General features: G+C 36.9%; 1 protein-coding gene across 1 annotated transcript; it reads right to left on the bottom strand.

Moving 5' to 3' along the window:
• Positions 1-7,023: 7,023 nt before the first annotated feature.
• Positions 7,024-53,651, bottom strand: LOC122750610 (peptidyl-prolyl cis-trans isomerase-like 4). The gene is made up of 4 exons (XM_043997365.1): positions 53,609-53,651; positions 51,387-51,912; positions 10,867-10,918; positions 7,024-7,115 (listed from the first exon to the last, which is right to left on the bottom strand). Exons 1-3 carry the CDS (start codon positions 53,649-53,651, stop codon positions 10,882-10,884), a joined length of 606 nt encoding a protein of 201 aa, XP_043853300.1. The 3' UTR covers positions 7,024-7,115; positions 10,867-10,881.
• Between the last annotated feature and the right edge of the window lie 7,846 nt (positions 53,652-61,497).

Genomic DNA, 61,497 nt, shown 5'->3' on the forward strand with positions numbered 1-61,497 from the left:
GTCCTTCAAAACCATCTTGCATATTGCATTCCTGGGAGCATTACACCCATTGGAATGAGTGAATCTATAGTGGGTCCAAATAAATTTTTTAAAATAGGAAGGCTCAAAGCAAATTAGATTCACCTTGCAGAAGGTAATTTTTTAGGGAATGAATATGAAGATTTAAAAGCAGCAGAATCATTTAGAACATATTTATTGAATACTAAAACATTAAATTAACCAGCAAGGATAATTCAAGGGAAGAATCTTTGCAGAACTGATGGCAGTTCAACACACGTCTGCAGTCTTTTGTCTTTCTAAGAATGGTAACAGTGAACTGGGAGGTGTCTGACATTCTTATAACACCTTCTCTCACTCCCTCCTATTATTTCTAACACATTTCAAGGCATTCTTTTTATATGACAAGACATATTTTCAAGCAACCTAACCACAAATATAGAAGAATGGATTTGTGGACTGGGTATTAATGGAATGACAAGACAAAATTATTAAACATATGTACCTTTTTTTAAAAAATTCTTTTGGGGCATCTAGGTGGCACAGTGGATAAAGCACTGGCCCTGGATTTAGGAGGACCTGAGTTCAAATCCTAACTTACTTGACACTTACTAGCTGTGTGACCTTGGGCAAGTCACTTACCCCCCATTGTCCTGCCTCCCCCAAAATTATTTTAAGTAGAGGAAGACATGTATCCAGACCTGTGAGGTTACCAGCATACAGCTGGGAAATACAGCATACAGCATACAGCTGGGAAATCTTCAGTGATACAAATTGGCAACTTCAGGGGAGAATGGGCATTTAAGTGACTTTTACTTGCCTGTGGTCACATAGTATTTATCAGAAATAGGACTTGAAGCCAGGTTTTCCTGACATCAATGAAAATATTATATAAATTTTGACACACTGTCACTCCTAATTGTTTTTAACATTTGTAAATAATACTTTGAAATCTGAATCAAACTTTTAGTTAAGCGTCTGGGTCACTGGTGGCCTATTAAGTAAGTAACCACCACATTTGATAATTTTAAGATTACTGCAATGGACTCATTTGTCCTAAAATAACTCTTGTCATATCATCTCCATCAATGAGGTTAAAATTCTCATGATTAGAGCTATTCTTTTGGCTAAGAGAAAATGAAAGCATGGCATTTTAAAGCTTATTTTCATGTTAGCTTAAAAAGGAGAGATAATGTAGGGAGAGCTTCTGATCACTCCAATCACAAGTAATCTACCCTTTCTTTCTTTTTTTAAAAATTTTTTAATTTAATTTTTTTTTAGTGAGGCAATTGGGGTTAAGTGACTTGCCCAGGGTCACACAGCTAGTAAGTGTTAAGTGTCTCAGGACAGATTTGAACTCAGGTACTCCTGACTCCAGGGCCAGTGCTCTATCCACTGTGCCACCTAGCTGCCCCCTATCCACCCTTTTTTTTTTTTTTTTTTTTTTTTAGTGAGGCAATTGGGGTTAAGTGACTTGCCCAGGGTCACACAGCTAGTAAGTGTTAAATGTCTGAGGCCGGATTTGAACTCAGGTACTCCCGACTCCAGGGCCGGTGCTCCATCCACTGCACCATCTAGCTGCCCCCTATCCACCCTTTCTTGCATGTGGTTTCATGACTGTCTGAACTCTTATACCCCACAGTCCTGTTTGTATGTTATTTCCCCAGTTTGATTATCATCACCTTGGGGCAGAAATATGTCTTATTCATCTCTGTGTCTTCCAAAATCTACTGCAATACTTTGCAAATAGTTTTATTTATAAATCCCTATTGAATTCTATTAGCGAAGATTAGTTTTTCATATTATTTTTTGAACAAGGTTCAATGTTGAATAGGAGAAGCATGTCAGTAGTGGCCTAAATGGTCTGAGAAGCCATAATCAATAAGCTGATTGTGCTGGATAGGAGGGAAAGGAACATTAAAAATTATTAAGAAAGTATTTAAGGGGCAGCTAGGTGGCGCAGTGGATAGAGCACCGGCCCTGGATTCAGGAGGACCTGAGTTCAAATCCGGCCTCAGACACTTAACACTTACTAGCTGTGTGACCCTGGGCAAGTCACTTAACCCCAATTGCCTCACTAAAAAAAAAAAAAAGAAAGTATTTAAAAATACAGTTTTGTTAGGTCCTTAATTGGCTTGTGATATTTAGCAAATGAAAATAAAAAGATAAAATGATGGTAGGAGACCAGGGACTAATCTGATTAACTTTAAATTTTTTCAGTTGATTTTTTTTTCACAATCCATAGATATGAAGGATACAAATAATGGAAATTGGTATGTGCTAGGCATGTTACTCATGCTCTAAGACAACCTTTGGACCATAGGACCAAGAATATGATTTAGTCCAAATCATATTTCTTTATTGTATAGGCACAGATAGTATATACAAAATGGCTAGGTTATAACACATAAGGAATGAAAATGAAGGAATGCAACAAAACCTACTATGTTTAAGGGAAAAAAATTTAATGTACAAATTCAAGGCAGACTAAAGTGAATACTACATTAGCATAAAGGTACTATATACAATGAAAAGACCAACTATATTAAATGCATATGCACCAAAAGGGATAATAGCTCATTTATTTTTTTAAATACATTTTCACCTTCTTTTCCAACATGATCCTTCCTCTTCTATGTCTAAGAGAGTCATCCCTTATAACAAACCATAAAAAGAGGGTGGAAAAGCAGTTCAGCAAAAATAAGTATGGTATTATATACAGTGACTTCCTTGGAGTGTATGTCTATCATTATAATCCCTAGATCAAAGGAAATGGACATTTTAGTCCCTTTTTTAGAATAATTCTAAATTGTTTTCCAAAATTGTGGATAAATTTACATATCCAGCAATAACATATTGTCATTCCATAACCACTCAAAGATCGATGATTTTTTTACCTTTCCTAATGATAATTTTCTGGGTATAAGGAAAAAAATTCAAGGTTATTTTGACTTGTGTTTCTTATATTATTTGGAAGGATATATTGGGAAATGCCAGCAACGTAGAAAGAAAAGAGATCTATAAATTTTAAAGAAAGGATATTAGTAGTTTTGTAAAGAATGAACAATTAATATAATACAGTGATGAACCACACTTGTGTGGTAGAAGTAAATGATTATTCATCAGAGATTAAAACTGAAAAACTTTTTTAAAAAGAGGATTAGTAAAGGAACTAATTGAGACACTAGCTTCAGCAAGAGAGCAGAAAAAATAAATCTAAAATAATAATTTGCATGTCTGTATAATATTAACAAAAGCTATACACAAATAATAAGAGAAATTTCATTCAAAATAGCTACCAACAAAGGGCAGAGCCAAGATGGTGGAATGCTAACAAAAACTCATCTGAATTCTGCCAACATTTCCCTCTAAACAACTTTAAAATAACTCTTCAAATCAAATTTCAGAGCTTCAGAGCCAAAAGGTCAGAGAGAAACATTTTCTCCAGCCTAAGACAATTTAGGAGATTGGCAAGAGAGGTCTGAGATGTCTGGGTGAGAGCCAACCAGAGACAGGCAGAAGTATGAGCAGTGAGTCTTGGAGGTGCCTGAGACAGGAGAAGCAGCACAAGAGCTCTTAACTTAGAAAAAGTAAGGATGTTGGACAACTGGTAAGAAAAAGATTACAGTGAACCCTTTCCTAGTCGTGGGTGCAGCTTGCACTGATTGGCAATTCTATTTCCTATAAACATTTCTAGGTCACAGTGATCAGTCACAAGGGAGTTTGCAGCTCCAGAGCCAAGAGGAGCACTAGAACTTGTAGTTGCAGAGAAGTAGGGACCCTTCCTGGGTAAATGACAGGAAGAGCACTGACCACACCTCACCCTGAATCACACTACCTTGGAAACACCAAAAACTTATAGACATCCCCCCACCCCGAAGTAGCTCTGAAAACAGAAGCATGGAAAAATCTGAAGCTTGAAACAGTGCTTCCCCACCCCCAGATAAGCAGAGCCCAACTTTAACATAAAGTTCAAGGTCAAGAAATAGGATGGAAAAATAAGCAAACAACAATGACAAAAAACTTGACCTCGAAATCTACTATGGTGGCAGGGAAGACAAAGTCATACTCGGGAAAAGACAACATTGTAAAAACAGCTACAAGGAAAGCCTCAAAGAAAAGTGCTAATTGAAAGAATTAAAGAAAGAGGTAAGAGTGGTAGAGGAAAAATTGGAAAAAGAAATGAGAAGAATGCAAGAAAATTATAAAAAAAGAATTAACAGCTTGGTAAAAGAGACACAAAAATACTGAAAAAGTACTCCATAAAAAGCAGAATTAGTCAAGTGGAAAAATAAATTAAAATAATTCTTTAAAAATTAGAACTGGGCAAGCGCAAGTTAATGACTCCATGAGGCATCAAAAGAACAATAAAAACAAAGTTAAAAGAAAGAATTAATAGAAGGAAATGTGAAATATCTCATGGGGGAGCAGGCATGGAAAACAGATTAACGAAAAATAATTTAAGTATTACTGGACTATATGAAAATCATGATTAAAATACCTACCAAATTTCATCTAGGAGTTAACAAGATATAAACAACATTTGTATAAATACATCTACAAAATATTCTTCAAAAAAAAATGGGAGATAAATTACTGAAGAGAGAAAGTTGCTGCTCATATTTCAGCCAAACAATAACAAATAAGTTACAATATTACCTAAATTGATTTACAAATTTAGTGCTATAGCAATCAAATCACCAAGAGGACATTTTATGCAACTAGACAAAGAAATAACCAAAAATTCACTTGGATGAATAAAGTCTAGAATCTCAAAAGAAATAATGAGAAAAGGTACAAATGAAGAAGACATGGCATTACCAGACTTCAAATTATATTACAAAACGGTAGTGATAAAAAAATTTGATACTCATTTAAAACAGAAAAGTAAGTCAGTAAAGCAGACTAAATAAGCAAGAAACAGAAACAATAAAAAACAGTAATCAAGTTTTTGACAAATCTAAGAACAAAAATTACTAGGGGCAAGAAACCCTTTTAAAAAACTAGAATTTCTGGAAAATGCACTAGGAATTCAGCAGAAATATATTTACATGGTAATCCTCTTATAATGTATATAATAAACCCTGATGGGCTCTGAATAAAAAAAAAATTACAGCGTAAAAAATTAGAAGAAAATCGGTTCAGGTACCTATCATTTGGGGGCGGGGGTGAGGCAATTGGGGTTAAGTGACTTGCCTAGGGTCACACAGCTAGTAAGTGTCAAGTGTCTGAGGCCAGATTTGAACTCAGGTCCTCCTGAATCCAGGGCTGGTGCTCTAGCCATTGTGCCACCTAGCTGCCCCAAAGAGAGAATTCTTAACTAAACAAAGTATAGAATTGAAGATAAAGGTAAAATTTGACCATTTTAACTAACTAAAATTAAAAGGCTTTTTTCAAAAATGAAATGGGTGAAGATAGTATTAAAAGAAAAACAGTAGAGTAGAAAAAAATTTTGCACTAAATATAGCTAATAAAATTATAGTGTCCAAAAATATAGAGAACTGCTTCAAGTACCTGTATATAAGACCAAGACATATTGCCCAACTTGTAAGTTGTCAAAGAATATGAAGAGTTTTTAGTCAGCCATTATGAATATAATGAAACATTATTACACAGTAAAAATGTAAATACCAATTTATAGAAACACTGGAAGATATGAATACATTGATACAAATCTAAGAGAACAGTACACACAATTACAGTAACAATGTAAATGACCATATAAATAAAGGAAATTGAAATTCAAACAATAGAACAATTAACAAAGATTCTTGAGAAGGATAATGAAACACATACCTACCCTTTTTTGCAGAGGCATGGAACTTAGCACAGAACATTGTAAACTTTATTAAATATTTTTTACCACATTGGAAATTTTCATTTTGTTTTCTTTGTCACAAGGAAAAGTTAAGTCTGGCAGAAGGGAAACCAAAATGACTTATATAAAGATTTTAAAAGCCTCAAAAAATATATTTTAAATAAATATTTAAGTTAAAATGATAGATTAAATAATTAGATAGATAGAATAAATGGCTAGGGGGCAGCTAGGTGGTGCAGTGGATAGAGCACCGGCCCTGGATTCAGGGGGACTTGAGTTCAAATCCGGCCTCAGACCCTTGACACTTACTAGCTGTGTGACCCTGGGCAAGTCACTTAACCCCAATTGCCTCACCAAAGGAAAAAAAAAATTTTTAAAAGAATAAATGGCTAGGATGAAACCTAGAAACCTTAGTTATTCCAGATACTTCAAGAATTATCTAAAGATTCAAGTTGCTAATACTGTCCTCAGATATGAGAGCTAATCTAACTCAGAGATGTTCTTTGGCTTTTCCTTGCTCATTCATGGGAAAACTCTAGGTGGCTCATGCTTTACCTGCTATTGGTCCAAGGGGTATCTGATACAAAATCTGTAACAAATTCACGTTGTCTGTATGTTTTTGTAGGTTGATGGATCATTTGTCCACTTCTTTTTGTTGGTTTTTGCCTGGGAGTTTTGAGGGTAGAGTGCCATTTCTGATATCTTCAGAAAATTAATGTCAGTCTTGTGATTTTCTCCAATATCTAAAAAGATATCAGCTTGTACCCAAACATTCCTTGTCTCTTGTGTTTCTTACATTTTAGAGCAGCTAAAATTTCTCCATGTTTTATGAAAAATGCTACTATTAAGAGTACAATTTAGTTCATAAGAAGGGAAACTAAACTATATAAGTACAATTCAAAAGTAGATAGTAGCAAGTACAGTAATCAGAATAGACACAAATCAAGGTAGAGAAAAATCACCTTAAGAAACACTTTTAAGCCATTTAGAGACAAACATTTTTGACAAGTTCCCTGGAAAGTAAAGATCCAGAGAGGAGGCAGCAATTTTTCTGCTACTTCTGTCCCTAAACCCCATAACCCACAGAAATCTCAACAATATCTTAATGATGACCACATATTCCAAGTCTGCATCAAAGCTATGCAGAGAAATGCATAATACCCAAAGGACACAAAATGGCAAATTCTGGGGCAGAACAACTCACCTCCCTCTGTTGCCTTCCCACCTGGCACTCTTTTCACTAGTTTCTGGACTGACAGGTAATTAATACTTGATTAATTACTGGAAAAAGCTGGATCACCTAAGCAAACAACACAATGAAAACAGAGAACTTGTGAATCATATCAAAGATTCAGGCAGTTTTGGGGTTTTTTTTTAAAGCATTTACCTCTCCAATAAATTCACATGTATTTAAAGGAATTTTTCATAAACACAATTATTTTTACATTTTCAGTTGAGATATTTAAGAACGTTATTACTGGAAAACTAAATATTTCATTTATATAGCATATATTATTAAACTATGTCACCAATATTTCTGGCTGTGATTTTATCTTGTGATTCACCCTTAATTAAAATCTCTTGACTTTTAATGATTTTTGGCTAGTCAATCAAAAGAAGATCCTTTCTAGCAACCTATATTTGAAAGAAATAAGAAAAATCTCCCAATAAAAGAGCCAATCCTAAATCTTTGCTCTAATTTTCAAATCAGAAAGGAAAAAAAGACCCATTCTAAACATTTTTCTAAAGCTTTGTAGTATACCTTTCTACTTGTTTTTAATATTTAATGCTTTATTTTCTCTTTTTCTTAGCCATTTCAGTTAGTAGAAAAATGCACCCAAGTTCCAAACTCGTTCCAACCAATCAGCAGACAGGAAACTGAATGTATTATTACTAAGGAGCCCAACTATTCTGAAAGGCACCCTGGTGAGTACTTTAGCATTATTCTCCATTTAGTGTTAAAGTCCAACCTCCCCTTATCTTACAAGGCAGGGACTGTGCTTTTCATTGTATTCCGTACTGGATAATGCTGACCATCAGCATTTTAGAAAGAAAGTGAACCCCTCTGAAACTAGTTCATATTGAAATGGGCATTTTAAATTACCACCATAAAAATAAGTAGTCATTCTGGAAAAATAAATGGAATACCCCATGGAGGTCAAAGACAGTCAGTCAGTCAATGAATATATATTCAGGCCCTACTGTGTGCCACACACTGTGCTAAATGCTAGGGATAAAAAGAGAGGTAAAAGACCCTGTTCTTGAAGCACTCCCAATCTGGTGAGGGAGACAACTTGCAAACAATTATGTACAAGAAAGCTATATATAGAAAAAAACTGGAAATAATCAACAGAGGGGAAGGCACTAGAATGAAAAAGGGTTAGGAAAGGCTTTCTGCAGGCCTGATTTTAATTGGGACTTGAAGAAAGCTAGGGAGGTCAGAAGGTAGAGCTGAGGAGAGACACCAGTGCAGGCATGGGAGACAGTCAGTGGAAATGTTCTTGGTCAGGAGATGGAGTTTTCTGTTTCAGGATCAGTGAGACCATTGTCAATGGATCTAAGAGTACATGGTAAGGGTAGAATGGGGCAAAAGTATAACATGTGGAAGACTCGAAAGGTAAGAGATGAGTGCTAGGCTATGAATAGTTTTGAACACCAGATGTTTTTATATTTTATCCTAATGGTGATAGGGAACCACTAGAATTTATTGAGTAGAAAAATGACATCATCTGATAGGAACTTTAGGAAGAACGTTTTGGCAGCTGAGTAGAGGATGGAATGGAGAGGGGGGAGATGTGTCAGGCAAAAAAATCAGCTGATTGTTACAATAGTCCTCTAGTGAAGTGATAAGAGCCTGCACCAGAGTGGTGGCAGTGTCAGAGGAGAAAAGGAGACATATACAAGAGATGTTACAAAGGTAAAATCAGCAGGTCTTGGAAACAGATTGGATGTAGGAGATGAGAGAAAAAGTGCAGAGTCAAGGATGATACCTAGGTTGCAAGCCTGAGTTTCTACTAGGGTGGTGGCGCCTTCAACAGTAAAAAGGAGGTTTAGAAAGGAGAAAGTAAGTGGAGAAAGATAAATTAATTTATTTTGGAGTATGTTGATTTTAAGATGTCTACAAGAATTCAGTTCAAGATGTCCAATAGGCATCTGGAGATGTAAAATTGAAGGCTAAAGCTGGAAAATTAGATCATCAATATAGATATAACTGAATAAGGTGTCATATAAATAAAAAATAGATAGCATTTATATAGCTCTTACTATGTGCCATGCACTATGCTAGGCACGTTACAATTCTTATGTCATTTGATCCTCATAACAACCATGGGAGGGGGGTGCTGTTATCCCCTTTTATCAATGAGGAAACTGAGACACACTTGTCCAGGGTCACATAGCTAGTAAATATCTGAGTCTGGATTTTATTATTATTATTATTATTTGGAGGGGGGGGCAATGAGGGTTAAGTGACTTGCCCAGGGTCACACAACTAGTAAGTATCAAGTGTCTGAGGCCAGATTTGAACTCAGGTCCTCCTGACTCCACGGCCAGTGCTCTAACCACTGTGCCACCTAGCTGCCCCAATTAAAAAGGTCTTTTTTTGTTGTTGTTTTTTGTGGGGCAATGAGGGTTAAGTGACTTACCCAGGGTCACACAGCTAGTAAGCATCAAGTGTCTGAGGCTGGATTTGAACTCAGGACCTCCTGAATCCAGGACCAGAGCTTTATCCACTGCTCCACCTAGCTGCCCCTGAGTCTGGATTTTAACACAGGTCTTACTGACCCCAGGCCTGGTACTCTATTCACTGCTCTACCCAGAAAACCAATAGTTATATAATATGAATATTATATCTTTGTATATGTGTGAGAGAGTTTTTTCAGTAGGTCAAATTCTAACTATAATTGGCAACAAAGTGGGTACCTATCAATTGTGGAATGGCTGAATAAACTGTGCTATATTAATATACTTGAATATTTTTTGCACAGAAAGAAATGATGAATATGAATAATGCATAGAAGAAAATGAAGATGGAGTAAACAGAAAAGTTTACATGATGATTCCAATAATGTGAAGGAAAACAACACTGAAAAACTTTATCACTATTATCAATAAAGTGACCAATAATAAATTCAGAGGGCTGATGGTGAAACATGGCTCCCACCTCTCAGCACATAGGTGAAGGTTGATGGTTTCAGAAGGAGTCTTTTTTTCATATGGGCAATGAATTGATTCATTTTGCTTGGCTGTACTTATCTATTTTAAGATTTCTATGGAAAGCAGGGAAACATTGGGAAGGAACGGTGTACTGCATCTAAAGTCAGAGGACCTAGGTTCAACTTTGACCTCTGACACTTGACACTTGTGATGACTTTGGGTAAGTCATCTAACCTCCTTGGACTTTTATTTCTTCATCTGTAAAATGAAAAGTTTGGACCATGCTACCTCTGAGGCCCCTTCCAGCTCTAGATCTATAAACCTAAGAGATGAGTTTCAATAAAACATCTTGAAAACAAATGAAAATAAACAAGTACAACCATTAATTAAAATGTGCTAAATATGCAATGAATGTCATTTATAATCTCTAGGTGGGCAGAAATACAGAAGTATTGGTCAACTTTTTAAGTGAATTTAATTTGCCAAATTGCCAATTGCCAGATAACTATAATCTACTATTAAGACCATAATATCTTACTTTACAATAGAAAATGGTGAGATGACTACTGAAAGTACTTACCCAACGATTTCATGAATCAATCTCATTATAATTTCAAAATATTGTATGTTCAGGCTAACTAAAAATGTTTAACTTAAACATTAGGAATTAAAATTGCTAGAGAAACTGGATTTAATGAAGTAAATTAACATGGGCAACTTTTTAAAAATTACATTATTATGTCAAGTGTTTTACGCAATTCACATATTCCAAAAAATCAACTACCTGTGAAAGGGATTAGAGAAGGGAAATGCAGAATTCAACTTCATTAAGTACAACATGCTCTTATTAAAGGTCTACTGTGTGCAATTCATTGTACAAAAAAAAAAAAACAAACCTTTGTCATTTAATACTAGAAGAGGGTAACCAATAATAACTTTCCAGAGATCCTAAAGAGATAAAAGAAGGCAGTTATGTTAATTCACCATATTAAAACCAAATTCCACTTAACAAGTTTGTCTACTTCTTTATTACCACATACTAAAGTCTTTCACATTGCTTTTCCATTCAGAAACGGATTATAAATGAGAGGAATTACTTTGAGATGTACTTCTAAAATCTAGAGTCAGAAGTCCTAGATTTGAATTCAGACTTTGTCATTTACTAACTGTAACCTTAATCAAATCATGGTCTCAATTTCTTGATTTATAACACAAAGACAAATAATTAGATGATTTTTAAGGCAATTGGGATTACATAACTTGCTCAGGGTCACACAGCTAGGAAGTTGTTGCTGGATTTGAACACAAGTCGTCCTGACTCTAGGACCAATGCTCTATCCACTGCACTACCTAGCTGCCCCAGAATTAGATGATCTTTAATGTTTTTCCTGGTTCTGAAATTGTGTGGTGCTATAAATTGGCAGCTGAGACAGAAGCTTTAAGGCACTCTCCCCATCCCTGATGCAATAATCTAAAGAGGTTCCATCTGGAAGGCACTATCAACATAGGTGCCTTCAAACTGATAACCAATCTATTGAGAAATTTTGACTTGTTTTAAGGTAGTAGCATCAGCACACTTCATGTCCCCCCTATCCTGGGACTAACTAGTTGCCTAGACCCCTTCCCTTACTTCCTTACTCTCCCACACTCTAGTTCCTATCTAGTTCAGCCATCCCCTTACATTTTACTTTATGGAATTTCTAATTCCTTAAGGTCTTCTTAACTTTAGATCCCTTCACTCACAGGGACTTGACCTTTCCTTTAAAGATATTTCATCCTGGGGCAGCTAGGTGGCGCAGTGGATAGAGCACTGGCCCTGGAGTCAGGAGTACCTGGGTTCAAATCCGGTCTCAGACACTTAACACTTACTAGCTGTGTGACCCTGGGCAAGTCACTTAACCCCAACTGCCTCACTAAAAAAAAAAAAAAAAAAGATATTTCATCCTTTGCTACCTTTTCTAATGCTGACTACTCCTCTCACACACCCAGGAAAAGTCATTATACTACTTGCTCACCCCTGCAATTTCAGGCCTACTCCCTGTACCATCATCTCACAGCAATCTCTATTCATTTGAAATCTGCACATCTGAAAAGCAACCTCTAGGTTATTCTCCTTTCTTAGTTAAGGAATATTATACTTCTCTGCTCAATCACAGTAAAATTCAAGTTTGTTGTGGGCAAGGACTACCATTTCTGTGTTTACATGGATGATACCATACACAGTCATTAGAAAGCTGATATTCTACAGGAAGATAAGAACACAAAATAAAATGTATAACATTTTAAGTGCACAAGAAAGTTAGGGACAATATGCTCTACTAAATATAGAAATTAAAAGACATGAATGGCACATAGATGAATAAGAGGTGAGTATGCTCCAAAAGGATACTTTTAAAAGGATTCAATGCAAGGTTTCTTTAAATGATGAAACTCCCCTAAGTATATTACAGATATAATTTACAAAAAAAATTTTCAACAAGATACATGATATAAAAGCCAGCTACACTTGTACCCAGTGACAAATTCTTTTATGCCCTAACCAGTTCTTACATTGTCAAAAACAAATGGCATATAAATGATCATATTATCATATAGCTCTAAAAGCCTAAAACTTTAGTTTTTAATATGGCACTGTTTACTTTTTCAAAGGGCTATGTCAATTCATAGAAGAGATAATTCCAAGCCTCTATGGCAACAAAGGAGTCCTTAGCATTCAACTGTTCAGTACACAAATAAAGAAAATCCTTATGCAATCATTAAGTGCTTTTTATATAAATATACTCATTTCCTAGTACTTGTGCAAATATATTTTGAAAGCAACCTTAAATGCTTTTGCCCAGCCCCCTTTAGCATTATTATTTGGACAGAAGCATTGTAACAATCAAAATTTCATTTAACCTTAATCATGTCCTACATTATTTGTCATTATTGTGATTCTTTCTCCCTTCCTCTTTTTTCCTATACTGCCCTTCTCTTCCTTACTTCCCAATACACATAGTTGTTTTGTTTCATTATTTTAAACATAGCAGTATTCTTGTAAAATCAGTAAGATGTATTTACTTTGATAGGTAGATGCTTTAGTAAATGCTTTCTATCATGAAAATGACCCTCCTCTAAATGACCTTCCTAAAGCCACCTCTGAAGCTTTATTATGACATGGGAGGTGACCCCAAAACTCTGACAGGTCCTACCAAGCTGAAAAAAGGGTTCAACCATGGATGTGACAAACAGCTATTATCTGTTTTCTGAGCACTAGTGTAATTAAACGTGGAAAGATTCTCACAAGAGCCAGTGATGATACTTTTGTGTGTATATCATATAAGACCTATGCAACTGACAAAAGCACAGAACAACTCAGTCTTATATGACTTTCTACTTGCAAATAATGATGACAAAATGGTGGGAAAATGGGAAGAAGATGCTAAGAATATGACAGTTCTTCAGACTTCTACAGATACTAATTTAACTGTTGGTACTCTATTAGATCCATGTTCCACAGTGATTAAGTTCAGACACTGAAGGATCTGAATTACACCCACATTTAAGTTATGGCTATAAATGAACCCAGAATATATGGCTGGTAAAGATAGTAAGATGGTCATGTACAAAGCATAACAGGACACTTCCAAGGGTGGAGCCAAGATGGTGGAGCAGAGAAAACACTCAGCTGAGATCTCCCAACATTCCCATAGAAGTAACTTTAAAATAACACCTCCAGGGGGCAGCTAGGTGGCGCAGTGGATAAAGCACCGGCCCTGGATTCAGGAGTACCTGAGTTCAAATCCGGCCTCAGACACTTGACACTTAACTAGCTGTGTGACCCTGGGCAAGTCATTTAACCCCCATTGCCCCGCAAAAAAAAAAAAAACAAACACCTCCAATTATATTTTGGAGTAGCAGAGCCAACAAAAGGTCAGAATGGGACATTCTTCAAGCCCAAGACAACTGGGGAGTTTGAAAAGAGAAATCTGTGACATGGAGTGGTAGCTGGCCAGGAGTCCACATGGATAAAACACCAGTGGTGGAACTAGGTGATCGTGACAGAAGCATCAGTAGCTTTGGGAACTCTCAAGGCAGACAGTAAGGTCATGTGGGAACTGGTCAGAAAAAGACTACAGAGAACCCTGATTCTAACACTGGATACAGGACCAGATGTTACTTAGCAAATACATTATCTATAGTCAGTGTTGGGCCCATTCAAGGGTAGAAAAGAGCACTTTCAGTTAAGAGGGATGGGAGCCCTGAGAAGCAATATCACTTTAGGTCACAAGGGATCAAGGGGCCTTCCTGGGTAAGGACCAGTGTTCAGACCAGGAGAGCAGTGACTATACCTCTCCACAGATCACACCAGTTTGGAAGCATTGAAAAATTCTAAACCCCCAAAACTAGCTCTGAAAATAGCAGTGTAAAAAATCCTGAAGCTTGAAACAATGCCCCAATCCCCTTACCAGGAAGAGAGCCAAAATTAATATAAAGTTCAATGTCAAGAAATAGGTTAGAAAAATGAGCAACCAACAACAAAGAACTTGACCATAGAAAGCTATATGTGATAGGAAAGATCAAGACATAAACACAGAAGAAGACAAGACAGGCAGAACAGCTATAAACAAAGCCTCAAAGGGAAAATAATAATCTGACATGAATCCAACAAAATTTCATGGAAAAGCTAAAGAATAATTTTCAGAATAAAAGTAGTAGAAGAAACATTAGGTAAAGAAATGAGACCAAATGAAGAAAATATGAAAAGACATTTGACAGCTTGTGCTTCAAGTACAAAAAAAACAACAACACAAAAAATAACATCTTAAAAAGCAGAATTTTCCAAATGGAAGAGATACAAAAACTCCCTGAAGAAAATAATTCCTTAAAAATTAGAATTGGGCAAATAGAAGCTAATGACTCCATGAAACATCAAGAAGCAATAAAACAATGTCAAAATAATGGAAAATAGAAGAAAAAGTAAAATATCTCATCAGAAAAACAACTGGCCTGAAAAACAAACTGAGAAGGGACAATTTAAGAATTACATGCACTACCTCAAAGTCATGATCAAACAAAGAGCCTAGACATCATATTTCAAGAAATTATCAAGGAAACTGCACCCAATTATCATAGAACCAGAAGGGTGAAATAGAAATTGAAAGAATTCACCAATCACTATCTGAAAGAGATCCCAAGATGAAAGCTCCAGTAATATTATAGCCAGATTCCAGAGCCTCCAGGTAAAGGATAAAGTATTACAAATAGCAATAAAGAAACATTTGAAATATTGTAAAGCCACAGTCAGGATTACACAAGATTTAGCATTACACATCAAAGGGATAGAAGGCTTAAATAAAACTAGAAGCTAATTTTATTTTTTAAAAATAGAAAAACCATTGGTTAATTTGATTTTAAAAAAGAAAGCCATATTACTAATATCAAAAGTACAAAGGGTAAATGCACCACCAATGAAGGTGAAATTATAGCAATTTCTAGGAGTTGTATTTATTTACAAATTATATTTACAAAATTATATATATACACACACAGAGAATTTACAAAAATATAAACTGCTCAGATTAACAAAAGAAGAAATAGAATATGTAAATAATCCTATTTTAGAAAGCCCTCAATGAGCTTCCAAAGAAAAAATTCCCAGGAACAGATGGATTTACAAGTGAATCCTACCAAACAGCTAAAGTACAATTAATTGGAATACTATTTAAACAATTTGAAAAAAATAGATGAGTCCAACAAATTCCTCTTATGATGCAAATATGAAGATGATACCTAAACCAGGAAGAGTTAAAACAGATAAAGAAAACTATAGACTAATTATATTCATGAATATTAATGCAAAATTTTAAAATAAGATACTAGCAAGAAGATTACAGCAATATATTACAAAGATCATATACTGTAACCACATGAGATTTATACCAGGAATGCAGGGCTAATTAAACATTAGGAAACCATCATCAGCATAATTGTCCATATCAATAGTGAAAACAAGAAAAATCATATGATTATCTCAGTAGATGCAGAAAAGGCCTTTGACAAAATACATCACCTATTCCTATTAAAAATACTGGAAAGCATTAGAATAAATGGAGCCTTTCTTAAAATGGTAAGTAGTATCTATCTAAAACTAAGAAGAAACTATCAATAATGGGGATAAACTTAGCAAGGATGTGCATTTTCACCACTATTATTCAGTATTGTACTATAAGTGCTACGTATAGCAATAAGACAAGAAAAAGTAATGGAAAAAATTAAAATAGACAACAAGGGAACAAACCTATCACCCTTTGCAGATGATATGATGGTATACTTAGAGCACTCTAGAGAACCAACTGAAAAAAATAAAACAAACACTAGCTGAAACAATTAAAAAACTTTAGCAAATTTACAGGCCATAAAATAAACCTACACAAATCAACAACATTTCTATGCACTACCACCAAAGTCCAGTAACAAGAGATAGAAAGAGAAATGCCATTTAAAATAACTTCCAACAATATAAAATATTTGGGAGTCTACATGCCAAGACAAACCCAGGGACTATATGAATACAATTATAAAACACTTTTCCACAAATAAAAACAGATCTAAACAGCTGGAGAAATTCCAGCTGGAGCATGGGCAGGCCAAGACAATATAATTTAAATGACAATTCTAAATTAATTTACTTGTTTAGTGCCACACCAATCAAACTACCAAAGAATTATGTTATAGAGCTAGAAAAAATACTATCAAAATTCATCAGGAAGAACAAAAGGTTAAGAATATTAAGGGAATCAATGAAAAAATGTGAAAGAAGCCTAGTAGTACCAAATTTCAAACTATATTACAAAGGGTTAATCATCAAGACCATTTTGTACTGGCTAAGAGATAGAGTGATGAATCAGTATAATAGATAACACACACAACACGCAGTAACAAATGACCATGGTAATGTAGTATTCGGTAAACCCATAAAGATCCAAGCTTTTAGGGTACAAACTCAATATTTGACAAAAATTCCTGGGAAAACTTGAAAGCAGTTTGGCAGATACTAGGCATAGGCCAGCATTTCAAACCATATACCAAAATGAAATGAATGATTTAGATGCAAAAGATGCTATCATAAATAAATTAGGGGAGCATGGGAAAATGTACCTCTCAGATCTATGGATAAGGGAATAATTTTTGTCCAAACAAGACTGAGATCATGGGAAAATAAAAATAGATAATTTTTATAACATGAAATTAGAAAGGGTTTGCACAAATAAAACTAATGCAGCCAAAATTAGAAAACAGGAAACTGGAGAAAATTTTTACAGCAAGGTTCCCTAACGAATGCCTCATTTCTTGAATATCGAGGGAACTGACCCGAAAAGTATAAAAATGAGAACCATTCCCCAGTTGATAAGTGGCCAAATGACACGCACAGGCAGTTTTCAAAAGAAGAAATCAAAACCATCAATAATCATGCGAAAAAATGCTCTAAATCACTACTGATTAGAGAAATACCAATTAAAACAACTCTGAGATATCACCTCACACCTATCAGGTTGGTTATAGAACTATATAAATGCCATCTAAGAACAGAGGGTCAACTCTACCCCATCATTCATTATCAAATGACATTTCTTCCCTTTCCACACTCTGCATCTAGCCAAACTTTCCTTTATGTCCCTCATAAATAAGTCATTTTTTCCATCTCTGATCCTTTTCTTCATCTATTTCATATGCCTACAATGCACTCCTTCCCCACAACTATCCCTCTTAATCACTTATTTCCTTCAAAATTCAGCTCAAGCACCAATTTTTATATCAGGGAGTTCTTAACCTGGAATTCCCATAAGGGATTTCAGAGGGTCTAGGAAAATAAATGAGAAATTAATTACTCTTTACTGTAACTAATGTCTAACTAAAATTTAATTTAATGTTTCTTTCCATTATGAATGTAGACAACAACATTAGTATTTACTAGTACTAATGACTTTGTCACCAAAAGAAATCACAAATACTTCCATATCACATTACAGATGCTACAGATATCTCAAGATATTGTTTACACTCATTAATATTTTGAAATAATTAGACGTGCCATTTGTTTTATTCATTTATTTCATTTTTCTAACCATTTAACAATAATTGACTTCCTTTATAACCAAATATATTTTATTTTATGCATTTAAAAAGGAAAAGGTCCACAGACCACTTACAAAGGGATCCATGACACACAACAAAGATTAAGAACCCTTGTTTTATGATAATTTGTTCCCCCCATTGAATGTCTTCCCTACCCTTTCTTTTTTTTTTTTTTTTTTGGTGAGGCAATTGGGGTTAAGTGACTTGCCCAGGGTCACACAGCTAGTAAGTGTTAAGTGTCTGAGGCCAGATTTGAACTCAGGTCCTCCTGACTCCAGGGCCAGTGCTCTATCCACTGTGTCACCTAGCTGCCCCCTCCCCTCCCCTTTCAAAAAGAAATCAGCTTACATTTGTTTTGTGTGTGTGTATATATATATATATGTATGTATATATATATGTATATGTATATATATATATATATAAACATATTTGCACACACACAAGATAGACACACACATATTATGTTCTCATCTTGACTTTGATGTCTGGGACTGTTTCGTTTCTGTTTCTGTATCCTCAGTTCTTAGTGCCTGACTCGTAGACTCTTAATAAATGCTTATTAATTGACTGGTTTATTGGCAAGCAATATGACTGCTACAACCCTAACTGTTAATGCAGGAACAGATTGCCAGATTTGGGCTACAAGTTCAAGACTTTATCAGTCACCCCACACTTAGCACAACTCTAATTCTACCATACTAGGTTGAACATAGAAACAGCAATAACTGAGGTAGAGCTTCATTTTCTCCTTTAATCTGCCCTTTCCTAAAATGTAAATAAACACCATTCAATTCAGCCACTTTTCATACCATCCTTTTATCCATAAGTCCACAAAAGCCTCCTATTCACAAACCCCTATTATAATATCCGGACAACACTAAAGTTTTAAAGCTGCTATAGTATTTAGTTCCCCTCCTTTTTGAACCCAATTTTCCTTTATTTTTTTCTAGTAATAACTATTCTTCATTATCACCTCATTTACTAAGACTTTTCTTCTTCCTCTTATCTAGTCACTCTGCCCTGATACTGGAGAAACAATAATCAATCTGTAGAATGTTGTCACATTCCCTGCAAGCAAGGATTGTAGGGCATCAGAACAATTCTCCCAACTTTCTTTAATAGACTAAGATATGTTATTTATATCTTTGGACCTAAGCCAGTTCTTAAAAGGTATGCTTCCATCAATCCAGCTCTCCATACAGTCCAGGACCTTAGACACAATTATAAGAAGGAGTTCTGCGAAGGACTGCATATACTTCTTTAAATGTAAATGGTTTGGGGCAGTTAGGTGAAGCAGTGGATAAAGCACCAGCCCTGGATTCAGGAGGACCTGAGTTCAAATCCAGCCTCAGACACTTGACACTTACTAGCTTTGTGACCCTGGGCAAGTCACTTAACCCTCATTGGCCTTCAAAGAAAGAAAGAAAGAAAGAGAGAGAGAAAGAAAGAAAGAAAGAAAGAAAGAGAGAAAGAAAGAAAGAAAGAAAGAAAGGAAGGAAGGAAGGAAGGAAGGAAGGAAGGAAGGAAGGAAGGAAGGAAGGAAGGAAGGAAGGAAGGAAGGAAGGAAGGAAGGAAGGAAGGAAGGAAGGAAGGAAGGAAGGAAGGAAGGAAGGAAGGAAGGAAGAAAGAAAGAAATGTAAATACATAGGTAGATTGATAGATGATATATATAGATATACGAACTAAACATTTTATAAAGCTTACGTTGCTTCTATCTTTACAAAGTAACTGATATTAATCTTGTAATTATTTAAGATAATTTTATATATAACAAATATTTTGTTTATTTTAAAATGTTCCCTTTCCACCAAAAAAATTCTATAGCTAGAAAAAACAATCATAAAATTCATTTGGAAGAACAAAATGTCAAGAATATCAAGAGAATTAACGGAAAAAAAAACCGTTAAGAAAGGTGACCCAGCAGTACCAGATATAAAACTATATTACGAAGTGCTAATCATCAAAATGATCTCATGCTGGGTACAAAATAGAGTGGTAGGTAGATCAGTGAAATATTGTTGCTGTTTGTCCTTCATTTTCAAAGAGGACCCTGAGAGATGTCATGACTTGGAATGAATTAGATTTAATTGAGGAAGAGCTCACTTTCTTCTCAAGAGCCATCTAGGTCCAGTGGCAAGATACATTATCAGGATGAATGGAGATGGCCCCAGATGTTTAAGGCAATTGGGGTTAAGTGACGTGCACAGGGTCATACAGCTAGTAAGTATCTGGGGTCACATTTAAACTCAGATGCTCCCAACTTCAGGGCCAGTGTTCTATCCACTATGCCATCTACCATGCACCATCAGTGCAATAGATTAGGTATACAAGACAGTAGTAAATTGCTGGGAAAACTCAAAAGCAATTTGGCAGAAACTAGGAATAGGCTAATGTTTCACACCATATGCCAAGATAGGGTCAAAATGGGTACATAATTTATACATAAAGAGTGGTACCATAAAGAAGTTAGGTGGAACATAGAAAATTCTACCTGTCAGATCTATGGATAAGTGAAGAATTTTTGACCAAACAAGAGATAGAGAGGATCACAGAAAGCTGTTAAAAAGACTTCATTATTTGCATATAGTCCTTCCCATTCCCATTAGACAGACAATAAGCTATTTGAGATCAAGGATTTTTTTTTCTGCCTTTGATTGAATCAGCTGTGCCCAGCATAGTGGCGGGCACAGAATACTTAATAAATACTTGCTTACTAGATTTGACTTATCAAAATCTTAACTGATCTCCATTTCCTGTATGTTTGCTATCCTCTGTCCAGGTGCATCCTTAAAATGCTTTCAAGATAACTTTGTTTAGTTGGGGTTTTAACCACGTTTCCTATAAATTTGTTTTTTCTCTCCACAGTTTCTTGTTGTTCTGTGAGGTCATACTGCTTGTAATTTTCTATCATTCTCCTCCAAATAATTTCACAAATTTATATTCAAAAATGGTATCCTTTAAGGCTACCCTATCTCCCTTCTTGGCAAGGAAATAAAAGGTTTGCTAGCTGAAATGGTTTTATATGTTCTTTTGTTCTCCCTGTTATGATACTTCAGTTAAATTTCCCTAGAAAATGATGATAGTTTATATCAATGTATATTCTTTCATCCATTTCTCAGTTTTCATTGTCAACATCTTATTTAAATAGACTGAGTTGGAGTTGCTTTAACTGAAGGCCAAATGATCATCTCATATTTATTCTGTCTCCTGGCTTGGTATCTATTTTTATCTTTGCTCTAATAAGTCCCAAATTAACAACTGGTCATGTTCCATTTGTCAAAATATAATCAATTCAGTGTGTGTATGTGTGTGTGGGGGGATGCTATTTGTTGCTTACAATGTCCAAAACAACTCTCTTCTTGAAAAAAGCATTTATGACAGCATGAGATTTCTGTGTAGTCTAGTGGTGTTTGGACTATTTCATTCCTTACTTCTTAACTATATTTTCCAAAGTATTTCTGCAATATTTGTGCTGAATTCATCAAGTATTAAAGTATGTTTTGGTTTAATTAGGCCAAGCTATGCCACTAAAAAGCTATATGACCAGAGGCCTATCAACCTCTCTGTCTTAATTTTCTCATCTGTAAAATGAGGCCATAGAATTAAATGATCACTAAAATGCCTTCCAGCTCTAAGATGATTTGATTCTATAAATGTCCTAAAAACAGCAATTTAAAGTTTATAAAGCATTGATAAGGCCAGTCTTAAGCAAAATATCAAGCAGGCCAAGTTTTCTTTGAACAAATCATGTTCCTTTCTCTTAATCCTATTTCCCTTTCAGTGTTCTTCCTTTTCTTATACCCTCCCAGTCCCCCAATGATCAGGGTCACTAAATGATCAGGCCTCAAATAACAAGCTGGTCACTGCCATGATTTCTCCCTACATGCTTTGACTCATTATTATTTTCCTATCTTCCAGCTCATCCCTTCAATTGCCCTCTGTCTTGCCAAATGCCTAAGGAGAGAATGCTAAACTGGGGGGAAAGAACCCATAGCTTGCCACAACTACTCTTACCTCCTATTCCCAAGAGATATCTGTTCATTTTAACGAATTCCCCCACATATGCTACCAATTTTGTTGTAAAATCAGGAATGACCCTAATGGTCGGAACATGGAATCAAATTGAAGAGTGAATCCATAATCCAAGAGATACTGTTAGACAGCCTTCGTAGTATCCTTCAGATTATTCCACACAGGCAGTTGGGGCAGCTAGGTGGCACAATAGATAGAACACTGGCCCTTAAATCAGGAGGACTTGAGTTCAAATCTGACCTCAGACACTTGTCACTTACTAGCTGTGTGACCCTGGGCAAGTCACTTTGCCCCAATTGCCTCATACATCTGAGGCTATCTCCAGTCATCCTAATGTATAGCTTGTCACTGGAACCAGATGGTTCTTGAGGAGAGAGTGAGGCTGGTAACTTTGCACAGCCCTCCCTCACTTAAATCTAATTCACTGCAAGTCATGACATCATCTCCTGATGTCATGGTCCAATGAAGGACAAACAATAACACAGGCATTTACCATATCTATCACTGAATTATACAGCCAGTAAACAATATAAGATATGTAGAAATCTTGTTAAATATCTATTATTCACGTAAAAGCTACTAGTGGAACTACATGGTGAAATGACATGTGATGGATATGTATGATCCATGAAACCATGTCCTTCTCCCCACCAAAAAAAAAAATCCCATAACATCACAGGAAAATTCAAGTAGAACCCCAATGGCCTACAGTGCATGTATATTTCCTATGACCACACATGATGTTAAGAAGAGAGTCATGAAGTCTATGCTCTGAGCAGAAGAGTATGTCATAGAAATGTAAGTGACCATTTAACATCCTCAGCTGAGAGTTATTAACCACTTGAATAGAGAAATATAGTTTCTCTCAGTAAGAGAGTTATTATGCCTTTCACACAATCCATAACTTAAAGACACCATTGGCACGATAAAGTTATTAAAGTCTCTCCTTAAAAGGAGAGACTATAATAATTCACTGCTACCTTCATCAGAGCTAGTGAGTTCCAGAGTATATCACCCCTTTCTGAGTAAATTATACAGGCAATTCCTATTGGAAAAGTATTTTAATATGGTGTTATACTATATTAACAAACAATTTAAAGCTGGTTGAATATGATTGTGTTTTAAAAGAGGAAAGGAAGGGAATAAGCATTTATTAGGAATCTACTGCATGACAGGCACTGTGCTAAGTCCTCTACAAATGTGCTGTCAGTTGACCCTCCCAACAACCCTGGTAGGTAGGTGGTATTTTCCCTCATTATGCAGTTGAAGAAATTGAGGCAACACTTAACACTAGCTGTGTGACCTTGGGCAAGTCACTTGACCCCAATTGCCTCACTAAAAAAAAAAAAAGAAATTGAGGCAGAGGTTAATTCACTTGCCTAGTGTAACACAGCTAATAAGTATATGAAATTGGATTTGAACTTCAACTCCAGGCCCAACTCTCTAGCTGCCTAAAAGAAAATTACTGATTATACTGATCAATTCCTTATCTTAAGCACATAACCAAGATGCAGTATGTGGGCTTAAATTCCTCAACACCATATTCCAAAATTGTCAATTAAGGAAATTTAACTGAAAAAAGAACTTCTTATAATTTACTTTTCTTGGAAAATGTCTTAGAAAATATGACAAAATATATTTTTAAAATACAAAGACTAGAGTGACTTTTGAATTAGCCATATGTCAAATAAAATTAAAAGACAACAACTGAGGACTGTCTAAATTGTATAGAACAACTAGTAAACCAAATGTACTTACCAGATCAAAGCTTCTTAAACTCCGGGTCATAACCCCATAAGGAGTCACATAACTGAATGTGGAGGTTGTGTAAAAGTTTTTTCAGGCAAAAAGGGACAGTGAGTGGAAAACATTTAAGTACTACATTAAGAAGACCTTGGAATAAGGTTAAACTTAAGAAGTAGAGATACCATTAACTGAACAAATAAAATATTATACATTAGTTATTCTTACATGTTTTATTAGGACAATATATTACATTGAATTTTTAATTCCTTTGCAAAATCAGAAGGAAGGAAAAAATAACAACCTAAGACCAAAGAATCCTTAGAAAATACACTCTCGGATTTTCTTACTGGGTTATATAGTAAAGCTTTCTTCCACTAGTATAGCTAAACAAATTGTCTCAGAAGCTGATTTGGATAAGATTCAAATGGAGTCCTTTTTGAGCAGGCATGTACTCCACTCTGAAACAGTCACAAAATGTCTATTAGAGTCATTGGGTAAGGAGTCACCCAGGTCGTGGTACTTTAAATAATGTTAGTGACTCAAGGATTTGGATTTGCTTTAGTATGATTTGATTGTCTGTACCACATACTTGCCTTCAAGGGGAAAATTTCCCCTATTTCATCCCAATAACCAAATCAGCCTTTTAATGCTTTTGATGACTACTTAGTGAAAACATCATCATCGTAGTCATAATCATAATTTTTTAAAAACCTGCCCAGGGGGTGGGGGTAGGGAGTAGCTGTTTGGGTTTCCATATATTCTACCACAGAAAATGGGAAAAAAGTCCCTAAAATATTATGATCTTTCAGAATAATGAATAAAATGTTTATGGTAAGAATTTTTGTTTTACTAGCTAGCCTTAACTCTCCCAAAATAATTTTTAAAAAACATGCTATGGTATTCATGTAAAAGAGTAAAATAATATACTTTATGGTTAATATGAGATAAATTTCAGTAAGAAAAGTACCATAGAAACTATCAAGTATTATATAAATCTGAGCTCTTATAGTGTAACATTAGCTAGCCCTTCTGGAGAGCAAGACTGGAGGGCCCCTTCTAATGACATATGTGCCCCAGTAATTTCTGGTGGACCCCTTGAGAAAAAGGCATGTGAAATCAGAAGTTTCTAGTTAGTCCCCATGTGGTATGTTCCTCACACCCCAACCCCCTGCACTTCTGATGGGAGGCTACATTGAATGAGGACTGGTTAGTGAGCAGAAAGTACTTCCCAATCACTGGACTTCTGTTACAACTGTTCTTGTTGTCTTCTGAAGACTTATGGTCAACCATCCTAGATTCAAATTTCGAGCATTTGCTAGCTGGTTAACCATGAGCAAGTCACTTAGCCACTTGGAGACTATTTCCTTATTCATAAAATTAAGATAATAATATTTTATGTAACCTCCCCTAGAGGAGGTAAAAATGGCCCACACCAGAGGGAATGAAAGCTAAAAGAACAATTGGTAAAATATAATTTTGTGTGTGTGTGTGTGTGTGTGTGTGTGTGTGTGTGTGTGTGATATCACAGGTGCTCATTCAGGTGGCTGGAGCAATAAGAGAAAACAAAACAAAGCAAAACAAAATAACACCTTGTCTTTTGCCCCTTTAGCTTAGATCTCTCCAGTGTCCTAGAAAGAGGCTTGGGTTTGAGGAGGGGAACTACAAATGTCACCACCACTGCTATTTCATGGGTCCAAGGGAAAGTGCTACCACCTCCCTCCTCTCTATGTGTTCTTCTCTCATCTTTTCTAGATTCTCTTCTTAGTCCCATTCCAATCCCAAATCACATGATATTTCCTTGACACGGGATTTTATTAAAAAAAAAAACAAACCTCCAAATCACAGACATTTATGCAGGTTCGGGCCATGCTTACACCCTGAGTTACATGTGTTATCACTATCTAACAGGGTTGGTGTGGAGATGGTGCTTTGTAAATTTTACAATGCCATGGAAATTATTATTGTTGTTGTTATTATTGTTGTTGTTGTTCTGTGTTCATGCTTGAAAAAACTTGCATACCCTTGATTTAGTGGTTGGTTCATTTGGTATTGACTGGCTAAAAACTAGATGACTGAATGGAAACTGGGCACTGAGTTTTATCTGTTGTTTTAGAAATCATAAACAAAGAAGATGTTGTCCTACATTCTTAAAAAGACTCAGGTCAGAGAGGAATAAAACCAATATTTAGAAATTATAAAGTTGGCACCCCTTCTGGCTCTGTGAGGTTGGGCTGAAGAGAAGATATATGTGTGTGTGTGTGTGTGTGTGTGTGTGTGTGTGTGTGTGTGTGTGGTTATATGATTATATATACAGTGAAGGGAAAAATTTAAGTTCATATGAATTCAAGATATTAAACTTATTCTAGGTGCATTTACATATTTTCATATCCTATGTAAATTAGAACATTATTCCAATAAATCTTCTATTTTATATCAGAATCATGATATAAATAAAGAAAAAGAATAAAAGACTTCTGATTGTGAAATCTGAAAAACTGACACTGATTAAGCCAAGTTTTCTTTGGCTAAAACTATATTCTGGGGAAAAAAATTGTCCTATTCCCCTCCCTGCTTCCACTTAACTCAGCCTCTTTTTTGAAAACAAGTTGTAAGGATGAGGAAGTGAAGGGGAGGTATTGATTAAAGTCACCCTTGATCAATCTGATAACTACCCCAATCAAACTGATGAAACTACAGAGAATGGACCTTTGTCTGAATGACATCAGCCATATCAGTAGACATGTGCCTTGGCATCAGAGGACTCAAAGAACTCTCCTGATTGGTTTCCAATGATTAGGGCTATCTCCAAGCTTATTGAGGACTGAGAGTAAAGGTGAATGGACCCTTTTCTGAAGAGCTGAATCTCTTCTACGGTATAGAAAAGCTTGGTCTCTTTGTTGGCTTCTTTGGATTTCCAGATTAGAATGCAACAAGAGGAATCTCCATCTTTCCCAGCCCAAGAGCAGAAAATGGTGATTTGACTAGCAGAATAAGCAGACAGTCAGCTAAATGGTTTGAGGCTCCTGTACCTCAAGTTTGGGGCCATCTTCTGCAGTCTGTTTTCCTTTTCTAGGCACACATAAAAGTCTAGAATCATTGAAAGTGGATTTTTCTCAGCTGTAAGGATTATTTCCTGGATAATCACAAGTTTGAGAGCTTCCAAGTTAAAAAATTTTAGCACCAGCTTCCTAGATGGAGCTTTCCTTAATAGAATGGTTCTTGAAAAAGGAAGAATGCTAACATAACTCCTGTGCTTGGCAAAATTTGAACGCATGGGGTAGGGGAAGGGAAGGCAATCTGGACTTTACCAAACCTTTAATTTTCTTCAGGCAAGGCAATCCCAAGGTGAATGTGGAGTGATTGTTCAGGAACCTAGAATTTCTTTACTTTTCAAAAGGAGTTAAATAGTACTTTGTATTTCCATATTTGTTCATGAGTTCCTCTGGGTCTTAAGCATCTCTGTGGCAGATGAAATTTTAAAAAGTCTTATATCTGTAAAGAATTAATTGTTATTTAAGGTTTTCATGCCTCCATGTGCACTGGCCTGGGGCTCCGCAAACCGCACAGTGCTCCACCCACTGGTTGTAGCTGTTGGCAGGGCTCTAGCACCTCACGTCATCACCACTCACCTACATGGGCCTGGTAAAATTATAATGATTGGAAGCTTAGTGAGAGCAGTCATGTGACTGTCAGAGCGGCCATCCCATTGGCTGGGGCTGTGTGGGGTGTTTCTGGGTTTGGGGGAGGAGAATTGGGCATTCTAGGTGGAAGCTGGAAAGTGACAGGTGTTCTGCTGCGTATTTTCAGCTGATTCCTGGGTGGTGGTATTTTTTCAGGTATTATAATTTCCCTTTCCCCATTTTATTTCCTTTCCCTTGATCCTACTGATCCTGTTTGTGTGTGTTTTTTTAAGTTTGTTCTTGTTAAAATAAATCTTGTTCTGTTTTGAGGGAGGCTACCAGTCTCCTTCCTTGCTCCAATATTTCGGTGAGCAGCTTAGCTAGCACTCCCCAATTAAAAATCGGTCCCCAAATATCCAATACTCATATTGCAAATTAAGTACCTGTATATGAGACCCTATGATTTATATCTTGATAAACCAAGACATGAGCCATATTAAAGCCCCTCCACAGTTGAAGAAAAATGTGCTTTTCACCATGCTTTTAGGATTTCTAGAAACTGTATACTTCTGGCTACACACACACACACACACACACACACACACACACACAAACTTTTGCCAGGGATAAGAAATAAATCTTTGACCCATCCTTGTTCATTTTCCCTGTTCTTTGGTGAATATTACCTGTGAACAGCTTCTTAACTGTTTCTCGAATGCCTTCAGTGTAGGCTCAATCTAGTCTCTATGCTTATCCACAGAAGCCATATGTTTCTTACCTCTCCCACCCCATCCATTTTTTCAGAATGGTACTTAAAATGTTCTTCTTCTGGTTAACACATTATTATAGTTAATTTATTGCTAAAAGAGATATCTTGAAAATCCACTAATTGTAAGAAATCATTTTATTAAGATTAATACAGAATGAAAAACTATTTTCTTTCCCTTTCCTGCCAATGTCTCATTTGTCAGAGCTACTACATTAAATTTAAGGTATAAAGTTGCTGGTGCCAAACCAGAAATAGAAATATGGAAAAATGAGCTCATTAAAAACTCAAATACAAGCAACATGATGGTGATTATTACCAAAGGAAAAGTTAAGTGTTAAAAAGTATTTTCCTTATAAGTGTGGTGAGGGTGAATTAGCTTATTAGAACCATCCCAAGAAGCATGTTCCCAAAGCTCTCTTGGAAACTTCTGGGGATTCCTAAAATATGGTGACTTATTCCTTGGCTTTCTAGTGATGACAACCTTTCCGGATGTTTCAGGCCATCAGGTGGCCCAGTCTGAAAAGACTTGGCATTTTAAAATGATATGTAAAAGCTTGAGCAGTCCTTAGGTCATTCCCCTACCCCAAGACAGAAGGCAGAGTTCTGTGTCTATTTAAAGAAGAAAGAATTTCCAACAGGATTCTTTTGACTTTCTGGGTGCTACTATGTAATTCCAGGAAGGTACGGGAAAGGTAAATCTTCCACTCTAGTATTATGGTGATCTTGCTCATATTATCCAAATGGGTAATACCACCTTAACTGGCAAACTTGCAAATGGAATCCTGGCTACCTTTTGTGTTTGTTTGCTTTTTCCTGATCTTAGATAAACAAGTACCCTGAGATAGTTACTTTTAGGTTTGGAGGCAAACTTGTGAATTTGAGATTTGGGGTTATGGGTTCCTTTGGGTTAGAGCTGGCTGGCAGCAGGGGAAGGCTGTATGTTAGAGAGGTCAGTCACTGTCAAGAGGACTGATTCAGTCCGAGCCATTTTAATAGCAGCAAGTTACAGGAGTTGTTGGACAGTGCTAAACTGGGGTGAGATATGCAAAGCATAATTAGCAGTGTCACAAGTATCAGTCCCTCAGCAGTTTCTGCAAGTAGTTATAAGCTTAATTACTGAACCTGGTTTTAAGTTAATCTTCATCAAATGTGTATTTATGATTCTTTTATGTTTAACATTTCTCGTGTGCATAGTATGAAATTACCTGTTGTGTATCTGATTTATATGGTACACCAACTATCTCTTTCATTATTATTATCATTCCCTTCTTTTTTGGAGAAATCTCAAATGTAAGCTATAAATAAAACCATCCCAGAACCCGGGGGGGTGGGGACTTTAATAAGAGCCAAAGAATGTGAGGACAAGAAGCCTAACCCTACTAATTAGAGGCAGGCTCCCTCAGGACTGAATGTAATCCAAACTGCTTACCTCGGTATAGTACTGAGAGCGAGTTCAGTAACTCAGCCCCTGTGTATATATCAACAACGGATCCTCCCAGCTGGAGAATGAGACTTTTAAAATTTTTTGAGAGGAAAAGAAGAATCAAAAGAATTAAAGTCAAAACACTACAGCACATCACACTGGCAAGGTAAAATGAGAAATTAACCATTTCTGCCTTGTCTTCTACCTATAGCAAAAACATTAATTATCTAGGATTTATTTAAGAAGTACCACAGTGCCATTTATTATTCTTAAGATATTATAGATGAATAGATTTATGTTCATATTTTTACATTTGTGTTTATAGATGATTTTCACCCAAAACATCTTCATCAAATAAGGGGGGGTTTGTTGGGTTTTGGTTATGGTTTCTCTCCTGCATGTCCATTACATACAGTTTTTAGTGCATTTTGCAGTAATAATAACAACAATAATGACAACAAAAAATTAGCATTTATGTAGAGCTTTAAGGTTTGCAAGGTGCTTTATGAGGTTCATTATAGGATTTTTAAAATCTCTTTATTCTACAGGTGATACTAACAAAGGATAAGACTATGATTTCACATAATTTTTAGTTTATTTCATCCTAAATCTTTAATTATGTCCTGAAATGAAGTTCATGACAGAGAGCTTTGCTTTATTGTGCTTCAGATGTAGATAAGATGAAAGAAACCCTTAAGCCCATTCTATAAAGAATACCTTTGGTGCAAATATTAGATAAATTTGAAGAGCCTTTTAGATCTTAGAAGACAATATAGCACTGTTCTGAAAGAATTTGGCTCTAATATCTAGCTCCTCAGAATATAAACATGACAGAATATAAAGAACTATGGAGAGGCAACATAGTGCAATGGATAGAAAGCTAGATTTAGAAGGCATGGGCTTGGATCTTGCCTCACTAGCTATGTGACCCTGTGTCAGTTATTTAAACTTTCAACCTCAGTTAAATCTATAAAACGAGAGAATTGGACTTCTAAGGTTCCTTCCTATGATATTATAAAATATAGCTTTCATCAGCCTAAAAAGTATTCTTGACTTTAAACTACTTCTAGGTTGATGCTATAAAGCAATGGTTATAATTACTTTTTCTTTCAAGTAATTGTATGAGTGAAAATTTAAAGAAAAACAAACACATTATTCCATCTTTACTTCCCCATCAAGTATAATTATCTCATCTGTATTTAGCTCATAGAATGCTAAACAATTTTATAAATATAGACTATATTTGGATCCTATGTGATACAAAAAAAGAATGCTAGATTAGCAACCAGGATATCTGGGTTCTAATTCTACCTCCATCCTTACCCAGCCATAGGACTTTAGGCAAAACAATATTCTCTTTTCTCAGTTTTTTAAACTGTAAAATTGGAGAGGGGGAAGGGGAAGATGGAGAGTAGACTAAATATTAGCTCTAATATCACATGATTCTAAAAAGCCCTAACATCAATGTTTTCTTTTCAAAGTGAAATTTCAAGGAAGTATTACTCAGATCGATCTTTATTAGTTCTTTAGTTCACTAAACTTTCCTTTTCCAAAAGTATGTCATTCATATTACCAAACACAGAGAAACGTGGAAATACAGTAACAATAATCTTAGTTTTTAGGAGCCAAAAAAGTGAAAATAAAGGAATATGAAAAGCTTTAAAGATTACCCAGATTGACCTACTAGATAAGTTTAAATTACTTTTCAGTTCGTAGAAATATGCTGTTTGTTATACAGTTGATAATGGCTTAACCTCTACTTACATTTATGTTTATTTACTCTCACATATTTCCACAAAGTTATAAAATCATATCGTGTTAGAGCTGGATGAGAAGTTATAGATCATTTATTACAGCCCCCTCATTTTAAAGATGAGGAAATGGATATCTTTGCAAGTTAAGGGATAGAGCTAGTTATCACAGAGCTGCAGAATCTAGGTCACAAGTTTCTTTCCAAGGTAATTCTTTGTCTCTCATCCCTCCATTACTAGCACATAGGGTTACAGGATCACAGGTTTTAGAGTCAGAAGAGACCTCAGACATCATATATCATTAAATCAAGAGTATAAAAAAGACAGCCTTATGTAAATTCACTCAAAGCTTCCTTCTAAACCTCCACAGGCAACATGAACTATATATATGCTACAGAACCAGAGTAGAAAATGTGACCATGGATAAAATGACAAGAACAACTAGGTAGAATGCAGATCTCCACCAAACTAAGTTTTATTCATTTGACTATTTGACAATTCTGTTGTCTTCATGAACCTCATAAGAATGAGGATGGCAGCAACTCATTTCACAGGGCTCTCTTAACAGTGCAGAACAAGCAAGATCATTAAAGGATTGTAATTTTTCTGGGATAAAAAGTCACAAAGCAGTCCTCATAAATAAATAAATCTACCATCTGTAATCCTTCAGCTCTTTTACCCCCAATAGTTGAAATGAGTAGTGCCTAATTCATGTCGGAATATTCCATACTGAGGTTTTCAAATGCTTATTTTAATGATAATTAACTTAGTAAAATTTCCAATAAGACAATGCCCTTACAGAAAACCAGATTTCTTCTTTTTTTTCTTGTCAGCCAAACTGTCCATTGTCTATCAAACTCTTTATTGGATGCTATAGACCTTATTGTCTACTTTCAACATGTTTTCAATCTAATTAGAGAAAAATGGAGGGGCAGCTAGGTGGTACAGTGGATAGGGCACTGGCCCTGGATTCAGGAGGACTTGAGTTCAAATCCAGCCTCAGACACTTGACACTTACTAGCTGTGTGACCCCAGGCAAATCACTTAACCATCACTACCCGCCGCATACACACACACAAAAGAAAAGAAGAAAAAAAGAAAAATGGAGGCACCAAAAATTCATAAATTTGTATGTATACAATTAGCCATACAAGAACAAAGAAAATGCAAGGAGATACATTTTAAAAGAAGATAGTAAATGAAAGAGACATTATCCCAGTAAAAAACAAAACAAAACAAACAAAAACACTTCTTATGTTGCGAAGTGAAATCACAATTCTTGGTTCCATAAAGCTTTCTCTTTTTAATTCTTTTCATCCAATAAAGCCCTTACTATATCTACTGTCTTTCTACTCAGAGACTTCAAAATGCTGTAAAATTTTAAGTGGCATATTCATGGTGATAGCTTTCTGACTGCTAATAGTGCTCCAAAAGTAATTACTTGAGATACTTCAAATGTAGTGAACAATTTGATGGATGACCTGTCTATCTTTATGCACATTCAGAAAATAAAAAGAAGCCAGAACGCCCCCATGTTTATCTCTGACATAACAAAAATAATTTCCCCTTTTCTTAATCTTCCATTATGGAAAATTAGATGTCAGTGATAACGGTGGTGATCGTCAAATACAGTTTGACCTTAATTCCCCTTTTACCTAATAATAGCTAACATTTATATATCACTTAATATGTTCCAGACACTATGCTAAGAACTTTAAAATTATTATCTCATTTAATCCTCACAACTGAGAGGTAAAGGCTATTATCCTCATTTTACAGATGAGGAAACTGAGGCAAACAGAGGCTAAGTGACCTGCCCAGGGTCAGGCAGCTAGTAAGTATCTGGGGCCAAGTTTGAATTCAGGAGTTCCTGACACCTGGCCCAGTGTGCAAACTAACTACCTTTTCCTTAACGATAAGACATACATAGTAAGATAGGTAGTCTCCCCAAAGTCCTAGAGAATAAAAGACACATACTATCCCTTATGACTCATGTAGCTTAACAATGGGAAGTATGAGGTAAAGATTGGTTTTCTTAATACTTTTTATTTGTCTGATACTTTCTAAGAAGATAGCATCCTATCTAGCCATTTAAAATTTCCTCCAGTATTTTCAGATTTTTCCCTTACCCTCCAAGCCAATGCAACTAGGATAATTAGTTCAGTTTTTCAGGAAACTCTACTTCAGGTCATGTCATTTTCTTTTATCTTTTTAAATTTTATAATAGACTACAGACACAAATTCATGAATAGATTCATTTTTCATATGTAGAGAAAGTAAATATCATTAACCAAAGACTTATTCCCCATTATAAAAATAGTCATTCCTCAATTGATATGGTCAGAGGATATAAACAGATATTTCTCAAGGGAAAAATTACAAATTTTCAGAATTCATAAGAAAAATACTGACATTCCTAATAATTACATAATAATGTACACTAATAATAATGAACATTAAAACAAGATTGAGGTTCTACCTCACATACATAAGATTTGCAGAGAATGAAAATAGAAATAACAATTTCATTGAAGATCTTCAAGTAAAAGCAAACTAATGCACTATTCCAGCCAGTTTGGAAAGGAATTTGGAACTATACCCATAATGTCATCAAATTCTGCATAGATAGCCTCTGACACATAGCAGTACCACTACTATGTCTAAACTCCAAATGGATGAAAAAAAGAGGAAAAAGACACACTTGTTTAACAATATTCATAGCAGCTCTTTCTGCAGTAGTAAATAACTAGAAATAAAATGAGTTTCCATCAATTAAGGAATGGTTGAGCAAATTATGGCATATGGAGATCATGGGATGTTATTACACCATAAGAAATGACTAATGAAGTTTCATAGAAGCCTGGGAAGATTTGTATGAATTGATGCAGAATTAAATTAGTAGAAGAATGATTTATACAAAACAATAGCACTGTAAGAAAAAAATCAACTTAGAAAGACTTAAGGACTCTGACCAATTACTAACCATAACTCCAGGGGACCAGTTATGAAGCATCTACCCATATAATGAAAGAGAAGTAATGGACTCATGACAAATCCGGCATATATTTTTGGATATGGTTAAAGTGTAGATTCAGGAGTGGGAACAAGGTATAATTTCACACACACACACACACACACACACACACACACACACACCCCACAAAAGAAAGAGAGCAATTGAAAAATTTTCAAAATGCATAAAAGAGAGCAGAAGGAAGTTCAGAAGGAAAAACAGACAAGGAATTTTGCATATATATATATATATATATATATATATATATATATATATATGAAATTATACAGAATAGTTTCATGGTTTTATAAATAATCCTATTTTTCTATTCTCCTTTGTTTGTGGAAGTATCTTTTGGGGGGTGTTTGCTAAGTTCAGAATAAACAAATAAAAACAAAGGCTTATACTTAATGTAACCATGAACTTATTTAAGAACTTGTTTTCTATAAAGTTTTAACTTCAGTTTATTACACAATAGTAGTAGTGAGAAATGGAAAAAAAGACCTATTAGGTGACCAAGTATATATTCTCTTTGGTCAAGTATAGATGACAGCTGAAAATTATTTTTTAAAATTGTTGCAGGCACAGTGGATAGAGCACCGGCCCTGGAGTCAGGAGTACCTGAGTTCAAATCCGGCCTCAGACACTTAACACTTACTAGCTGTGTGACCCTGGGCAAGTCACTTAACCCCAATTGCCTCACTAAAAAAAAAAAAAAATTGTTGCAGGAACTGATTTCTGTAGATATAATCCAAAATGGCCACCTGGAGTTTATAGTTCCCAAAGGACCTAAAGACAATTCTGTTCTTTTTGTTTTCCCTACACAGCTGCAGTCCTACAGATAATTACATTATATGAGAGAAGTTAATACATGCATACATTAAATATTTGAGTTTAAAAACAAACATGTTTCAATACATATGCTTCATACGTCTACTTCTAGGTCAGGGGAAAAATCAGATAAAGTATTTTACATGGTTCTTAAATATTTTTGAAGACTCAATTTCATTATAATATTATTACATAATAGTAAAGTAAGTAGCTCAATGTTGACTGAAAAGTGACCTATAATTTTTCACACTCTACTGAAATATTCTATGGATCACTTAGAGTCCAAATGGGCCACCCATAGGGAAATCTATAGAAGGACAAGTTTTAAGAATTTTTTCTTCTAGACCCTAGCTTCTTAAACTGTAGGTTATGACACCATAGGGGGTCATGTAACTGAATGTGGGGCTTATGAAAAATTTGGCAACAGTAAAAGGTCATATATGCCTATTTTACATACCAATATACCTAGGGTAACATAAAAATTTCTTGGGCAAAAAAGGGTCACAAGCGAGAAGAGTTTAAGAAGCTCTGTTCTAGACAGACTAATATCTATTTTTTAATTATTATTATTACAAGCATTCATTTAAAATCCACTATTGAACACACCATGTTCAGTGCAAAGAATGTCTGGGCACTGAGACTTTTTTTTTTTAAGGAGGTAATGGGGACCACTAGGTGGCACAGTGGATAAAGCAATGGACCTAGATTCAGGAGGACCTGAGTTCAAATCCAGTCTCAGACACTTGACACTTACTAGCTATGTGACCTTGGTCAAATCACTTAACCCTCACTGCCCCGCAAAAAAAAAAAAAAAAAAAAAGAGGGAACCTACTTATAAATAAAGGGTGTCCCAAAAATCTTAAGCCAAGCTTTAATAGCTTAAATCTTCACTGACTTGTGGGACACACTGTTTTTTATTTGGGAATAAGAAATTTATGGAAGGAAGAAAGGAAGGGAGGGAGGAAAGAAGGAAGGAAGGAGGTAAATTCAAAATAGAATTATAGGCCACAGTAACTCAGCTAAAGACATTTGGGCTGCAGGTCATGGTCCTTTTTTCCATTTTTTCTCCTCTTAAAAAGTAATTTCTGGGGCAGCTAGGTGGCATAGTGGATAGAACACCAGCCCTGGAGTCAGGAGGACCTGAATTCAAATGTGACCTCAGACACTTGATACTTACTAGCTGTGTGACCCTAGGCAAGTCACTTAACCCCAATTGCCTCACCCGCCCCCCCAAAAAAGTAATTTCTGTGTTGAACATAACTTTTCTTCAACCAGTATATTTCAATTTATTAAGATTCAATTCACCACATAAATCAATGTCCATCCTTCTGATACTTCTCTTTAGAGAATGTGCCATCTGTTTTAGAGTACAAGAAAGAAAGCTGAATCCACAAATATCAATAATAAAAACTTAAGCCTCCTGAATCTAATGTTGAGAAAACATATTTGTTGTTTTATAATACTTATGGTAACATGATTATAAGGTTAAAACCTAAATCAAAATGGACATTATCTTAGTATCACCTGCCTTATAGAACACTGTCAAAAATAGTAGCCAAGTCTGAAATGTATCCTCTGCTTTCTTAAAGACAAACAAAAAACCAAGATAGTAGAGCTTTTTTAATTAAATGGATAGATTCTTTTTCCTTTAGTGAATATAATAATGGAGTAATAATGAGACAAATTAACCGCACCGATGCAATTAAAGAAAATAGTACAGAGTGCTGCTGTTCCCAGTGTTGCAAGTTACTAATTGTATAACTTCCTTTCTAGGAAGAATGAGCAAACAAGTATCCAATTTCTAATCACTAAATCTGAATTTCTATAAATTCTATGAAATTTTTTAGTTTTTATAAAATTTCCTTTAAATTTCTTTTTTAAATTTCCATCAAAGATATTTCAGATGTGATTTAAACAATTAAACCTTTAGTGTGACAAGGTTTCTGGAAAACAGAAACCTAACTAAGGGCTGGCAACCCAAACTCGGTCCCAAGGTACCAATATTTAGAGGGCTTCAGCTCTCTTAGCAAATAATAAAACAATAGGCATAGCAATTATTTGAGCAACTATGTGATATAGTAAATAATAATAATAGCTAACATTTATATAGCACTTACTATGTGCCAGGCACTGTGCTAAGTCCTTTATAATTATTATCTCATTAGATCCTCAGAACATCTGCAGGTGCTGTTGACATCCCCATTTTAAAGATGTGAAAATTAAGGCAAACAAATGTTAAGTAGTCAAGGGTCCAATGGTGGACTTGAACTCAGACTTTCCTGCTTCCAAATCTCAAACTCTAGCTACTGTACCATCTAGCTTCCTCTACATTTGGAGTTCAAGCTTTGCTACTCATGAGCAATGTGGCCTTAGGCATTGTAGTCACTGTGGATTTCTGTTTCTTTATGTGTAAAATGAGAGATATGAAAGTAGATCAGGGTTCAACAAGTTTGCTTTGGAATCCAGGATCCAACACATAAATGTGGGTGCCAGATTTTTTTCCCCTGATGACAGTAAAGAAATTCAATCATTTAAAATTACTATAAATTCTCATCTTTGATCTGTTGCTATTCTGTTCATTTATTTTCCCTAAAATCTATCAGTAAAAAAATAAATGCATCAAGGAATGGCTGAACAAACTATACAGTATGTCAACATAATTTTTGTTGTTCAGTCATTTCAATTTTTTCTGACTCTTCATGATCCCATTTGGGATTTTCTTGGCACAGATACTGGAGTGGCTCTTCATTTCCTCCTCCAGCTCATTTTGTTCTGAGCCAAGCAGGGCTAACTGACTTGCCCAGGGTCACACAGCTAGTAAAAGTCTGAAACCAGATTTGAACTGAGGAAGATGACTTCCTGACTCCAGACCTAGCACCTAATGCATTGCGCCACCTAGTTGCCCCCATCAGTATAATTGATTATTATTGTTGGGGTATTAGAAATTACAAATAAGAAAGGTTCAGAGAAATTTATCATCATGTATGAACACATGGAGAGAAAAATGAACAGAACTAGGTAAACTATACATGCGTATGTATATATGTATGAATGCATGCATGCATGCATTCATGTAGGGAAGGGGCAGCTAGGTGGCATAGTGGATAGATCACTGGTCCTGAAGTTGGGAGGACCTGAGTTAAAATCTGACCTCAGACACATACTAGCTGTGTGACCCTGGGCAAGTCACTTAACCTCAATTGCCTTAAACATCCAGGGCTATCTCCAGTCATTCTGATTTATATCTTGCCACTGGACCCAGATGGCTCTGGAGGAGAGAGTGAGGCTGGTAACTTTGCACAGCCCTCCCTCTCTTAAATCCAAATCATTGAAAGTCATGACATCACCTTGATGTTACATTTCTCTTCAAGAAGTAAGAACAAACAACTATAAGGGAAAACAACTTTGAAAACTCTCATCAATGCAATAAGCAATCATAACTTGAGAACACTGATGATAAAACAAGCATGAAGTTCACCTCCTGATGGAGAGGTGATTGCAAGTGCACAGGGAGAAATGCATTTCCAAATAGAAGCACTGCAACTCATATTTGTTTTGTTTTGTTTGACTATACTTTTTATTTAGAAGGGAAGGCTTTTATTTGTGCAGAGTGAGTTGAGGGGTGGTGACTAGAGAAATATTTGCTAAGACCCTGCCATATAGGCTAGGCTAGCTTCCCTAAAATAAAAAGCCACAAGGAGCTTCCTCTGTGAGGTTTCTGACCATGAACCAAAAGCATGGCCAACACTTGGAAGCTGTTCTCCACTGAATCAATGTAGTATCCTCATTACTGAATATCTTTGTTTAATATCCTTCTGCTATAGATAAATTAAATATTGAATGACCTAAGAGTGTCTCATTTTGTTCAAAGACTGAACATAAACTACAAGGGGACTGGCCGGAGTCAAGGGAGGCATAAGAGATAAAAAGGGAAGAGAAAAGGGGAGAGATTGAATGGGATAGTAAGGGGGGATACCAAGAAAAGGAAAAGAGAAATAAAAAAATGAAACATCAATGAAACACTTAAAAATTGCACAGAGGATGCCAGAAAGTTGAAGGAGATATACAAATAATCAGGGCAATGTTAGCACTAATGTATGATAAAAGAAACAAACTATATGTAGTACATTTGTGGTTTCATGTCCAATCCTCATTTTCTTGCCTTCTTTGTGTATGGATTTGTTCATTTGTTCATTTTATCTTTTAAAAACAATTTAAAAGGGAATATTAACTATATATGTATGTGTATACACACATATATCTATATATGGATAGATATAGGTAGATATCATGATCCTCCTGCTAAATACCATAGTACTCCCTTACTTCTTTTTTTTTTTTTTGGCAGGACAATGAGGGTTAAGTGACTTGTCCAGGGTCACACAGCTAATAAGTGTCAAGTGTCTGAGGCCATATTTGAACTCAGGTCCTCCTGAATTGAGGGTCGGTACTTTATCCACTACGCCACCTAGCTACGCCCAGGACTCCCTTACTTTTAAAATTTTACCCCTTTCCCAAATGTCTTTCCCCAAATTCCTCCCTTACTCCTGACTTCCTAATCACAAATCTTCTACAAATAGCTACCCCAATTCCCCTTAATGCTAGTGCTTTCCTTCTACTGATTCACTCCAATTTATCTTATATAAATGTGTCTGTGTCTGTGTGTCTCTGTATCTGTGTGTATGTATATATATATATATATATATATATATATATATATATATATATAATTTGTACATAATTGTTTGCATATTGTCTCCCAATTAGACTGTGAGTTCTTTTAAAGCAATGATTGGGGGGCAGGGGTTGGCATGTATTTGTATATATATCCTAAGTGATTTGAAAAGTCACTGCTGCATAAATGGAGCTGAATAAATACTTGTTGACTTACTGATTGGTATATTTCTTGCCACTCTCCCATGTACCTATCCCCTCATTACTTTCCACATCCACATACACACTTTCATCCCAAGATTCTACACAGCAAGGGAGATCAGATTTCTCTTCCCTGTCTGTCTGTCTGTCTATCTATCTACTGTCCCTCCCATTTCACCCTCATATACACTGTCTGTGCTATATACATATAGATGCATGTATGCACATATGCATATATGTATATATGTATGTATATGCATATATGTGATATAAAATTCAGGGATTTCATTTTATTACTTGTGCTTTTCAAAAGGCCAAGACAATTCTACAAAGTAAAGACAAATAGGAATAAAAGCAGGTTCTCTGTAATATTTTAACATACTTTACTATACATATTTATTATTTATAACAGCTTTTTCCTCATATGTTTCTTCCTTTCCTCTACTTAAAGGTAATTGAAAAACATAAAAGCAATAGAATAATGTCAGTGGTAGACAAAGGTGCTAGATCAACAATTTGAGGAATGAAAGAATGAGCATATAACACTGAAGAAAATGCTTCTGATGAGTGGGAAATTGATGACTAGGTGATATGTCTGCCCAAATCTGAGCCTCAAATCACTCTAGCTTGAAATAGGGAACTCAGACAGGGGGCCAGGTAGAGAGAGGAAAGAAATGTCCTTTAAATTCCATTTTGGATTAGGGAGGTAGAAAAAGAGTTTTGTTGTGGCCCAAGGTCTGAGTCTTTCTAATGCACAGAATTTTACAATCTAATCTACAAAAGGAAAAGATAAAGCATGGCATTGGTGGATTGAGAGTCATTTTCGGAATCAGAAATGCTAGAATCTCAGAGAGTCTGACTTTTTTATATGGTAAAGTTATTCAACCTCCCAATGCCCCTCAGGCAACTCTTAAAGACTCTAAATTGTAGAACAAAAGGAAATGGGAGTCTCCTATACCAATGAATATATACTCCTGGATGAGAAAAAAAATTAAATCATAAATAAGTTTTAGGCTAATTCATTCTGAAATAGGTAAATCCAATATTTAAAATGTATCTAAAGGGCCTTAAAAAAAACTTGTGAAATATCTAATAGTAGTTTCATCCTTTCATAATAGTCTTACCATTTATTTTAATATATTTTATATATGTTTGTAGTGTTGTTGCTTTATGGTAGCAACATAACCAGTAGTTGATTTCATACTTAATGCATGTCAAAATAACCACTCCTTGGTAGCTATTGTTATTGCTTCTTTGCTCCCCTAAGGCCGTCTATGCTGAATATCATTTCTCAAAATGAGCCACCCATATCTACAGACCATGGCAGATCTATCTATGTCCTTCTGCCATTTCTCAGAATTAATTCTACTAAATTAAATTAAAGTTTAATTACATTTAAATATAAAATTAAATTTTATATGTTTACCATATTTCTTCTGTTTGCTTCTTTCCCCTCTCTCCATGGACAGCTGGCCTCTTAGATTCCCTATACAATAGCTTGGATATTCTCTTGTTGTCCATCCTTTGTGTAAGTCCAACCCAGCACAGCTGTGTTATAGCAACCATTGTTTCAATGATGATAAACTGGGTGTATTCCAGAATGCCATTGTTGGTTTTTCTCCCTTGTCTTTTAAGGTTAAGAACTGTATGTAGATAAAACTGGGGAAATAGTTTTAGAAGCTCAATATGGCATCTGTGGTAAATCCAAAGCTCAGTCATACTCTATGTTTATAGTCCTTCAGATGCCACATTTGTATTCTATTCTGCCAATCTCCAAATGGGGAGACATACAATTTGCTTTTTGGATCCCTTTTCTATTAGCATGTGACAGGATACTCCCTCCATAGTTAAGATGTATTCTAACAGCAAATCACAGTGGATTTCATAGAATCAGTAATAAAATTATAATGATTCTAAAGATAGGTAATATTTATAATGTACTTCATAACCTAGAAGGCATTCTCCATTTACTTACTAGCTTATCAGTCCTGACAACAAATCTATGAGACAGGTCGCATGTTGTCACAGTGGAAGATGCATTTAGAGTCAGAGGCCCTGGATTCAAAGTTCAGCTCAGCTACTCACTTCCTATGTGACCTTAATCAAGGATGGACTAGATTATGTCTACGGTCCCTTCCAAATGTAACTTTCCATTTTACATATGAACAATCTGAGATACAGTGAGTTTAAGTGACTTGCTTAAATTTACAGTTTAGAATCAAACCAAAGGAGCCTAGTTCCAAAGCCCCTGATCTTTCTCCTATACCACAGCTTGGGATAGTCAAACACATTCCACTATCTCTAGTCACCTGGAATATACTTGGAAACAATCTAAAGCTCTATAAATGGTTATAATTTCCTATGTAATAATAAAAAGTAAAGGGTCACTTCACTTGGTATATACTCCAAAGAAATAGGGAAAGAGAAAGAAAGGGGTAAGGCATAGAGAGGAGGTGGGAAGATACAGAAGAGAAGGAGAAATACGTAATAAAAAAGCAAGTTGAAAATTCAGCATTACAACTTCAATACAATATTCTCATCTATACATGTGTAATGGTGGGGATTGGATAATGAAGGCCTTGTTTACAGAGCACATGAGATATGTTCTGTCTAGCATTAACTCATGCAGAGGTTTCATAAGCCTTCTTCTAAACATTAGTGATGTGATAGAGGGCCTTTTCCCCTTCCTGCTTCAGATCATGCACATGTATCTGTTTCCTTTCAGCTTACTGTAAGGTAGCAAAAAGCCTTTTGATTGGCTACCAAGTCAAAATTGAGCATGCACACAAAAACTCCTCCTCTTCCCTGGTGGAAAGTAAAGCAAAAACTCCTATGATCCTCCTGGTGAGGGAAGGGGCTTGGTTATTCCGTTTCACCTGGCTATCTATCATAAGGCCATTAACACATGGTACCACCTCTATCTTTTTATCTCTGTGGTTTCGTTTTTTCTTGCTCTGAGTATATCAGAAAAGGAACAGACCAGGTTATGGCCTTGTGAGCTTTGAAAGGCATTTAAGACAATTTTCTTCATCCTTACATTACAATCAAATATTTTCCATTAAAAAGGGTCAGAAGAGCCATCAAGCACCCTCTTCAGCAAACAGAACCAATGGTTTTAGCCACCTAGTCCAGTGAAGAGTCAGTCCTGATTGATGACCCAGCACAAGAGTGAATCACCTCAGCATTCGGAACGCTATGTCCTGTAGGCAAAGAATTGACTCATATATCAGCTATGCTGGGCCCAGAAGTTCATGTAGAGAGGCAAATGATTGGGAGTCACCTCTTTAAGTTTGAGTTCAATCTCCCCAGGGACACTATAGGTGTTGGAGAGGGGAGAGTGTGCCCTAGTTCAAGAAGGATTTTTTTTTTCAGTTCTTGCTGTATCTTTTCAATAAGCTTTTCTTTTGTAAAAGTTAATTGATGTGAAAGGCCTGGAAAGATTTAGATGAACTGATGTATAGTGAAGTAAGCAGAACCAGGAGAATATTGTGCACAATGACAGCAGTACAGTTCAATGAAGTACTGTGAATGACAACACAATGATCCAAGACAATCCCAAAGGACTAAGGATGAAGCATACTATCCACCTCCAAAGAAAGAACTGATATTGATTGAACACAGACTGAAGCATTCTATTTTTCACTTCCTTTTTTTAATTTTTTCTTTTATTCAAGTTTTCTTGTACAAAATGACTAATATGGGATACACATGTATAACCTATATCTGATTTACTTACTGCCTATGGGATGGGGGAGGAAAGGGAGGGCAGGAGGATAGAATTTGGAACTCAAAACTTTAAATAAAAATGTTTATTATCAAAACAAGTTAATTGATGTTAATCATTTAATTGAGACTAAGGAGAAATAAATCTTTGTCTTTGTATCCACAATACCTAGCACATGGTACTCACATTATGCTGTTCTGTCTTGATATTCCACCTCCTCTCCCCATCCCAAATCACTGTACTTTAGTGCTCTTTGTATTTTTACCCCTAAGTCCTCTTGGCATGGCCAAATGCCCCCCAAACATCTTGTGTTGTGAATATCTACCTGACAGGAAGGATCAAATTTACAATAGTTTCCTAAGTTTGAAATGCCTTGTACCTGAAGAGTGTAACTAATATGTCAAGTTCATTTCCACAGGAGAGTAAGGAGAGGCATTTCATAATTATGGGAGAGACTCGTTTTGTCATTTTCATTTAAATTTTTGTGTATGTGTCCAAAGTGTTTCAAAATGGCTGGACACACAGAATTCTACAATCCCTACCTTGCAGTATGGACAACCAAAGAGAATGTGGGTAGATTATATTAACCCACGGGTGTAAGTCCTAACTTTGTCAGTCATTATGTAACTTTGGGAAAATCATTTAATCTCTTTGGGCCTCAGTTTTCTTAGCTATAAAATGGATAACAGGGAAAGGGTAGAGGTAAGGATTGATTGTTGATTTAAATCACTGATTCTCAATGTATTGTCCTGGGACCCTCTTTCAGAAGAATGTCAAACTGTTTTCACAATAATGCTAATTTACCTATTAAACTACTCTTCCCCTTTCCAGCTACAAATCTGTGTGAGGCTGGATTTTCTTCATATTCTTTCACCAGAATAACACATCACAACAAACTAAAGGCAGAAACAGATATGAGAATTCAACTATTTTCTACTAAGTTAGACATCGAAGAGATTTGCCAAAATATGCCACTTTCTCACTATTTTTGTTTTGGAAAATAGTTATGTTCAATAAAATGTTATTCTGTTAATGTGATTGTTATTATGCTATTTTAAATTAGTTAAGAATTATTTTAAATGTTTCCCATTTTAATTTCTAAAATGGTAAATATCAATAGCTATGACTCACATAAGCAAAAGCTCTTTGAAAGTCCTCAATAAATTTAAAAAGAGTAAAGTTATTCTGGGACCAAAAGGTTTGAGAATTGCTGACCAAGTTGATCTCTATGGTCCCTTCCGGCTCTGACATTTTATGGTCCTATAAAAACCTCTATTAAAGTACTGAAGAAAAAAGACATGAAAATAATAAGTAACATATGCATATGCAATTTTCACATTTGATCGCCAGAATAACCCTGTGAAATTCACAGTACCAGTATTTTTAACACTTGAGGGAAACAGAGTCAGGGACATTATTTGCCTAAGGTCACACACAGTTGCTAGTAGGTGATAGAGTCAAGATTTTAATCTAATTATCCTGTCTCAAAGTCTAGTACTCCTTTCCCTAAGCTGTCAGCCTTTGCACACATTTCTGTGTGTGGTCAACTCTTAGCATTTCACACAAATAAAAAAGATCTATTGAGCAGACAATTTTGTAGTCATTAATACTGGACACAGGAATGCATTGCATGTTGATTTTCTCTTAGAGGCTGGGGTTTTGAAAATTCTCATTTTACAGGAATATAGCTGTCTCTTATTTTTCTTTAGCTAATGTTTTAATTAGTTTGCATTCACTGGATACAATGCAACAGACAGGACAGTTACAGCCCAGAAGTCTTCTAAGGGGGAGGAACAAGATAGGTTGAAGTTAAAAATCTGCTAATGGTGGATGAAAGGTAGAATTTTGTAAAGAAAGGTATATGGAATTGTAGTCAAATCTTATTTCCAGTCCCAGTTCTTCCATTGAATATTGTATGAATTAAACTTCTTGTTTGCTGTATGTGCAAAATTCAGGGAATGGAGCTAGATTAAATATACCAAAAAGGTAAATCTTGTATAATAAAAATGACAATACTACCTAAATTGCAGACTCAGTGGCACACCAATAAAACTACCAAAGGATTATTTTAGAAGTAGGAAAAAAATGTCAAAATTCACTTGGAGGAAGAAAGTGTCAATAATTAAAGGGAACGGGTAAAAACTGGGAAGGGTGTCTAGCAATATCAAGTTTCAGGCTATACCATTGGAAGCATTTAGAGATGGTTAAAAAGTTTAAAAGCGGATCAATGAAACAGTTTAAATACATATGCCCCAGAAGCAATCAAATATAGTAGTATCGTGTTTGATAAACTCAAAAGACTCCAACTGCTGATGTAAGTATTCAAGCTGAGTAGACAAAAATAACTGGGAAAATAGGAGACAATAAGATAGAAATTAGGTTTAGACCAATAGTTCATGCCATATACCACAATAAGCCCTAAATGAATATATGAACTAGATATACAAAGGTCATATACTAAAAAAACTAGAGCTTGCACTAAGGAAGATAGCTTTAACAACTATTGATGAGGAATCATCCAAAGGATCAAATGGTAAAAAAAAAGGCAATTTTGAATACATAAAATTGAAATACTTCTTCACAAACAAAATCAACACTTAGAAGGGAAGCAGTTACCTGGGGGTGGGGATCTTTGCAGCAAGTTTGTCTGAGAAAGGTCTGATATAAGATATATAGAGAATTTATAGAAATATATAAAAATAAGAGCCAGTCCCTAAAATAATTATTATAGGTAGTTCTTAAAAGAAGAAGGGCAAACTATCAAAAACCATATACAAAAATGTTCCAGATCATCACTAATAAGAGAAATACAAATTAAAATAACTCTGAGGTGCCACATCACACCCATCAGCTTGTCAAAGATGACAAAAAGGGGAAATAATACTTGATTGAGGAGCTGCTGGAGAATAAGCACACCAATATACTATTGGTAAAGCTATGAATTGATCCAATCATCTGGAAAGCAATTTGGAACTGTACCAAAAGTCATTAGCTCCATTAGGCCTATATCCCAAAGAGATCAAATGGGAGGGAAATGACCCACATATTCAAAAATTTTTAGAGCAGCTCTTTTATTGTAGAAAAGAACTTTTTTTTAAAAGTGTGCCCTTGAATTAGGCAAGGGTTGAACAAATTACAATACGTACATGTAAATAGAAAATTATTACCTCATAAAAATGACAGAAGGGATGAATTCTGGGAAACATGGGAAAATTTGCACGAAACTGATTCAGAGTGAAGCAGGCAGAAACAAGAGAAGAATGCATACTGTACTATGACTATTCTCTAGTTCTTTGTCTCAGAGCCAAACCTACTACATCTCCCTCTCAAGCTTCTACAATTAGCTGAGTGGATTGGGAAAGTCTCTTTTCTCTGACATTAACTCAAACCATTACTGGATGGCATTCCTCCTATTTATTAGGGAGGCACTGACCAGCACAAAGGCATATTTATTTCAAAGATGTAGTGAGAACAAACATGCAATCACCCACCCCCATTCATCAACATCTCAGAGACATACCCCAAAAGTTCCAAAACAGCATTGATCCCACCAAGTTCACGTCCATATCTGACATGACTGCTGGATGAGCACTTGCCCCCGCTGCCCCTGGACTGAGGAGTACTCATGATGTACTGGCTATGAAACTAACTCTAGAATTCCAAGGAGCCTCCATTCCCTTTACACATTGAGACATATATACTAGTCTGGCTATAAAACTGAGCTCTGGAATGTTGGGATTCCTAGGAGCTCTCTGGTCCTTTTGAACTCACAAAGTCCATAGGTTCCCCCTTGTCTCTGAGAGAATCCCACCTCTTGACAGAAAAGGTGATGGACTAGGCTTTCAATAATGAAACAGATTTTCAAACATGCATTTTCAGCCAATGTGTAGAACTGTTTGCTTAGGTATACACATCTATTTCAAAGGGAGGTCTTTTTTTAGAGAAAAAATTACTAGAAAAGGGAGTGATAATTATAACGCAAATAAAAAAAAGAAATAAAAGAATATTACTGAAACAATTAAAAATACACAAGAGAATTTCAAAGAGAAACACAAACAAGCAAGGCAGTATTGGAACTACCATGTTAAATTTAAAATATACTTTTTTTAAAAAACTGCACAAAATGGATTTCTAGCTTCATATACAATAAATAAATATACATCCAGTTTCATATGCAATTTGTGTTTTCTTGTTTTACATGGAAATATTGGGGTTTTATATTTGTCATGTTCATAGTAATAAAAAAGAAAAATCATAAAGATTTAAGGGCTGACACTAGTAAGTTTCACTTGAGTAATTCTTTCAAACTACTGGAATTCATTTAAGAAAACTGAGCACTAATAATATGACTGAAAACTCAGAAAGGTCTTAATTCTTTTCACTATGAAAGAAGTTTTCAGGCTCAATATTCCATTACTCCTTGCAAATTTCCAAGAGGAAAGGAAGTAGCAAATATTTTGATACTAATTTCCTAAATAGGAAACAAATTCAAGGAGAAAAAAAATGAATATTAAGTCAACATTAAGTCCCTCAGGCCACCCTTTAGCCCACTTAGCTGCAGTGATAAATTTATTCTAAACTCTATTTCGGTCTAATATGGTACATAAGGCTCAGAAAATTCTAAGCCCACTCAGAAGGTCCTAACTCCTTAAGCCTAAACTTGCAGAGGGATGTAAAGGGGGTAGAAATAAAATTAATATTATTAAGGAACATTAAATCCTAACCAGGCCTTGAAAGTTAATGTCCTAAGAAAACAATACTCCCCTCCATATACTCAAGGTTTCAGTCATATCAGCAGACTTGTTGCCCCCTCCCTCCATTCCAATCCCTTTGCATTTACTCATTTACACTCAGTCTCTTAGAAACCTTGGTTTCCTTTAGGACAGCTCAAAAGCCAACTTTTGTAGGAGATCTTTTCTGCTCCCCCATCCCCCAACTCTTATTGCCTTACATCTAAGATTATTTCCCTCCTACTCTGTATAAATCTTGCATGTATCTTTTTCTATACTTGTCTCCCACCTTGGAATATAAGCTCCTTGAAGGTAGGGAATGTTTTTGCTTTTTCTTTATATGCTCAGAGGTTGGTATAGTGCCTAGCACATAGTAAACACCATTGAGAGATAGTTATAAGATGGTTCAAATTGTCAGAATGCTCAGAAAATGTAAGACATCAACTAAACTACACCCCCGCAAATTTTACAAATAAAGAAACTAAGGTCTAGAGATGTTTAAATGGCTTGTCCAAGTCTTTCTCCTTTATCAAGCTGTTTTTGTAGGCATTGTTTTCCAGAGAGATTTATAGCAATTTTCATCCTCACTTTAATCAGATTGAGACTGTCTTTAAAAAGACCCACAAGGAGACCCTATCACTATTTTTTGTGGGGCTAACCTACTATCCAGAAGACTACTAAATACTAAAGTTCCATTTTTATTTCAAGGTTTCAGTTTTAAATTTGTTTATTCTACATCCCTCTGGGTAGTTTTTTTCTCACATTAAAATAGTATTTTTTTTTTCTGTTTTCAAAGACAGAGATACTTAACACCATGAAAGCCAGAAAGTAATGCTGAATTTTGTGTTTTACTAATGCAGTTTTGGGCCTAAATATCATTGGCTTCTTAAACTTCATTAAAGAGTCAATCACAAGTTAATCTGTGTGTGTGTGGTTGTTTGTTTGTTTGTTTTTTTAAAGCTTAAACAGTACGTGATCCATATTTCCAGGGTGGGCCCAATTGAATGAGTTTCTGAAAAATTATTATGTACAAAATACTAAAATTTGTCATTTCAGTCAATCCATTTAGTGAATGACCTTAAAAAACCCTTGATAATTCATGGTTAGAAATTAAGCTATAATTAACATGGGATCATTAGAATGTAAATTTGGTTTGTATATAAAACACTATGAAAAAGAATTATGTACTCCTGAAGAGGTATGGGAAAAGTACTAGCTCCAACCATCTAATGTCAAGTGTAATGTTGATTCATTTAAACCTCTCTCACTCCTGCTTCCTGTGCAAATGAACTAGACCGGGGATTTGAAAGCTATATTTTAAATACTTCACGATATCTGGAGACAACAGTTATAAACTGAATGCTCAGGAAACATGCTAATTGCAATTCACCTGAGTTATATGTTTGAACTTGTTTGCATCCATTGCTAATTACTTTTAACGCAAATATTAAACTTTGCGGCAAATCAGGGATTTAAATTTGATCTATGATAGAAAAAGGTGAGGGAAATTGGAGAATATTGTAAGCAAGAGCAGTTTCACTATATCCAAAGATTTTCCCATATATACGGTAGGCATTCCTGGAACAATGTTCTTTAAAAATTGGTTCCAGGAAAATGTGACATACAGGTGAAAGAGTTATGGAGGGCAATTAGTTCCTTAGGAATGCTATAAATATATAACTTGTTACAAAGAAGTTTTCGAACTTCATAGGTTGGACTTGTTTTAATTTATTAAGATGTTACTGATATTCACAAGAGAAAGCAACATTGCTTTAACTACAATTTATCCACTGTCCAAATTGGGGGGTGGGGTGGGGGCGGTAAATCTTTAAGAAACAAAACAAAAAAAGAAAGGAAAAAAGTTTCACTCAACTTTTTAATCTTAATTCTTAACCACCTAATCACCCATTCTTCCCTCCCCCCGCCCCTCCCCGGCCGTAGTACCCAAAACAGACAGGACTCTTAGCCTCGGCTGAGTCAGGTAAAAAAATACACTACACAGTGAAGGACATCTCTTTCCAAAACGCGGGACCCCACCACGCAGGCTATGTGCTCTTATAGCTACAGCCAATTCATAATGAAGGAAACAACAGATTCTAAAGTTTTTCCAAATTTGACTGGGGGGCTGGACAGTGATGAGAGAAAGGTTAGCCTCTTGATAAAGCCCTCAACTAATTACAGACGGTTCCCAAGTGTGGGGATTTCACGAAGGAGAAAGAATAAGGCATTCCAAAGGGTTGGACATCGAGAAAGAATGCCATGTGAGGTCAGGGTGACAACGTGCTTGTTCTAGACAGTAGAGAGATGAGGAGAAAGGGACCCATCAAACCAATCGGAGATGTTAAGCCTGAAGGGGCTTGGGTTTGGGGGTCGGGAAGTATAGGGAAAGAAGAAGCAAGAGAAAGGATTCAACCTGCACCCATGGCAGAGGGGCTAGATTGGAGCAGGAGCCGGCCTGAGGTCGGGGATTAGACAATCTCTCCTCCCTCTCGGCTCCGGGACAGCCCCCAAAGCCCCGGGGAGAAGCTTTCCGCGTAGTGGCAAATCCGTGGGGCGGGGTCCCGGGATCCATCTGCAGTGAGCAGAGGCAGGCTACTGGGGGTGAGGGGGTGGGGGGGTGGGGGCAGAAGAAAACAATCCTGCCTGCGGCTCCCGGAGGAGAAGGAAGAACCGATCTCTGTCCCGGGCCCTGACATCTCCCCAACTTCCCAGCCCCAGCAGACGCACACACCCGCACACCCAAGATAACTCCGCAGAGACCCTGGCCCCCCACGCCGCACCAACCTGGACTGCCGGGCCCCGGCAGGGCGCCAGCCCGGGACGGACACTGGACCCTCTCGGTGGCGGCGGAGGCGGAGGCGGAGGCGGCGGCAGCGGAGGCAGCGGCGGCGGGGGCAGAGGCGGCTGCGACGGCGGGCGGAGTTAGTTGGAGGCTCCCCTGGGCGGGGACAGGCAGAGCCCCGGGGCTGCCGCTGCTGCAGCTCGGGTGGCCGGCTTCCCCGCCTCCCTCCCGAGTCCCGCTCTCCGCCTTCTCTGGACCCTCTCGTCCGCTTCTGGTCCCACCCCGGAGGCGGCTTCCCGGACTCTGGGCTCAGATCGGCCGGTGCCCCTGCCCCCGCTCTCTCCTCGTTCCTCCTTCCCTCCCTTCCTCTCTCCCTCCTTCCCTCCCTTCCTCCTCTCCCGCCGCCCCTCCCCTCGTCCGCACTAGTAGCTACCAGGGCCAAAGAATCGCCCCGGCGGCTCTTTCCGTGGACGTTTCTCTGGGTGTGTGGATCTGGGACCCCGGACTGAGTGAAGCGAGGAATTGGGGCTCAGTTTGAGATTAAAAGCAGTGGCTTCCACCCACCAGTGAACCTGCCCTTACTTCCTTGGAGGTTTCTCGGGGCGGGGGCGGGGGGGGGCAGGTCGATCTTTGACAGTTTTGTGGCGTTTTATGGATTGTGTGTGTGTGTGTGTTGGGGCGGGGAGGGGGGTGGGGGTTGGGAGGGTGTGTGTATGTGTGACAAGGAAAGCAGAGCAGAAGAGCCGAGGGGGCAGAGAAGTCCGGCTATGAAACTCTAGCCCCTCTTGTGGGGCGGGGCAAAGCTGGGGAGTCTTCTTCCCCGCCTCGGGCCCCCTTTGGCCTGAGAAGCAAACCTGTGAGGTGACAGTCCAGGTTGCTCCGAGGGAATGCCTAGGAAAATGCCTGTCCCTCCCCCAACCCCCATTAGTTTGTGCTGACCATGAGGTTTAAAGAGAACACACTCAAACATTTCCCTGAGTTGGGTGGTAGGGTCATAAAAGATAGCAAGTAGGTGACAGAGACCTGAGAAGCTCAAAAGTAGAATGAAATCTATGGAAAATGAACGATCACTTCTCTGCCAAGCCATCCTGTGAGAGTGCCGTTTTCCAGTTCTGCTTCCCAAGTCAATTAAATTTGACTACACAAATATTTAAGTCACCCTACTCAGTGCAGAGCACTGTTTGGGACGCTAATGAAATGCGTAGTTTCAAGGGGGTGCATATAGTTATTATGTACTTCACATTTAACCTTGCTACTTACCGTTAAGGGGACCCCTTTTAGGTTATAGAATAAGCCTTTATAACAATTTTTGTTCACTGACTGAACACGACAAAACCCAGACCAGAGCAACGCAAGGGAAGCAAAGAATGTGAGTTATAAGCAAAGTATTTGACACATTACACTAGAGAGAAGCTTGGTATTGTCGTTTGGGGAACATTAGAAACAATTTGATACGGGTCTTAGAGGTGGACAGGAAAATGTTTTACTATTACTTGGTTATTGCCAGTGACAATTTTAGTGCTTATTACCCACCTCCTCCACCCCCTTTCCCTTTTCTCCTTCTATTTCTCATTTCCTTACGTAGGGATCCCCTTTCCCAGCAATCTGTCATTAGAATGTGAGCTTCTCAAAGACAGAAACCGTTTTTATGTTTCTTTGTATGTCGTTTGCCCTGCACATAGATTGGATACCCTGGTAAATAGAAGGATAGGGATAAATGCAGACCAATTTAGATTGCCTTAAATTCCAATTCAATATGATGATCCCAAGTACTTTTCTGGTTTAAGAAGCTCTCACAAGATGCAAGTCCAACACTGAAGAACTGCAGCTGAACCCACAGGAGCTAGGATACTGCCCACAATTCTGTTTTGAACCTAGAAGTGAGTTCGATCTTGCTAAGTCTAGCCTCCATTGAGAGGCTCCAGTGAGAGCTTCCTCTACTCGCACTCCTTAAATACCTACTGAGGTTCTATGGGGCCCGTTATAAGAGGTTATGGGATTCTCCCAAAAGGCCATCCAATGAATAGGAATATGGTATAGGACAACTAATTTATTCTCCCACACAAATGGAGACATAAAAGATTTACAGCATGTCAGTGACAAAAAGATTTAGTAACAATTTAGTAACAACTTGCAATTACTGTTACATTCTACTAGGAATCTGATACCCAAACTTCATCAGAAAATTAAAGGAGTTTGCAGGACTGTTGATCAAACGGTTTACATTTCACTTCAGCTTTACACCAACCAAACAGCTCCAGGTACATGTCTGCCAGTAGAATGACCAGGCTTGGACTTGTCAATGGCTAGCCTCTTCAAGATTATTGTAGTTGACAGGGCCTCCTCCTTTGCCTCCATTCAGTTTTGACACAGTGGGACTTAGGACAAGGGGAACTCTCACAAGGTTACTTCCAAGTTTTGATATGTCCATCTTGGGTTAGATATTCATTTACCTAAGATCAGGAAGAACAAACATAAAAGAGGCAGGCCAAACTCAGTTTCAGACTTGCTTTGGCAGGGATGTGCCTTAGATGCCATGTGTATATAGCCACACAGAGGCCTGGTTGAGGGAGAAGTCAATCCATCCTTTCCTCCACCCCTGTCTCCTGAGGAATCAACTGAAAACAGTCTTGACATTATTTGTAGCTGGTAAGGAAGGGAGAGGCTAAGGAGGAAGGTGATCATTCCTTTTTGTACAGTCACTGATTCATCATTTCTTCTAGCATTGCAGCCACTAAGCTGAGTGAGTCACACAGGGCTAGAAGCAAGGCACAAAAGTTTGAGCTTGGTTGACTGAAACCAGGAATGGCACATCTAAGTTTTGGGGGGGGGGTTCTTTGTTTTTGGTGGGGCAATGAGGGTTAAGTGACTTACCCAGAGTGACACAGCTAGTAAGTGTCAAATGTCTGAGGTCAAATTTGAACTCAGGTCCTCCTGACTACAGGGCCAGTGCTTTATCCACTGTGCCACCTAGCTGCCCCCGCATCTGAGTATTCTTAATGGGATGGCTCCTTTTGGCCAATTCTACCTTCCTATACTAGACAAAATGACTTTACAATGGTTAATTATGCAGTTTGTGGGAACCATACACATGAACTCAGAATATTAGCCTGAGTCCTCTAACCTTTTCTTTAAGTGCTTTAGCAATACCAATAGAAGAAGCAAAACTAGGAAATCCCTCTTAAAAGATCTTAAAAGACATTTGACACTAGCTGTGTGACCCTGGGCAAGTCACTTACCCCCCATTGCAGTTCAAACAAACAAACAAAAACATCATGCCTAGGGGCAGTTAGGTGGCCCTGGATTCAGGGGGACCTGAGTTCAAATCCAACCTCAGACATTTGACACTAGCTGTGTGACCCTGGGCAAGTCACTTAACCCTCATTGTCCCATCCCCCCCCCCAAATAAAAACACCATGCTTAATAAGACAGAAATAATTTGAAATAAGGAAAATGGAATATTTGGCTTCTGAAAAAAATCTTACTGTCTTTTAAGATCATTGAGATTGGAATGTATAGCACCAAAATATTTCTTCAGTACTACTATCTAACTACAATTTTCTGCAGTCATTCTGGAATATATGGGACCAGTTCTTGGGATAGACTCATAGTTCTTTAGGGTCTTTGGAGAGGTGAGTAAAGCTACTTAAAGTATATTTTCATTCTGTTGACCTCTGCAGTAGGCAGGGCTTCACACTCAGCAGGGCTATGTTAGACAGCTGCTCCCATGGAGACCCAGCATATCATTGCCACCAGCTGAAGTGGTAGTGGCAGCTGCCTAGATTGTTGTAGCTATAACGTATGGGGGCAGGGGAGAAGCATGATGTGCCAGCCATTTAGTGTATGATGGAGAAAAGCATTTTTTCCCTTTTTGTCATGAACTCTACCACATTTCTGGTTGCCCTAATATTTTAGATAAAGCTTGTTGTATTTTTAAAATGTAAAAAAGAAATCTTAGTTCATGGGCAGGACAAAACTAGGTCCTGGAAGGGTCTGGGGGTGTAGTGTGCAGACCCCTGCTCCAGAAGATTTCAAACTTGACAAACAGTAGAACACTTAAAGGGTACCCGTCTAAACACTTCTAATTTACTTATCTTCAGAGTCCTTTCAAAGGTACTATCAACCAAAGGTACAATCACACCCTGGTGTCCCAGATTTTACTTTTGAATCCATTGCATCCAAAATTCATTAGTAAATCTCTTATTTCCACCACAACACAAATGACGAAAGTAAATAAAGTTCAAGGGTCTAGAATGGGTCTTCTTTTCTCAATAATGGAAAACTATCAGACATTTAACTTCAGCAAATTTATATAATTTGTGAAATAACCACTAATGACAAAATTTCATAATGCAGGTTGACTAACCAGTCAGTTTAATTACATAAAGTGCTTCAGTCTTATCAGAAGTAGCCAAGCTGCTGACTCAAGAATAATTAATGCTTATTTTCATGTTACTTTTTATGCAATTGGAACATTCATTCAATATCCCAGTACTCAGAAATATCCCTACCAACAATTCCTTTTCTTCCCACTTTCCCTTTTCCTTTCCCATCAACCTCTACTTTCTTCTACTTGCTTGATATGATGGAATGACTCCCCAAGCTGTCCTCTGCTGAGATGAAATCAGGAAGAACTAATTCAATGAAATTTGCCATTAAGCCCATGCCCTGAAGAGTACCTACCCAATCCTCTATGTGACCAGAACAGGCACCCCCCTAGAGTCAGCCTGATCTCAAAAATAGCTACCCAATGTTAAAATCAATGTCTTAGTTTTATTTCCTCCTTGCAAACCAATGTGATAAAAAATTTTTTAAAAATTTAAATTAAAAAAAGAAAAACAATGTTATATAAAAGAAAAACTATTGGACTTCAAGTCAGCAGAATCATAGGTTCGAATCTTAACATTAACATTTACTAAATGTGTGACCTTAAATAAGTCACAACATGTTTGAGCTTTAATATTCTCATTTTTAAAAATAGAAATGCTATCATAGTACTTATAGGTTTGTTGTGGGAATAAATGCTATATTAAGTACCTTTCAAAATGTAAAATTCTATGTAAATGTCAATTATTATTATTGTAACACTCATTAAGAGCAAACTCAACGCTCACTACCAGTGAGTGGCCAGTTAAGTTCCCATGGGGTGACATTACTACTACTACTACTACTACTACTACTACTACTACTACTACTACTACTACTACTACTACTACTAATGTTCTAGGGGAGCCCCTTCCTTCTTTGAATCCCTCTATATTCCCTTAGGGTGATCAGTCATTTTCACAGCCCATACTTCTCTGGGAATCTGGTGTAGATGAACTTCTAGAGACAACTGAGTAAAAACAGTCTATGCCCTGGAGGCATATTTACTGCCTGGTTGGATTCTTTATGGACAATTAAGGTATTCAAACTTCTCACTTTTTCCATGGAAGAGAAAGTCCTTTGTGTGCATGAAGGCTTTAGATGTCTTTTAGCCTCAATAGCCCTTCAAGTTTTGCTAAATTCTCAATGAAAGATCTCTCCTTACTTAATTATTTGGGGAAAAGATAGCAAAGGACTCTTCAGCATAGCGAAGGCATCCAAACAAAAATGTTTTAGGGACTGAGGTGAAGATGGTATGATGTCATGGAAAGAAGGATGGCATATCGTAGAGCAGACTGGAGAACATCAACAGAAAAGAGAAAGATGCTGCTGCGTATGGATAACAAGGTGGTGTTGAAAGACAAATATGAAGGCAAACTCCCAGAAGGGGCGGGGGAGGGGGAGGAAATAAAAAGGAGCAAGGACTAATATTTGGGATGTACTTTCTGGGCCCACGCTAGAGAAAGCAGAAACGAGGCCTCATCTGGCAGCTTTGGGGTACAGTCTTGAAGGGATTAATGCTATCCAGAATCCGAGCTAAGTTTTGAGTCTACATTCTCAGGGACTGAAGTAGGATAGGAGAAATTGTGCCCTAAATATATTGGGAGAAACATTTTTACATTTGTTCTTTGAAGTATATATCAGTTTGTAAAAGACACCCAAAGATACATGATTAAATGCAGTGGTGGGGTTTGGGGGACATTCCTCTCTTTTGGTTCTCCTCCTATCTATATGACTCCTCCTTGTCAGCTTCCTTTACTGGATCTTTATCCAGGTGACTTCCTCTAAATATGGGTATTTTGCAGGACTGTCTCCTGGACCCTTCTTCTCTTTGCCTTCTTTAGTATTCTACTTGGTGATCTCAACAGCTCTTATGGATTTAATTATCATCTTTATGCTGATGATTCTCAAATCTACTTATCTAGCCCTAATCTCTCTGCTGAACTCCAGTCTCCCATCTTCAACTACCAATTAGACTTCTTAAACTCAGCATATCCAAAACTGAACTCATTATCTTTTATCCAAAACTATTACCTATTCAAAACTTCCCTATTATTGTTGAGAGCACAACCCTTCTCCCAGTCAACCAGACTGGTCACCTAGCTGTCATTCTCTATTTTTCACTATCTCTCATTCCACAACCCCAGCCAACACCCCATCTATTGTCCAAGCCTATCATCTTCATCTTTGCAACATCTCTCAAACATGCCCTCTTCTATCCTCTGATACTACCACCAACTTGGTACAGGCCCTCATTTCCTCATGCCTGGACTATTGCAATAGCCTGCTTGTTGTTTTTCCTCCCCCAAGTCTCTCTGACTCTAGGCCATCCTCCAAGTGATTTTCCTAAAGTGCAGATCCTGCCTTGTCACACCAACCCTCCCCACTGTAATGCCCTCCCCCCCACTGTCAATAAACTCCAGTAGATCCCTATCACCTCCAGGATTAAATATAAAATCCTCAGGTTAGGATTCAAAGACCTTCATAACTTACCCTTCTTCCGAGTTATTGTATACCTTATATCCCACCCCCACACCCCCATACTCTTTAATCCAGTGACATTGGCCTCCTTGCTGTTCCTCCAACAAGATATTCATCTCTCATGCTGTTTATCTCACATTCCAGCTGATGAGATCACAAAGTAAGGAATGTAGAGAGAAAAAAGGAGAGAATCCATGACTGAAACTTGAGGGGCACACACATTTATTTGTTGTGACATGGATGAACATCCAGTAAAGGAGACTATGAAAGATCACTCAGAGAGTTGGAAGATAAACAAAAAAGAACAGTATCATAAAAACCCAGAGAGAAGATTGTATCCAGGGAACATTAATCTAGTGTTAATTGATGCAGAGAAGTCAAGAAGGATGAGCATTAAGACTAGGTCATTATATCTGGCAATTAAAAGATGATTGGCATTGGAGAGATTGTGGAAAGATGGGCACAATAATGCATTGTTTTTGGAGCTGGGAGTTGATCAAACTATTCTGAAAAGTATTTGGGAACTATGAGAAGAGAGTGACTAAAATATCAATTCACTGTGACACAGAGATTACACTTCTAGGCATATACCTCTAGGAGGTCAATGAGAAAAAGAAAGACCCATAAACATAGAAATGTTTATAGGGGCATTTTTGTATTAGCAAAGAACAGGAAATACAGGAAATACCTATCAATTTGCTATTCAAATTGTGGTAGATGAATGTAATGGAATTCAACTGCTCTAAGAAATGGTGACTGATAAATATAAGGAAGCATAAAGAGACATAATTTCTGATGCAAAATTAAATAAACACAACCAGGAAAACAGTATACCCAATAAATACAAGATAGATGGAGAGAACCATAAAAACAAAACAATTAAAAAGAGGTTCTGGGGCAGCTAGGTGGAACAGTGGATAAAAGCACCAGCCCTGGATTCAGGAGGACCTGAGTTCAAATCTAACCTCTGACACTTAACACTTACTAGCTGTGTGACCCTGGGCAAGTCACTTAACCCCCATTGCCCGGCAAAACAGAAACAGAAACAAAAACAAACAAACAAAAAGAGATTCTATGAAATTATAATAACCAAACTTGGCCCCAAAGAGGACATATGGGAACCTGCCTCTGCTTCTTTGCAGAGGTAGGGGACCACAAATGTGAACATTTGATATGTTGATTAATTCTATTGAATTCTCCTCCTCCACTTAAAAATTCTTTATTGTAAGGAAAAACTAAGGCATAAATAATCATAGATTAGTAGTTATAGAACTAGCTTTGGCTTAAAGATGAATTCTGCTAAAATGCCTATGAGACAAATAGTTCAAAATATCCAATAAAAAGGTGATGTGAGACTGGATTTCAGAAAAAAAGACTGGGGCTGGCTCTCTGAGTTCTTTGTGTAGATATGATAATTAAACACATGGGACCTCATAGATCACCAAGAAATGAGATATAGATGAATAGATGGATCAAGACAGAGAGTTCGGGTGCACTTACCATTGTGGAATGATACATAGATGATGATCCAGAAAACAAAATTTAGCAGTCGTCAGATACAGAGAGCCAAAAGAGAGAAATGTTTTAAAAAGTCAGGGAGGCTAGAATACCCAGAAGAAGATGACAAACAGTGAGGAATGCTGCAGGGGTCAAGAAGGATGAGATTTGGTCACTGTTGTTCAGTCCCTTCTGACTCCTCATGGCAAAGAAAGCAAAGTGGTTTGCTATTTCCTTCTCCAACTTTTTTTTACAGATAAAGAAACTGAAGCAAACTGGGTTAAGTGACTTGCCCAGGTTCACGAAGCTGGTAAGTGTTTGAGGCCAGATTTGAACTCAAGAAGATGAATCTTCCTGACTCTATGCCTAGCACTATCTACTGAGCAATCTAGCTGGCAGTTAAGAAATCTTGGTAATTCCATAGTTTCAGTTTCAGTTTCAGTTGACTCGAGGCCAAAAGGTTTAAGGCAGAGTTGAGAAGTGAGAAAAGAGTTTTCACAATGTGCCTGGTGTTAAATTCTGGGGAGACAAAAAACGAATATAACAGGCCCTGCCCTCAAAGAGTTTATATTCTACTGGGGAGGGGTTTGAATAGGGAGTATATAGACGGATTCAATACCAAATGTACAAAAGAAATCAATACAAAGTCATTCGGTGGGGAAGATCCTAAAGACTGGGTATCAGTAAAGGCATATAGTCAGTGCTGACACTTGATCTGAGCTTTGAGGGAAGCTATAGATTCCAAGAGGTAGAACTGAGGAAGAATAGTATTTTAAGCATGGGAGTAGGGGAACGGAGAGACTGTGCAAAAGCATTTAGTTAGTGAATGGAATGTTATTATGAGGAACAGCAAGTATTATACCTGGAACAGAGTGTACACAGAAGAGCAATGTGAAAGATAGGCTGGTGCAAGGAAGTGAAGAGCTTTAAATGCCAAACAGAAGAGTTTGTATTTGATCATAGCAGCAATGGGAAATGGTTGAAGGTATAGGGATCAGGATATGAATCTAACAAAGCAGATACAGATAGAATGGTCTTGCAGGAGAATAAACAGGAAAGAGCAGTCTCATGAAAATCTGGGGGAGTTGTGGGTTACAGCACTCAAATCTACAAATACTGTGGAGAAGAGGAGGCTGAAGAATGATGAAAGGTCATTAGATTTCATGGTCAAAAGACTATTGGTAATCTTAGAGGGATCAATTTCAGATGAGTGGTGAGGTCAGAAGCCAGAAAACAAGTGGGGAATGTGGAACCCTGGAGTCAATTTTGTGATAGAAGAAGTGAGTCAAGTTGTGACTGTGTGGAGAGGTTATATGGATTTGAGTCCTAGAGTCCACCAAGGAGGGATTAATAATGACAATTGGGACCAGTGATGATGAATTCTGAGACATATCAGCTCTCTGATTGTCACAATTCTGGGGCCATGGTGGTACCCATGTGGAAGAGAGTGCACCAGTATGCATGTATGTAGGTGTGTGCATGTGTACACACATATATGTATAATATGTATAGATAGAAAATATTGGGTATACGCATGCATGGAAACATACACGTGTGTGTGTGTGTATTTAGGAGTAAAAGGGAACCAGGGGAGGAGGACATATAAGTAGACCTAGAACCAAAGCATAAAAGTGTGTGAAATTATGGAGTTGGACTAGATGATTTCTAAAGTCCCTTCCCAGCTCTAAAATTCTGTGTTCACTCCCAAATTTGGAGCTATCATCATAGCCTCCCCAGAAGCCTTCCTGTGCAGGAGAAATTTCTGTCCTA

The sequence above is a fragment of the Dromiciops gliroides genome, chromosome 1 (genome assembly GCF_019393635.1).
Source record: "Dromiciops gliroides isolate mDroGli1 chromosome 1, mDroGli1.pri, whole genome shotgun sequence".
Taxonomy (NCBI): Eukaryota; Metazoa; Chordata; class Mammalia; order Microbiotheria; family Microbiotheriidae; genus Dromiciops; species Dromiciops gliroides.

Bases quoted from the DNA above. Each gene is read 5' to 3' on its own strand.
- LOC122750610 (XM_043997365.1), bottom strand. From the start codon at position 53,651: ATGTACCTGGAGCTGTTTGGTTGGTGTAAAGCTGAAGTGAAAT. The intron at 51,913-53,608 runs GTAAACCGTTTG...TCTCAAACTGAG, and splicing joins GTGTAAAGCTGAAGTGAAAT to CCCCAATTCCTCGCTTCACT. The intron at 10,919-51,386 runs GTTGGTGCGGCG...TTATCTCTTTAG, and splicing joins GCCGGGGCCCGGCAGTCCAG to GATCTCTGGAAAGTTATTAT.